This window comes from Bubalus bubalis, chromosome 4, assembly GCF_019923935.1.
Source record: "Bubalus bubalis isolate 160015118507 breed Murrah chromosome 4, NDDB_SH_1, whole genome shotgun sequence".
Lineage (NCBI taxonomy): Eukaryota > Metazoa > Chordata > Mammalia > Artiodactyla > Bovidae > Bubalus > Bubalus bubalis.
The window spans coordinates 14,748,779-14,819,271 of NC_059160.1; the positions used below are offsets into that span (position 1 = coordinate 14,748,779).

The 70,493-nt window shown below is 49.4% G+C and overlaps 2 protein-coding genes across 6 annotated transcripts; both read left to right on the plus strand.

Annotated features, from left to right (window-relative positions):
• The first annotated feature begins 35,166 nt into the window (after positions 1-35,166).
• Positions 35,167-45,288, plus strand: LOC102414871 (elongation of very long chain fatty acids protein 4-like). 5 transcript variants are annotated; one of them, XM_044940984.2, is made up of 10 exons: positions 35,167-36,886; positions 37,205-37,296; positions 38,231-38,418; positions 39,341-39,383; positions 40,096-40,167; positions 41,333-41,350; positions 41,477-41,533; positions 42,604-42,718; positions 43,181-43,660; positions 43,934-45,288. In XM_044940984.2, the coding sequence occupies exons 5-9, from the start codon at positions 40,099-40,101 to the stop codon at positions 43,375-43,377; spliced, it is 456 nt and encodes a 151-aa protein (XP_044796919.1). In that variant the 5' UTR covers positions 35,167-36,886; positions 37,205-37,296; positions 38,231-38,418; positions 39,341-39,383; positions 40,096-40,098; the 3' UTR covers positions 43,378-43,660; positions 43,934-45,288. The 5 variants fall into 5 exon arrangements, with proteins under 5 accessions (XP_044796919.1, XP_044796917.1, XP_044796918.1 ...); XM_044940982.1 differs by lacking the exons at positions 35,167-36,886; positions 37,205-37,296 and adding exons at positions 37,389-37,565; positions 37,998-38,064; XM_044940983.1 differs by lacking the exons at positions 35,167-36,886; positions 37,205-37,296 and adding exons at positions 37,389-37,565; positions 37,998-38,064 and having other exon boundaries at positions 43,181-43,492.
• Positions 45,289-65,592: 20,304 nt separating this feature from the next.
• Positions 65,593-68,499, plus strand: KCNA5 (potassium voltage-gated channel subfamily A member 5). The gene has a single exon (XM_006053544.4). The coding sequence runs from the start codon at positions 65,891-65,893 to the stop codon at positions 67,685-67,687; it is 1,797 nt and encodes a 598-aa protein (XP_006053606.4). The 5' UTR covers positions 65,593-65,890; the 3' UTR covers positions 67,688-68,499.
• Positions 68,500-70,493: the final 1,994 nt, after the last annotated feature.

Sequence of the window (70,493 nt, forward strand, 5' to 3'; positions counted from 1 at the left end):
ATCAATATGGAACAGAGCAAGGTGGTGTGTCCTCTCCTGCTAAGGGCTCGAGTCTGTCCTGGGTTGAGCCGAGTTATCAGGACTGTTATCAGCCCTTGTGACCTATGACCCTGCTGCCTCCTGCTGCCATGGTCACCTGAGGGCACATCTCCATCACCTTGCTATCGCAAGGGCTCCCTTTCCAGCTAGTCAGTGCCTTTCTCTGTAAATAGCCTGGAAGGAAAAGGAAATTCACAGACCTAAATTTTCTAAGATAACATTGTCCTGGATCTCTTACCCTCCCTCCAGCAAAAAGAAGAAGAAAAAGAAGAAAAAAAGTCCCCTCTCAATTGTCCCAGTGAAAGATGATTCTGAGAAATTCTATTTCACATCTCACAAATGCTGTTCTTTCTATAGAGTTAAAGAAAGATCTTCGAAGATATAGCAAGAATGGAATGCCCATAAAATTACCCCTATTGAGTTTTAAAAATCTATTTGAAGCATCTTATTGATTACTAAGTGCTTTTATTTATTTTTTAATTGACTTTTACAACAATTCGATAATGAACTAGGTGGTGGTGGTGTTCAGTTGCTCTGTCATGTCTGACTCTTTGCCACCCCATGGACTGCAGCAGCCAGGCTTCCCTGTCCTTTACTATCCCCCAGAGCTTGCTCAAACTCATGTCCATTGACTCAGTGATGCCATCCAGCCATCTCATCCTCTGTCGTCCCCTTCTCCTCCTGCCCCCAATCCCTCCCAGCATCAGGGTCTTTTCCAGTGAGTTGGCTCTTCTAATCAGGTGGCCAAAGTATCAGCTTCAGCATCAATCCTTCCAATGAACACCCAGGACTGATCTCCTCTAGAATGGACTGGTTGGATCTCCTTGCAGTCCAAGGGACTCTCAAGAGTCTTCTCCAACACCACAGTTCAAAAGCATCCATTCTTCAGCACTCTTTATACTCCAATTCTCACATCCATACATGACAACTGGAAAAACCATAGTGTTGACCTTTGTCAGCAACTTTTAGCACGGCAATTTCACATTTTACAAAATCTATTACAATTTTGGATGAGTAGACTGAAACTCCATGTGCCGAGGGATTTGGCCAAAAACTTACATTTGTAAATAGAAAAAAATGTGGACCCAAACCTTGCCCTTTGACACCTCCCTCCATTCCAGCTGGTGTGCTCTCCAGCTGACTATGTCACCTTGAACTATAAGGATGTGCACACTTACAAGGTCATAGCCTTGTAAGGTCATAGCTAAAGTAAGCTCAAGGTCATAGCCGAGATCCTGGTCTAGGGCTCCTTCCATCATGACACCACTCAGCATCCATGTTAAATTTCCTTAGGGCCTTTTTCTAAAGAGTCAACTGGTCTTTATACTGGGTCCCAGGTTAGGGATTCATTTCCTATATCTTGGAGGAGAAAGGTACCTATAGAAGTCTACCACCTTGTCTGTCTGTGGTTTGACCTTCTGCGACCTTCAGAAGAGTGCCTATGGATGGAAAACAGTTCTTCTGGTTTTCTGTAACTGACTCTTCCATTTAGTGACCCTGGTATACCAACCCAATCCACACGTACTACAGGTTATATCCGCACTCCCTGGTGGGATCTTATGAGACCTTGTCTGTTGAATTCCTTGTGAAACTCATGGGGCTGTGAGGATGCTCTGAAGGAAGCTCCATAACTGCCTCTTCTCCCGACATAAAAATCCGGATTCCTTCTCTGCATCCTCCTAGAAATCCCTTTACAACCTCTTGCTCATTTCCTGTTGCTTCTTCAGACTCTGGGTGAGTGATCTCCTCAGATATATTTTTAGATCAACACAGCCGCTGTGAGCTGTCTGGTCTAGAGCCTTACTCTAACGTGCTTTGGACTTGTGAAGGGCACTTGTTAAGAAGCATATCACAGGCACCGGCCCTCTTGACTCTGATCTGGGAGGTCTGGAGTTGAGACCAAGAGGCTGTATGCATTTCAGATCAGTTCCCTTGGGGATTCTAGTTCAGAGAGAACTTGGAAACCACCTTGGGATCTGAGCAGGAATTTTACAGGACTGCAGAGAGAGGCACGGGTTCTGCCAAAGCAGAACTCAAAAAACTCTTGCTGGATACATGAGCATATTGTTCACTAGGGAGTGGGTTGACACAGAGATTATTAAAAAGCACCTTTTCTATTTTTGCTGGGCACTGGGGAGGTTAGTTTTGCATGCTTCTGAAAGACAGTGGGCAGAAGGTTTTTCCTGAAGATCCACGGTCAGGAAAACCAAGATTTGGTCACTCAGTGTTCAAGTTCTGTGAAGAATGGTGTATCCCAGGGTCTTGGTTCCATGAAATAGTAGGCAATGCAACTCTGCCCAAAACGGAGTCCCAAGATGCCTACGAACCAGTGGCATCCCTAAAGAATTTGGTCACACACATTGGAAAGCTCACTAGCAATACTGTTCTGGCGTTTCAGAAACAGGAGTGGCCTCCTTCAGCTAGGGAGTCTTGGAAGACTCAGCAGAAATGGAGGCTCTGAGCTGAGGCTTCTGGAATGTGTTTAACTTGGAGGTGGGAACTGGAAGCATGCTCCAGGTGATGGTGTGTGATGGAGCGAAGCCTCTGTTTGAGAAACTAACTGCTCTAACGATGGTTCGTCGACTGGCGTGGGTAGCACTTCAGAGGGTAAGGAGAGGGGAAAATAGCCGATATAGAGAAGTTACATGTATATTATTTTATTTAACTCTCATAATGGCCCTAAGGGACAGTCTACTGGGAAGGTGATAATGTTCTCGCAGTAAGGGAAGAAGTTCAAATAGTAAATTAAATAGTTGAAGATCGCACAGCTAGCACAAGGCATGCCTGGGATTTGAACCCAGCTCTATGTGGTTGCTGAGCCTAAGGCCATGTTGCTGACTCACTTCCCTAACAAAACCGCCAGAGAGTCCTCAGTGTTGAGCTAAGGGTTTGGTGTTCAACCTCTGGACAATGATCTGACAGCCTTGCAAAGAAGGGTCTAGAGGGCAAGTTCCATCCCAAGAGTCTGTCGGGTCTCCTGCATCTTGTGTTTCTTCTGGAGCTACTACCCTGGAAAAAACTACAGCTGTACCGTTTGGGCTGTCAGCCCCGGTTGGCTGTTTGTTGTAGATGAACTGAGTATGGTGGGGAAGCAGGTGGAGAGCTGTACAGATGCCTTCTTCAGCAGCAATTGTCTAATTAATATTGTCACCACATGGCCCAGTTGTCTTGTCAAGAGCAGGCAAGTGTCAGCCGTGCATGCTTGGGTGTGTATGTGTATAAAACTTGCTGAAAATCAGCAGCTTTTCCATGTGAACAAAGCCTACATCTCCAGCTGACATCTTAATTCTAGGGCTCAGCAAACCCAGATCAGGGGTAATGGAACTTCCTGCTCATCCATAGCAGACTGCGAGACTCCTTGCCTCCTTGGCCCTGCCGACATCTCTGGTTAACATATTTCATCAGGGATATATATATATTTTTTTTTTACCACTTCTTTGCTTAGGAGTTAGTGGTGAGGAACTGTTCTGATAGTAATGGACTTGAGGGGACAGTTCCCAGACAGGGCAAACAGAACAGGGGTGACTTACAAGTGACTCTCTGGTCCCCCAGTGGAAGTGGAAGTGTTAGTCACGCAGCTGTGTCCGACTCTTTGCGACCCCATGGACCATAGCCCACCAGGATTCTCTGTCCATGGGATTCTCCAGGCAAGAATACTGGAGTGGGTTGCCATTCTCTTCTCCACAGGCTCCTCCTGACCCAGGGATCAAACCCAGGTCTGCTGCATCGCAGACAGATTCTTTACCATCTGAGCCACCAGGGAAGATCCCCTAGTAAAATGTATCATTTAAAAAAATATTTATTTATTTGGTTGCTTCGAGTCTTAGTTGCATCATGAGGGATCTTTCTTTGGGGTGCAGAGTGGGCTTCCTTGCCCCTTGGCATGTGGGATCTTAGTTCCCTGACAAAGGATTGAACCCATGTCCCCTGTATTGCAAGGTGAAGTTTAACCACTGGGACTACGAGGGAAGTCCCAATAAAATTATCTTCACTGTGTAAATAAGACACCAATTTGTAAAGGAATTTATTTTAATACTTTCCAAGTTTACAAAGTATTTCTCCAGATCATTTAATCCTTGCAAGAGTCCTAGGAGGTCCCTATAACCATCTCGATTTTGTGGATGAGGAAACTAGGGCTCAGAGACATTAAAATCTAGACCAAAAGTTAAATAAGTATTAGTGGGTGTAGGTTCAACCACTAGACCCCAGCTGGTACAAGCTTGTCCAACCATTTGCTTATTTGTTCATGCTTCCACTCATTCAACATTTGCTGAATGCCTACTGTGTTCCTAGCATGGAGTTAGGTTGTGGAAATCCAAAGATAATAATGTTAAACACTTTGAGCTTCTTGAATAAAAGACTAATAAAAGAGAGGCAAGTCAATTATTGGTTCATCCTTTGGAACTCTAACTGGTGTTAATTCCTCTCATATTTTGATGTAACTAAATCATAATAGGAATCCACGAGTCTTTCAGCCAGTTCTCCAGTTCCTAAGACATTTCACTCTCACTTATTCATCTGCACCTTTTGGGGTGTTGTATTACCAGCCCCGGGTCAATAACTGCCTCTGTTCAATATAAATTACTTTCTGAATGCATGCATTTCCTTTCTCTTTGGTTCCTAAAATGAAAATTTTAAGTGTATCTGTGCATTGAATCAGATCATTTTCCCACCTGAGTTATCACCACAGTGGATATCCCTCACTTCCTTTATTTCCTCTAGCTTTCTTGGAAAAGAAGATGTAAGTCTAAATGGCCATCATCTCAACTTTACTATACAGGCCTTGATTATAGGAATATGTCTCCATGTCCTGTCTTCCTTACTAGACAGTAAGCTCTACTTGGAAGGAAAGCTATGACGAACCTAGACAGCATTAAAAAGCAGAGACATTACTTTGCTGACAAATGTCTGTATAGTCAGAGCTAAGATTTTTTTGCAGCCTTGAGCCCCATGTGACCACTGGACACTTAACATGTGGTTTGTCTGAACTTAGATGTGTGGAAAGTGTCAAATATACATGAATTTCACAGATGTAATACCAAAACATAAAATATCATAATAAATTTATACTATCTCTTGTTGTTCAGTTGCTCTGTCATGTCTGACTCTTTGCGACCCCATGGACTGCAGCACTCTGGGCTTCCCTCTCCTTCACTGTCTGGCAGAATTTGCTGAAACTCATGTCCATCAAGTTGGTGATGCTATCCAACCATCTCATCCTCTGCCACCCTCTTCTCCTTTTGCCTTCAGTCTTTCCCAGCATCAGGGTCTTTTCCAATGAATTGGCTCTTCACATCAGGTGGCCAAAGTATTAGAGCTTCAGCTTCAGCATCAGTCCTTCCAATGAATATTCAGTGTTGATTTCCTTTAGGATTGACTAGTTTGATCTCCCTGCTGTCCAAGGAACTCTCAAGAGTCTTCTCCAGCACCGCAAGCATCAATTCTTCACTGCTCAGTCTTCTATATGGTACACCTCTCATATCCATACATGACATGACTACCTCTCAAAGTGATTGCAGTTTGGATAGACTGGGTTCACTAAAGGCTTAAGAAAGTCAGTTTTACCAGTTTATTTGTACTTTTTTTTTTTTTAAGTCTCTATTGAATTTGTTACAGTATTGCTTCTGTTTTATATTTTGTTTTTTTTGGCCTTGAGACATGTGGGATCTTCATTGAACCCACACCTCCTGCATTGGAAGGAGAAGTCTTAAACGCTGAGCCACAGGGAAGTCCCTGTCTGTACTTTTTAATGTGACAGTTAAAATATTTTATATTACCTATGTGGCTCCCATTTTATTTCTATTGAAAGGTGCCAACCTTGACCGTGGCCAGGAAGTACAAGCCCTCAAGCCATGGCTATTGAATTGAGTTGAATTGGACAGGGCCCTGCTTAGGAACCTCCTTCCCTCGTTTTGCTGGGGGACCTAACTCCTGGCTCTCCTTTCTGAGTCTTGGTCACCCCGATTCTGCATCTCTGTACAACCCCTGGTATCCAGCAAGGGTTGTTGCTCGGTCGCTCAGTCGTGTCTGACTCTCTATGTCCCTGTGGACTGTAACCTGCCAGGTTCCTCTGCTCATGGAATTCTCCAGGCAAGAATACTGGAGTGGGTTGCCAGCAGGGGATGTTGAACTAAAAGGATGAATCAATGTCCAGACCATGTTGACTTTTTTTTTTAACAAATGGATGAAATTTTTAAAATCGAGTAAGCCTCCAGCAAGTGGTGAGATGCCATTGGAGGCTTCTGCCGTGAGGTGACCTTCCAAGCAGGCTTTGGAAGCGAGGCACAGAGAAAAAGACAGGCTGACAGGCACGGCCCTCCCCCGCCCACTTCTATAAAGGCTGCTGTGAGACGCAGAGCAGTATTTTAAGTGCATGGAAGGTCGTGGATTGAAAACCGAGAGGCCTTGAAATGGAGAAGTGTTTGCTTTTGTGACAGTGGGCGTTATCTCCCTGGTGGACCAGCAGGAGGCCGGGAGGCCATGAGGCCCAGGAGGCAGGGCCAGGCGTGGGAGGCCCTTGGGAGCAGAACCCAGGCTGGTTCTGGGAGGAAACAGCTGCCAGCAAGGCCCTCTCGCCACCTGAGCTCTGTTTCTGATTTGAGCCCAGAGGTTCATGGTCAGATTTAGGAAATTTACAGATTTAGTCTCTTACTGGAGAAGGCAATGGCACCCCACTCCAGTACTCTTTCCTGGAAAATCCCATGGACGGAGGAGCCTGGTGGGCTGCAGTCCGTGGGGTCGCTAAGAGTCGGACACGACTGAGCGACTTCACTTTCACTTTCCACTTTTATGCATTGGAGCAGGAAATGGCAACCCACTCCAGTGTTCTTGCCTGGAGAATCCCAAGGACGGGGGAGCCTGGTGGGCTGCCGTCTATGGGGTCACACAGAGTCGGACACGACTGAAGCGACTTCGCAGCAGCAGCAGTCTCTTACTGTGACCTAGCTTATTCCGGAATTTTGATTAAGCCTCTTACCGCTCAGCGAAAGTGTTAGTCCCTCAGTGGGCCTCCCCGTGTGTGTGTGTGCGTGCACGCGCGCGCGCGTGTGCGTGTGTGTGTGTGTGTGTGCGCGCGCGCGTGCGTGCATGTGCACATGCCCAGTTGCGTCCGACTCTTTGTGATCCACTGCAGCCCGCTAGGCTCCTCTGTCCCTGGAATTCTCTAAGCAAGAATACTGGAGTGGGTTGCCATGCCCTCCTCCAGGGGATCCTCCCAACCCAGGGATCGAACTTGGGTCTCCTGCATTGCAGGCAGATTCTTTACTGACTGAACCATCAGGGAAGCCTTCACCTCTCAGTGTCATGTCTTAAAAGCCCTTTCCTCTGCCTTCTGAGGACACAGGAAGGTGAGTGATAATATAATGAAAGAGGGTGAGTTTGTCCAGGCAAATGTGAGGTCCCAGGTGGTTTTATTAACAGACAAGCTGGAAAACACTTAACCCACTTGGGATAACCCCCAGCTCTTCCTGCCCTAGTCAGTGACAGGATGTGTGTGTGTGTGACAGTCACTCAGTTGCGTCCGACTCTTTGAGAGCCCACGGACTGTAGCCCGCCAGCCTTCTCTTTCCTTGGGATTCTCCAGGTAAGAATACTGGAGTGGGTAGTGATACCCTTCTCTAGTGGATCTTCCCAACCCATGGACTGAACCTTGGTCTCCTGCATTGCAGGCAGATTCTTTACCATCTGAGCCACAAATAAGTTGGTGGTAAATGGTAATCCTTAGCATTTAAATGAGGGCTTCCTTGGTAGCTCAGCTGGTAAAGAATCCGCCTGCAATGCAGGAGACCCCAGTTCAATTCCTGGGTCAGGAAGATCCCCTGGAGAAGAGATAGGGCTACCTTCTCTAGTATTCTTGGGCTTCCTTGGTGGCTCAGACAGTAAAGAATCCACCTGCAATGCAGGAGACCTGAGTTCAGTCCCTTGGTTGGGAAAATCCCCTGGAGGAGGGCATGGCAACCCACTCCAGTGTTCTTGCCTGGAGAAGTTCCCATGGAGGGGCCTGGTGGGCTACAGTTCATGGGGTCGCAAAATGTTCAGTTATAACCCTGTCTGGAATAGTGAACTGGACATGGATTTGTTTTGCCCCATGTCACAAATGGCTAACCCAAGGTTCAGCACGGTCCAGGGGCATGGTCAAGGTCATGCAAAGAGTGGCTGAGTTCCAGGATGAGTGGTGTCTGACTGTTAGAAGGAGCTGTCTCTTAGCTCTGCAAATTTGAAATTCAGACAGGCACCAGACTTGAATTCTCAGACCAGAAGATCTGGCTCTTCCCAGGCTGCCCTTGAGGCTGGGGGAGGGGCAGGGCTGCCGTCTGCAGGCTGGAGCACCTCCCCCTCACATGAGCACCATCTGGGCCTTTCTCCTGTGATGAAAGCTTCCTCTTCTGCCTGGCTTGTGCCCTCAGTGAAGGCAATGGCACCCCCACTCCAGTACTCCTGCCTGAAAAATCCCATGGACGGAGGAGCCTGGTAGGCTGCATGTAGTCCATGAGGTCACTAAGAGTTGGACACAACTGAGCAACTTCACTTTGACTTTTCACTTTCATGCATTGGAGAAGGAAATGGCAACCCACTGCAGTATTCTTTCCTGGAGGATCCCAGGGACGGCGGAACCTGGTGGGCTGCCATCTATGGGGTGGCACAGAGTTGGACACGACTGAAGCGACTTAGCAGTAGCAGCAATGGTGACTTAAAAGAAAACACACACCAGCCTTTGGGGTGGGGGACTGGGTCCAATGCGTCTTACCTTGAAAATTGCCTGAAAACAGGGGACTCATCATGCCCTCTGCTTCCAGGCAAGATCGCATCTACAGCATCCCAGACAGTGTTGCTGCTCTTAATGTGTGTATGTTTAGTCACTCAGTCATGTCCGCCTCTTTGTGACCCCATGGGCTGTAGCCCGCCAGGCTCCTCTGTCCACGGGGATTCTCCAGGCAAGAGTACTGAAGTGGGTTGCCATTTTCTTCTCCAGGGGATCTTCCTGACCCAGGGATCTCGCATTGTAGGCAGATTGTTTACCCTCTGAGCCACTAGGGAAGCCCATTAATGGTTTATGCAACAATGACTTGACCAGAGCCTCTTGGAGAGACAGCTTTTTATATCAAGTCTGAAACCCAGAGGAGACACAGGGGAGAGAGGCTTCTTACCGAAGAAAGTTAAGAAAATGATGGACCGGGACTTCCTAGGTGGTGCAGTGGATAAGAATTTGCCTGTGAGTGCAGGGGAGACGGGTTCGCTCCCTCGTCCGGGAAGATTCCACATGCCATGGAGCAACTAAGCCCATCGGCCACAACTGCTGAGCCTATACTCCACAGCCAATGAGCCCCTGTGCCACCTTCAACTACTGAAGCCCTTGCCCCCTAGAGTCAGCAAGTCCCAACTACTGGGCCTGTGTACTTGAAACCCATGTTCCACAAGAGAATTCATGCAATAAGAAGATTGTGCATGGGAAGTTGAGAGTAGCCCCACTCTCTGCAGCTAGAGAAAGCCCGCAGCAACTAAGACCTGGCACAGCCAGAAATAAAGAAATAAAATCAATTTTAAAAGAAAGAAAGAAAGAAAATGATGGACAGTGCCTGCCTCCTGTGGCCGACCAGTCAGATAATGCTAAGTACTGAACAAGCACCATGGAACCATGGCTGAGACCAGAGACATGTCCTCTGGGCCGAGGGAGCATACAGGCAGGTCAAGGTCATGGTCAAAGGCTTGTCTAGAGGCCTTTTGTGGAAGTCCTTCATCTTGCAGGTGGAGAAACTGAGCCCCACAGGTCGTGGTTCACCCTGATCAGCACTGGGTCAGGGGCAAGATCAGAATGTTTAGCAATACACCTTCAGCCCTCTAGGAAGGTACACAGCCAACCCGTCAGAGGTTCTCAGCTCAGGCTGCTCTGGGAGCCTTATATACATAGCCCAACCAGAGATTCCGAGCCCGCTGGTCTGTGGTGAAGACAGGTTTTGTGTTTAACCTTCATGGGAGATTTTACTGTGTGGTCAGGGTCGAGGATCACTGACTTGGGAACCAGCAGGTGAAATCAGATGGAGCTCATGGACATGGAGCGACAGTCTGCCGTGTCCCCAGTGGGATTGTGTATATTATATTTCAATGCATCTTGGGGTTGCATAGACATATAAGGCAGAGTTTCCGCCTTCAAGGAGCGCATGGTTTATTTGGGAGGAAAATAGGCAAATGTGAAAACAGTCACGTGAGAACTGGATGGTGGTTAAATCACTCGAGTTCTTTTCCTGTTTATCCTTGAGAAAGCACAGAGTGTCACATAAGGTACTATTTACAGGTAACACACATGATGTATAGGAAATAAGATAAAGCAGGATCCCAAACACAGCACCAATGGTATTGCCTTGAGATCTTCACACTGCTGGTCTCAGGTGGCATTAGTGGTAAAGAACCTGCCTGCCAATGAAGGAGACCGAAGAGATACTGGTTCAATCCCTGGGTCAGGAAGACCCCCTGGAGGACGAAATGGCAACCCACTCCAGTATTCTTGCCTGGGAGAAACCCACGGACAGAGGAGCGAGGTGCGCTACAGTCAGTCCATGGAACTGCAAAGAGTCAGATGCGAATGAAGAGACTTAGCACTGCACAGCACACTTCGCAACGCTGTTTTCTCCTCTGAAAAGGCTTTTCTGCTCTGCCCTGGTTGGGACTGGCCCCTTAGCATCCAGGACTCAATTTCAGTGTCATAAAGGCTTTCTCGTGTTCCTCCCACCCCTGAGACCCCCTCTCTAGCATGTCACACTGTTTGATTCTCATTATGGGGCTTATTTCCCACTGGAGTCTTATTTCTCTGCTTACTTGTTAATTTTCCACTGGCATATAAGCTCCACGGCAACAGGGATCTGGTCTTTTTTCCTCCCCCACTGTGCTCCAGCATGCAGAAGAGAACCTGACACATAGTAGGTGCCTCCTAAACATCCAGTGAGTGAACTGTCGAGGAAAGCAGCTTGAGGCAAGGCCAGCATGGGTCGGACTTAGAAGGAAAGGAGAAACATGGGAGCATGTCAGCTTGGGAGTGGGGTCTGGGTGAAATTGTCCATGTAAACCCAGCAGGGGTGTGTGGGGATGAATTTGGGGAAGGGTTGGGAGCTAGGAGGCAAGTTGGATTGGCTGACACTAGGGGTCCCCTAAGGGGAGTGGTCGAAGAAGGCAATGGCACCCCACTCCAGTACTCTTGCCTGGAAAATCCCATGGATGGAGGACCCTGGTGGGCCGCAGTCCATGGGGTTGCTAAGAGTCAGACACGACTGAGCGACTTCACTTTCACTTCTCACTTTTATGCACTGGAAAAAGAAATGGCAACCCACTCCAGTGTTCTTGCCTGGAGAATCCCAGGGACGGGGGAGCCTGGTGGGCTGCCGTCTATGGGGTCGCACAGAGTCGGACACGACTGAAGCGACTTAGCAGCAGCAGCAGCAGCAAGGGGAGTGGTGAGACATAGGACTGGAGGAGGCGGGTCTGAGCTTGTTCCTGGAGATGGGGGATGCCAGGCTGATAAGTGTGGCTTCTGCCCTGTGAATGGTGGGACCCCTGGAAAGCAAGCGAGGAGGCGAGCCACGTGGTCCCTTGTCAGCTGTGTTCAGGTGTTTGAGGTCAAGAGAGGAGCCAGGGACCAAACCCTGCATCACAAGGTGATGACCTAAGGAAGGAAATGTTTGCCTCTTTTTCCCCAAGTGCCAAGTAGCCTGAAGCAGGGTTGGAGCCATCTTCCTGGGCCTCTGGATTTGCCCTGCGTGGTCTCAGTTGTCTTGTGGGAGAGGAGTGTCTGCAGGGGCGGGGTGGTGGCAAGGAGAGGGGAGGGGCTGGAAGCCATTCGGAGGGGCTGGCACTGCGCCCTGGCCGCCGTCACAGGGTGACTCAGAGCCCCTCCTGGCACCAGCCTCTCCCGCAGTGCAAGCTGTTCCTTTGGCTCCTGCAGCCAGGCTCTCTTCTCCCCCAGGACGGAGGCTGGGCAGAAGGACGCTGTGGTGTGTGTCTGTGTCTCCGCTGCAACCCCCCCAACTCCTTCCAGCCCAGGGGTGGGAGATGGGAACATGGGGGTGGGTTCTGGACTCTGGGTACCCTCCTTGTCATACCTGCCAGCTGCCCCAGCCCTGCTGAGCACCGTGGGATACCAGGTGTGGCGGATGGATGGCTGACCAGGTGATGTGGGGCTTGCCCAGAAGCTATTCCTGAAAAGTTACCATCAGAAACTGGGTCAGGTGGACGAGTGCTGAAGGACGAATGATGGCCTGGGAGGAGTGACGTGGCCTGAGATCCTGCAGCATAGAATGTTTGTCTAGCACTGCGTGAGTGCTCACTCATGTCCAACTCTTTGCAACCAGCCCCAAAGACTATAGCCCACCAGGCTCCTCTGTCCATGGGGATTCTCCCAGGCAAGAGTACTGGAGTGGGTTGTCATTTCCTTCTCCAGGGAATCTTCCTGACCCAGGGATTGATCCTGGGTCTCCTGCATTGCAGGTGGATTCTTTGCTGTCTGAGCCACCAGGGAAGCCCAATAGTTATTCTTAGCACCCTTTAAAAATTTTTACTGGAGTATAGTTTTTTGGTAATAATTTTATTTATTAATTTTTGGCTGCACTGGGTCTTTGTTGCTGCAGGAGCTACTCTCTGGCTGTGGTGTGCGGGCTTCTTGTTGTGGTGGCCTCTCTTGTTGCGGAGCACAGGCTCTAGAGCACAGACTCGATAGTTGTGGCACATGGGCTTAGTTGCTCCGTGGCACGTGGGATCCTCCCGGCTCAGAAATCGAACCCGTGTCTCCTGTATTGGCAGGTGGATTCTTAACCACTGAGCCACCAGGGAAGCCGCGGGGGTATTTACAGATGTATTTACAGTGTTGATTCACAATTTTGTGTTAATTTCAGGTGTACAGCAAAGTGGATCAATTGTGCATATACATACATGCATTCTCTTTTAGAGCAGGCTTCCCTGGTAGCTCAGCTGGTAAAAAAATTCACTTGCGATGCAGGGGACCCTGGTTTGATTGCTGGGTCAGGAAGATCCACTGGAGAAGGGATAGACTACCTACTCCAGTATTCTTGGGCTTCCTTGGTGGCTCAGATGGTAAAGAATCTGGGAGACCTGAGTTCGATCCCTGGGTTGGGAATCCCCTGGAAAAGGATCCGCTATTATCAGCATTCTTATTCCCTGGACAAGAGGGAGCATCAGCCCCCTTTCCAGAGAGCTCAGAGGGACAAGAACGGAAACCAGCAGGAGTAAGCCACTGTGGCCACACAGCTGCCATGACCGTCGGAAGGGACAGAACTGCAGTGAGCTTCCTCCTTGCAGAGCTGGTGATGTGGGGATGAGGTGGTCCTGATGAGTGACATTTGCAACCCAGGGTGAGCATTTCTAGATAATTTTTTGACCAATTCTGACATGCTGATCTGGTTCTTCTGGGCCCAGAGATCTGGTTCTTCCACACCCAGCCTACCTCACTGACTCACTGACTTTGGGGGCTGGAGGGCAGGGAGGGTGGGACCTCCTGGAACAATGGGAACCCAGCAGCTCAGTCCTGGTTTGAGACGCCTAGAGGCTGAGCCCGAGGAAGTGAGTGAAGAACTAGGGACAAAAGTGTACAGATGGGATGATGTAAACTTTTAGGGACCTGTCTACAAACCTCCCATCAGGTCCATCCCTTACTTGTGTCAACTACCAATTGGCACTTGCCATCTACTTCTACAAGGATTAAGTCATGTGCTACAGCTGCTGACCTTCAGTACCCCCTGAGAAGGAGTTTGGGTGGAAAGCAGAAACGAAGCACTCTGTGCTTGGGGGAAAAACTGGCAGGCAAGATCTTCAAATACTCATATTTTCAGGAGCCAATTTTATGGGCCCCATTCTTGTATCTCGCCATTTCTAGAAAAGCACTAAAATCTTTCACGGTGATGACTATTCCTTATGACTAGCAGAAAGCTTCACCAGACAAGTAGAGACCTTCTAGAAAAATATGCACTTGATTACATGTACCCCCTTCACCAAAATCACATATATACTGTCCTTGCCCCTTGCCTCTTTGGAACAGTTTCTCAGAGCTATCTGAGGTGCCGTCTCCTTGGCTGCAGTCCTCATTTTCCCCCAGATGAAACTTAGTTCACGACTCTCATGTTGTATATTTTTTTCAGTCGACGCTTGGAAGCTGAACTCTAATGATTTGCAGCTGCCACACAGGACGTCCCTGGGTTCAGTGAGAGGTATAGCCCTGCTGCCTCCCTCTGGATGGGAGGTGGGGAGGGACATCCTCCAATGTGCTTTGGCACAGCTGCCCCCTGGCCACGCCGTGGTCTCCATCACACTCAGCCTCAGCTCTCTCCACTCCCAGGAATTTGCATCTTCTGCCATTGACCTCACCGTCAACATTCCAATGGAATAGGAAGCTCATCGTCCCCTTCCCCTCCACCCGAATGCATTTCACGTTCTATTTCTGGTTCTCACCTTCATCCTCTGGGTCTCTGGGGGTCAGAAGCTTCGTCAGACCAATTCCGAGAGATGGTCACACCTGTCAGGCTGCAGAGAAGTGGCTTCGTGAGGAGGACGGCCAAGTGTCAGCGGGGACTGTAGTGACCACATCTGGACACGGACCTCTGCAGGGGGGAGGGGGAACGGGGGGGGGGACTCATGATCGAACGTCCTGAGTTTCACCAGCTGAGTTGATTTTTGCCTCTTTTATGGGAGTGGGCAGCCCATCACTTGACACAATTCTTTTATTTGTTCCAGAAAAGCAGCAGATCATCCCGCTCTTGGGTCAGGGAACCAGCATCAGCAGCCACCTTTTCATAACTCAATAATCAGTGATGTTCTCTGGGGGAGTGGGATTCCAAGTAGATTCATGTTTTTACATTGTGTGATTCCCCGTCCCCCCCCCCCCAAAAAAAACCTTTTGGCATCTGTGTGTATGACTCCAGGGCAGCAAGTAAAAGGCAACTTGATTCATTCAATTCATGAATATTCATTGGAAACTTACCATAAGCCTGGCACTGCTGGGGTGCTGGGAATTCAGAGATGACAAAGACAAGGTCATGGTGCTTGAGGAGCACACAGTCCGGTGCGGAAGACAGGCTGGTAAATAAAAAACCAGGCAGCGAAGTGACGGATGTTATCTAGAGGGAGTGACATCACAGGACCCTGTGGGGGTCCTGGGTACAAAAGTCTTTCTGCGTGCCCCGTTTCTTTTCTTTTTTAAAAAAAATTTGGCTGTGTTGGTCTTGGTTGCAGTATGCAGGGTCTTTAGTTGCAGCATTCAGGCTGTTAGTTGCAGCTTGTGGAATCTAGTTGCCTGACCAGGGATTGTACAGGGGCCCCTGCATTGGGACTGCAGAGTCTTAGCCACTGGACCACTGGGGAAGTAGCCCCACTACCCCATGTGGTGCCCAACTCAATTGTTCCCAACTCTTTGTGACCACATGGACTGTATGTAGCCTGCCAGGCTCCTCTGTCCATGGAATTTTCCAAGCAAGAATACTGGAGTGGGTTGCCATTTCCCTCTCCAGGGGATCTTCTGGACCCAGGGATTGAACCCAGGTCTCCCGCATTGCGGGCAGACTCTTTACTGACATAGCCACCTGGGAAGCCCCTTCCTATCAAAGCATATACATAACACCATCTTTGAGCTGTTTTGCAGGTACCAAACCCCCCACCAGGTGGGAGAAATTAACAGTATGCTGCCTACAAGTATATAGACCCTAGACCAGTTGGAACTAGGTTGAAGATGCTGACTCTTCACCACCAGCCAATCAGAAGAATGTCCACGAGCCGATCACAATCTCTTTGAACCATTACAATAAAACTCCTCACTATCCCTTCTAGGATGGGACACAATTTTGGGAGCAATAGCCCCCTGTGTCCTCCTTTGCTTGGCAAAACAATAGAGTTATTCTTTTCTACTTCATCCAAAACTCTCTCTCAAAAATTATTTTGGTGTTGGGGTACAGAGGCTGGATTTGGCTTCAGGATTCAACACGTAATTTTTGTCAAAGGATGGCAATCCGGGAAGCATCCCCAGAGGAGGAAATGTTTCAGGCTGGTCTTGAAAGAATAGTAAACCTCCCCAGTTTGAGAAGAGAGGGAAATTGTTCCAGGCAAAGGAAGCCACACAGATAAAAAGCAGGGAGGTGTGGGGAAGCGTGGCATGTTCATCACAGACACAGGGGAGCCAAGGTCACAACCCATGGCTGCAGTAGTATGCCCTGTACAACTCCAGGCAGGCCAGTTATCCAGACTGTGGTATGAATGGAGTCCAGCAATATGGCACCAGGCAGAGGGTACGGGGAAGGTGGGTTGTGGCCAGGAATCTCAGGATTTCATCTGCTGCTTTGGCCATCAGTGAGGAGTTGCCCAGCAAACACTGGGGAATCAGCTGTTAAGTCCTTGGGATTTTACCAGGTCTCTGCCATTCTTCTCTACTCCACAAGCAGGGACTACTCAGACCGTCGCTAATAGTAATCAGCCGTCGTGACCAGCAGAGGTCAGCACCCCTCAGACCCGAGACACATCAAGTCACATTCAGGGACAGGTGGACGTCTGTCAGTGGATGGAGCCCTGTTGCTGAGCATCACACACGCAGGGAATGGTAGTGATTATCTAACTCAACACCTTTGCCTTGTAAATGAGGAACCAGGGACCAGAGAAGGAAATGAGTCCTTGAATATCACACAGCAACACTTTTTTAGAGCCTGGACTAGGATAGGTCTCCTACTTTGAATCTCAGCCACCTTTCCACCCAGTAGCTAAAGAACTGTAATGGGAAGCCATTGGTTTATCCTTTCCCAGAATGGAAGATGGTGCCAGGTGGAGTTGGTAACCCCAGCAGCTAGGACTGGTGATCCTTGGAATCTCAGTGACCTAACGCAATAAAAGTGTCTTACCCCCACCCTTCATCACAACCTCATATGGGTTGGGTGGTTTTCTGGTTCTGTGACAGCCTCACTGGGGTGAGAGGCTCTGGCTTATGGCAGAAAGACTGGCGATAACACATCCACTCCCAACTGCCTTACCTGGGGAGACATACATTCAGTTGGTAGAAATGAAGGACAGATTAACTCTTGATGCAAGGATGCTGGGCAATGCACTTCAGGGGTGTGTCCAGGTGTATTAGACAGGATTAATGAGTTGCCAATCAACTGCCAGTGTCTACCAGTGATAATGGGACATCTGCCAGTGATAACAGGCCATATCTGGGTCGTAGCTATGATCCTTGATGCTGGTTGAGTGGCGACCTGGTCTTACTCCACAGCCAGCCCCTCCTTCTTCTCTGTGTTCTATCCTGTAAGGCGGGACTGTGATCCAGAGATGGCAGGGGCCTGGCCAGGGTCACTCCCAGCTGCAAAGGCCCAGGACTTGAGCCCAGGGGTCCTAGATTTCAGAGAGCTCTCCTCCTCTCTCTACGTAGACCCTGCAGTATCTTCAGGTAGCAGAAGCCTTCTGCTCCACTGAAGCCTGTGTTCATCACGACACACCTGAACTGGTTTGAGTGGTAGAGGAAGGTGGCAGGAGGTGAGGCCCCCGGGAGGGAAGGAGGAAGGAGACGGGAACGCTGTCTCCCCGTCTGCCAGCCACACTTTCCTCTTCCTCCGTCATGGAATTGTTTATTTTTCTTGACAGCGAGTACCATGGCTCAAAGTCTCTGCGGGAGGGAGCCACAGGATGGGGCCTGGGCCAGGGCCAGGATGTGGGTGGTTGTGTGGGTACTGCTCACGGGCTCTGCGGCTCTGAGCTCAGCCTGGCTGTCCTTGGGGTGCAGAGCAGAAAGGAACATTCCTTGTGCCCTCCAGCACCACAGACAGCATTTCCTGGGGAAGATTATTTCGCAAAAGGCATCAGGTTCAAGAGAGACATGGGCATTCAGTTTCTCCCAGTGCCCAGTCTCCTGAGATAACCTCAAAGCCCCTTCACCAGGGCTAAGGGGTCTTTCTGGGTGCTCCACCCACATCCATCTGAAACCCCTTCCTCCTCCCTCCCAGACTACCCACAGCATGTCAGACTCATCACCACCTCCCTTTAGCATTCCTGCGTGCATCTCAAGGGCGAGACCAGGGCGTGAAAGATTTGATCTGAATCCATCCTGAAAACACACAGCTGTTATCACCTCAGCCAGTAAACTGTTTAGAGCCACAGTGTCCTGGTCTCTTTAGAGACCCCTTTTCAGTTCCGGGCATCCCCACCCCTTACCATTAAGCACCCACCCCTGCCTTTCTTTTCTTTTTTTCTTTAAGATTGTGGACTATTTTTAAAGTCTTTACTGAATTTGTTACAATACTGCTTCTGTTTTATGTTTTGGTTTTTTGGCTGTGAGGCATGTGGGATCTTTAGCTACCCAACCAGAGATTGAACCCGTACCCCCTGTCCTCAAAGTCTTAACCATTGGGCCACCGGGAAGTCCTTTTAAGCCCTTTTAAGTAGCAGTCTTAATTCAGGCTTAATTCAAGCATCAATACAACAGAAATTTTTTTTTTTTCCCCTGAGTAAGGGACTTTTACCATTTCTTGAGCTGCTGGGTGACAGGTACCCTGCTAACTGCTTTCACTTTATTATCTCACTTTATCCTCAAAGCAAGCTGTGGTCAGTGACTGAATGAAAGGCATTTGATTGGACATGGCACAGGTCAAGGGGAGACTTTAGGATGGCTACATTCCTCCAGGAACTCAGCCTAGAGGCCATGATGCTTGTTGCCATGGTAACGAGCATCCTCAGTGGCAACATCCCAGCAATGTGCCTGTGACTGAATGAGCTCATAGGTCGTGCCAGGCAGTGCAGGGTGTACGTGCTGGGCCTCATCTTGTGTATTTCTCACACCACTCCTGGGAGGTGGGTGATATCATTAGATTCATTTTATAGGCAGGTAAATTTGAGTCTCTGAGAGGTTGCTGCTCAAAGCAGTGGGCTAGTAAGTAATAGACCTAGTACTGATATTTAACTTGTGACTGGCTGACTGTAGAGTCCAGATATTCACTGCCTGTCAATATGATGTAAATAGAAGTCAGAATTATGAGGAGAAAGTAAAAGTGTTAGTCACTCAGTCGTGTCCGACTCTTTGAAACCTGCCAGGCTCCTCTGTCCATGGGATTCTCCAGGCAAGAATACTGGAGTGAGTTGCCATTTTCTTCTCAAGGGGGTCTTCCCAACCCAGGGATCAAACCCAGGTCTCCTACATTGTGGGTGGATTCTTTACCCCTTAGCCACGAAGGAAGTCGGAGGAGGAAGTAGAGGTTAATTGAGTCTTGCAGGAGGAGCTTTGGGAAGGTGACATGGGTGAGTTTGAATTTGAGCTGGTCCTTAAAACCCTGGCTAGGCTCTCAAAGGCAGTTCCATGGGGGAGAAGTCCACTGGGAGAGAATGAGCTAGAGCTCACCTGTACGGGTGAGGGGCCCAGTTCGTGGTTTTCCCGTTTGTGTTTCCAGCTCTCTGAAGAAGCGTTTTTACAAAGACATCAGTATCATTGTGTATGAAACTGATTGCATTATTTTAAGGAGCAGGGTTGTCCGCACCCATTTAACAGATGGGGAGCCTTACAGCTCTGCTTTAGGCAGGCCTGGGGCTAAGGGAACTTTCAGGAAACTCTGCCTGGGGTGAGAGGCACCCCAGGGGGAAGGAAGAAGCAGAAGCTCCTAGGAGGGGCTGCTGGGCACTCTCCTGACCACCCACCCACCCTGCTTTCTGCCCCGAGCTCTGGGCTTCCCAGCACCGACGAAAGTGAGTCTGTGTGTTGTGATCTCAGGCACGGCTTGAGCCATAGTTTCGGGAGATTTCCAAGCCTTTGCTCTGGAAGCAGAGGCTCCAGGACCACATGTGGGCAGACAGGGCTGCCCACCCCACTCAGCTGACTCGTTCGCTGCCTGCTCTGCTACCTCTGCAGATAAAGGCCTCAGGTTTCTTCTCTGAAATCAACAAGAACTGAGCCAGAAAACGGCCAGTGACTCACTGTCATTAAGCAAATGAAGTGTTACTGAAGCAGTGAGGTTCTGGGGAAGAACAAGCGCCATCCACTGCAGTCCACCAGCAGAGATGGAGAGAGGTGAGACCAAGCTCTTCCTGACAGCTGGCAGCCTGTGATGCTTGGGATGGGGCAGCCAGGGCATGTGGGCTCTTCTTCTATAGACACTTAGGATGAGGATGTTGGATTCCAGGAGGAGGGAAATGAATCCTGAAGGGCACCTTCACAAGGAGCCCTGGGGACAGTGTTCTCTGCCCCTGGGGAGTGGACGTTCAGGAAATGACAGCTAACCTAGTAATAGGCACTCAGCACCTCGAGAAAGGGCGTGTTTTCCCCCACCTAACCCTGGGTGACTAGGAAGAGGAATCAAGTCCCTACGTCTAGGATTATCTCACTGAAGGTCATCACAGGCAGAGAAGGGAGTAGGGACTCATGAAGAACAAGGCAGGTTCATCCTGACTCTACGTGAGCAAGAGGTCTGCTCACTCACCTGCACTGTTGAGTCAGGATGTAGTCAGACCTCGACTCTGGAGCAGTGGGTGTTAGGGATGGGGCAGTGGTTCCGGTTGGCGAGGGTGTGTGCTCCTGTGGATGTTCTTGGGCACGTGATGGGTGTGCCAGACTGGGGGTCAGCACATTTGATTCCCAGGTTTTGGAGATTAGCATTGTTTTATGTTTCTCCATCTCATTAGAGGGAAAGGTGCTGGCTTTATATAAATACCCCACTTCGTCATTCACTTATTTACTTATCTATTGTCACTGCCCTCAAAAGGAATCTGAGATAGTTCACTACTAAGGATTAGATGATACAGATAAAGGTGTAGATATAGGTATAGTACACAATAAACTGTGGAAAATTCTGAACGAGATGGGAATATCAGACCACCTGACCTGCCTCTTGAGAAATTTGTATGCAGGTCAGGAAGCAACAGTTAGAACTGGACATGGAACAACAGACTGGTTCCAAATAGGAAAAGGAGTATGTCAAGGCTGTATATTGTCACCCTGCTTATTTAACTTCTATGCAGAGTACATCATGAGAAACGCTGGGCTGGAAGAAACACAAGCTGGAATCAAGATTGCTGGGAGAAATATCAATAACCTCAGATATGGAGATGATACCACCCTTATGGCAGAAAGTGAAGAGGATCTAAAAAGCCTCTTGATGAAGGTGAAAGAGGAGAGTGAAAAAGTTGGCTTAAAACTCAACATTCAGAAAACGAAGATCATGGCATCTGGTCCCATCACTTCATGGGAAATAGATGGGGAAACAGTGGCTGACTTTATTTTTCTGGGCTCCAAAATCACTGCAGATGGTGACTGCAGCCATGAAATTAAAAGACGCTTACTCCTTGGAAGAAAAGTTGTGACCAACCTAGATAGCATATTGAAAAGCAGAGACATTACTTTGCCCACAAAGGTCTGTCTAGTCAAGGCTATGGTTTTTCCAGTGGTCATGTATGGATGTGAGAGTTGGACTGTGAAGAAAGCTGAGCGCCGAAGAATTGATGCTTTTGAACTGTGGTGTTGGAGAACTCTTGAGAGTCCCTTGGACTGCAAGGAGATCCAACCAGTCCATTCTGAAGGAGATCAGCGCTGGGATTTCTTTGGAAGGAATGATGCTAAAGCTGAAACTCCAGTACTTTGGTCACCTCATGTGAAGAGTTGACTCATTGGAAAAGACTCTGATGCTGGGAGGGATTGGGGTCAGGAGGAGAAGGGGACGACAGAGGATGAGATGGCTGGATGGCATCACTGACTCGATGGACGTGAGTTTGAGTGAACTCCGGGAGTTGATGATGGACAGGGAGGCCTGGCGTGCTGTGATTTATGGGGTCGCAAAGAGTCAGACACGACTGAGCGATTGAACTGAACTGAACTGAAGCTTACTAAGGCAGGAATATATTTGTGTATCAGGATTAAAAATTATGTTAATTCTGCAGGGTAATCTAATCATTATGATTAATCCTCATGTGTCTCTGAGCTTCCTGCGAGCCAATGTAAAAAGGGAAAGGGGCCAAAAATCACGGGACACGATTTTTATGTGTGTGACCTGGAATGACAAAATGGATAGTTTCCCAGCCGCAATGTTACAGCAAGTACAGAAGTGGTCTTCACAACAAATCTTACTGGAAACTGAGGACATAGTATTAACCTGCAGTTTAGTGAAGACAGTTCTGCGAATGTCCTGAGGGTGAACAGTGTTTCCAGGGCGTAGACTGATAAGGGACAGAATTTGGAATGCTCAATGGAGTTTGCTACCGTGTGTCACTGTATTCTCTTCCCTAAATATAATTTCTCTGGCTGGGCTTTTTGCCAGGAGTTGTTTACAGATAATTTGAGGTGTTATTTCCTTATGAGCCCCTGGAGGCTAGTCTGTTTCCTAGGCAGAGAACTTATATAAAAGTGCCCATCCCTGTTCCCAGCATTGACTTGGAGCTCTGTGTTCATCTTTTTATTTGTTCATCTGTTCTGTTGGTTCTTCCTTCTATCCATCCACCTATTTATCCATCCATCCATCACCCACCCATGCAACCATCCACCTACCCATCCTTCCACCCATCCCTGCCTTAATTTGTAGAAACAGATTGGGAAGCTGTGGTGGTTGACATGTGACATATTTAGATGAACTTGGGTGTCTGTGAGATGCAGGCTGCCATCCTTCATCCTCTATAAACGCCTTGGTCGTCACCAGGAGCCATGAAGTCCTGCGAGACAGAGAGAGGAGACAAACAGATCTGTTTGTTTAGCAGGGAAGCTGTTGGTGATATATGAACAGGCCAAGCTTTGGGAGAGAATTGGGAGAGAGGCACCATCCACAGAGTGCCTACCTAATTAAATGAAAGCCACACTGCACAAAAGGCCTTATGTGTTCTTTTTATATATGGAAAACAACCCATTGGTGGTCCCATTCTTAGCTGTATATTTGTAATTGAGGCCCAGCTTGTTCGTACAGCCAATGCTATGGGTACAAATCAACTTTTTTTTTTCTTTTCAGCACAGCATTTTCAGTTGCCAAGAAACACATCAGTTCCTTAACGTTTTATCTAATGCATCCTACCGATCCTTTTTCAATATGATCCATGTCTTTGTTCTTGATGAAACCAGTCACGTGACTAGATTATGTATAAAATTCTGCTCTGGACAGCATCTGCTTCCATCTCCTGGGCAGGTGCATGCACATCCATGAATGCACACTCAGACGCATGCACACATGTATACCTTTGAGGTCGCAAGGCTTCAGAAAGATTGAAAACCGCTTATAGTAGGTATGAACATCCTCTAACCTTCTGAAATCTTGTGACAGCTGACATAGTTGGCATGACTTAAGGAGCTAAATTTGAATCCTGGCTAATGAACTTCCCTGGTTTTCTGAAAGTTGACCTGAACATTCTTTTTCCAGTTGCCTGTGCTACTGAAAATATTTCTATAATGCCGTAACCCCTTTTTTCTCCTTAGTGAGAATTACAAATAATTGAGCCTACCTTTGAATGACTAAGGCTCATTATCTTTGAAGACAGACTCATTAAAACATAAAGGGACAGGATTTGGGGAAAAGATGAATCTGGGGTCGGATTTCAGCGTTGAATGGCCGTGAGACTTTAGACAACCTGACAGGTTTTATTAGCATCGGTTTTATTTACTGGTTTGCAGAAACAGAGGTGATCGTAGGCACCTTGTAGGGCTATTAAGAGAGTCAGAAAGCACAAATTGGTAGATTGCCTGGATTTAATGTCCTGCACTGGGTAGCAGTTGTTGTTTTGGCTTTTTCATTCCAGAGAGCGCAGGAGGAACACAGAATGATGAAAGGTACAGGAAGTTGAGAGTAAGTCCAGTGTGGGCTGTCCTCAGGACAGCCTTCTGAAACGCTGAATTCTCATGCCAAAACCGATGATCTCATCATGTATAAAACTGGAACATCGTGGAAAAGATTCACGTCTGATGTGTCTGGTTTCTCTCTGAAGAGCTGCTGATGTTAAGCGGTCCTTGTAGGCCTGTGGAGCCCGTATGGATGAGTGTCTGCCCATCACCTGGGTCAGCAGGAGCTGGGAGAAATGCAAGAACAGAGGAATTAGGGACCTTAGCCTCCGCCACACAGGGGAGCGAGAGGGTGGGCAGTATCAGACATCCTGCACCAGACCCTGTAGCTGCTGCCCGAGCTCTGAGCCTCGCTGGTCTCATTCTTCACTCAGTGTGACGGGGGTTGCTTACGTCTGGCAAAATGCCTTGCTGTTGTGCAGAGAGAAACTTGAAGAAACAAGCCAAATTTTTTTTAAAAAAATGCTCCTTGGGCATCTTGGGTCTCCAGTAGCTTCTAAGGCAAAGAATATTTTGATGGTTTTTCAGCAAATCATAAACACATGGACTGCACTTGATGGCTTCAAAGACTGTTGTTGATGCTAAGTTGCTTCAGTCATGTCCAATTTTTTGCAACACCATGGACTGTAGCCCACCAGACTCCTCTGTCCATGGGCTTTTCCAGGCAAGTATACTGGAGTGGGTTGCCATTTCCTCCTACAGGGGATCTTCCTGACCAAGGAATTGAACCTGTATCTCTTATGTCTCCTGCATTGACAGGTGGGTTCTTTACCACCAACACCACCTGGGAAGCCCCGGTCTCGAAGACACCTAGATGCAAATTTCAGGAGGAAGGTGTTGACAGAATGTGTCCTTGGGAAGCTACCCTCTTAGCCCAGGTGGTTCAAAATCCACCAGGGGAAACCCCAGATAATTGTGGAGGGAAGGAGAGTGGCCCCAAAGAGTGACAGCCTACCACATTCCTAAGACCAGAACTGTCTACAATCAGTTACGTCTTTGCCAAACCACAATGTACAACCAAAACCTCAGAGTCCGCTTGGTGGAAAAGAGCTGAGAACACTGCCATTCCTTACTTCCCTTCTTCCTGCTCAGAACATCGTGAGAGCATCCGTATCTTCAGCTAATAAGCTGTATAAGGGACAAAAGTTAGAAGATGGAGAGCTAAGACTCCACCCACCACTCCCAGCTGATTTCCCAGCTCCCAAGCTTGTTCTGTTTTCCAAGGCTGGGTTTTTGATTCTTGCGTGTTTGCTTAGTTGCTCAATCATGTCCTACTCTTGGTGACTGTAGGCCCCCAGGCTCCTCTATCCAGGCAAGAATACTGGAGTGGGTTGCCATTTCCTCCTCCAGGGGATCTTCCCAACCCAGGGATCGAACCCGTGTCTCCTGCAGCTCCTGCATTGGCAGGCGGGTCCTTTTACCACTGGGCCACCTGGGGAGCCCTTTCAGTGATTAACTAACCACAAATGAGTAACAATCAGTAAGTGACAGGGCTGCATGGTGATGTCTCCCGTGTTTCTAGAAACGCTGAATGGCTCTCCCCATAATATATGCTCCATAATTAAAGGCCTGCTGTATGCCAAGGGAGGGCTGCACTGGGCACACTGGACATCACTAAGCACTGGCTCCCAGCTCCCCCAGGGGCACTGAGAGTGGGCTGGGGGACATAGTGCGAACCATGAAAAGGCCACTGGCCACACCGGGCAGGAAGTGCCGGTGTCAGGCGATGGCCAGCTGGAAGGTCAGGGAACCACTGGACCAGCAAACAAGCTAGTTGGGGATTTGTTTAGTCCTCGTGGAGTTCATGCATCAGTTGCAATAGGGGAAATTACAACTGGAGAAAATCTGCATTCTAGACAATGATGGTTTTTAAACCTCAGGAAGAGATTTTTAAGAGGGTCAGGAGGGCTATGGTGAGGAGGGATCTCTCCCTGAAATTCTGATCCAAGGGTCCAGGGTCACACACACGTGCACAGGTGGAGCTGGACGTCTGATACCTCAGCTTCCCCCAGAGCCTTCCATCCTGCCCACTCTCCCCATTCCTGAGTCTCTGACCCCAGAGGGTCTTCCTGGGTACGACCAGTCTAAATTACCTTCTGAGCCTCTCCCTGATCACCTGGCAGATATCCCGAGCCTTGACGTGGCCTCTGAGTTTCCTGGGACAATGGTGATCTGTTCAGCCTCCTCTCTGGGGTTTAGCCAACCGATCTCACAGGGGTGCCCTGAGGCTTCAGCTCCCTTCCTTTACAGCTCTTGGCCTCTCATAACCTTCTAGACCCTGTGTGAGGGAGTTTGGGAGGGACGTGTACACACTGCTCTGTTTAAAATGGATCACCAACAAGGACTACTGTGCAGCACAGGGGACTCTGCTCAGTGTTATGTGTCAGCCTGGGTGGGAGGGACGTTGGGGGGAGAATGGATCTGTGTGGCTGTATGGCTGGGTAGCTCTGCTGTGCACCTGAAACTATCACATTATTAATTGCCTATACTCCACTATAAAATAAAAAGTTAAGAAGAATTTTATTTGAAAAAACAGTAATTTCCTCTCCTAAAATTCCCCCAAGTATTTGAAGCACCGTTGTTTAAAGGAATGCGTTCCAGTTTGGGGAATAGATGAGCACCAATCAAAGCCTGACTTAGCGACTTGCTTGCTGTGAGGCTTTGGGTAGGTAAATTAACCTCTCTGAGCCTCAGTTTCTTCTGTACAATAGATCTCCTCTGAGCATTTTAGGGTGACACGGGCAAGGCATCTAGCAGGCGGCTGTGACTTTTAGTAACGTCATCTCTTCTCACAGGTAGACCCTGCAGTATCATGAAGCTGATTCAGTTCACAGGCTGCTCCCGTGTGAATGTGTTTTATAAGCCAGGACTGTCTCGTTGCTGCTGTTCAGATGCTCAGTGGTGTCTGACTCTTTGGGACCCCATGGACTGCAGCACCCCAGGCTTCCCTGTCCTTCACCATCTCCTGGAGTTTGCCTAAACTCATGTCCATTAAGTCGGTGATGCTACCTAAGCATCTCATCCTCTGTTGCCCCCTTCTCCTTTTGCCTTCAATCTTTCCCAGCACCGGGGTCTTTTCCAATAAGTTGGCTCTTTGCATCAGGTGGCCAAAGAATGGAGCTTCAGCTTTAGCATCAGTCCTTCCAATGAATATTCAGGGTTGATTTCCTTTAGAATGGACTGGTGTGATCTCCTTGCTGTCCAAGGGTCTGTGTCACTGAGCCCTCCCAATTGTGTTTTTGAGATGCAAATAGCATTTCACTGTTTTCTAGATTGGATCACTGAGACCAGAGGTCAGGAGTGGGTAACCCAGTTCTCTGAGGCCTGCCCGGGCACCCTCTCCATCAACTCTCACATCTGCTTCCTGATTACCTGCTTGTCTTGTTACAACTGGCCGGGCATGTTATCATGTGTCCTTAGCACCAGCCAGGGAGCGGCTGTGCTGTGCTTAGTCGCTCAGTCGTGTCCGACCCCATGGACTGTAGCCCACCAGGCTCCTCTGTCCATGGCGATTCTCCAGGCGAGAATACTGCAGTGGGTTGCCATGATCTCCTCCAGGGGATCTTCCCAACCCAGAGATCAAACTCAGACCTCTTGCCTTGCTGGCGGATTCTTTACTGTCTGGGCCACCAGGGAATAGGGACAGATACAAAGGAAGTCCAGGGCCCTGTTCTTAGGAGCCCACAGTCTGCTGGTGAGAGGGTGAACTATTGAGAGAGGGGAGACGGGAGAGGGGAGACGGCATGTCCATGGCTTTCCTGTGCCCACTGGCATAGAGCCTCCTTCCGTGGTGGCTGGCCTAGGGCTCCCCCGGGTACCTCCGCAGCCCTCTGAGGGCAGGCGAGACTGGCAGGAGAGGAGGCAGGCCCAGAACAGAGCCACCCTGTGCATCTCAGCTGGGGCGCTTCTGGAAGGCTCCTTTTCATGGCAATAAGATGTATTTCTCTAGTCCTGAGCCTTCGTACTAAGTCGCTTCAGTCGTGTCTGACTCTTTGCAAACCACGTGAACTGTAGCCCACCAGGCTGTCTGCACATGGAATTTTCTGGCCAAAGATACTGGGATGGTTGCCACTTCCTCCTCCAGGGGATCTTCCTGACCCAAGGATTGAACCCACAGCTTGTATGTCTCCTGCATTGGCAGGCGAATTCTTTTCCTCTAGCGCCACCTGGTAAGCCCATTTGTCTAGGTACAAAGCTTTCAACAAAGCTCTGAAGGAGGAAGAAAGATGAGAGGATGCCATCCTGGTGCTCAGGGAGCCCAGAGTCCAGGAAGAACCCTCGCCAGGCTCTAGGGGGATAGCCTCCGCATGGGGGCAGCAGGACCCAAGGCGTCTTTCTCAGATAGTCTCTTTCTCTCCTGCTTGGGCTTCCGGCCTGGGCATGGTCTGCTGGCTTTCTCTGCAACTCTCGCTCCCCTGTCGGTCACTGTCATAGTCGGCCCAAGGATGCGTCCAGGCTGGTGAGCTGAAAGAGGGCCCCTTGCAGGGCTCCTGGACTTGGGAGCCAGGCCGCAGCTGTGCCCTCCAAGCTGGATGCTCTGGGCTTTCCCCTCTTCTTCTCTCCCTCCCTAGCAGCGCTGTGGGTGCTCAGGGCTACCCTGAACCAGAGGATCCTGTGCCCTGGAACCTCTCTGCCCGACAGGAGTCAGCCACCTGCTCCCGGGGCCGCCTCGTGTCTCCTCCTCCTGCGTTGGTCTTCCCGGCCGGTCTGTTCTTTCGGCTCCCCCAGCTCACTCTCTCTGCTCTCCTGTCTGATTTCACCCCTCTGAGAACCCAGCATCCAGCCTGCAGAACGGAGCTGGGAGGCTGTGACTAATGCACTTGAAGGTGAGTCATCTGCTAAATATAAAATGCCACTCTCTCCCTGCAAGCAAGAGACGCCAGAGGCCCGAGTCCTCCCCACCCGATCCATCCTTCCTCGGGGGGCCGCGGATCTCTCTGAAGCTTATCGTGAATGGCTAACACAGAGAGCCTGGCAAGCAGTGGGGACTGCCCATCTCTTCATCCTTGGCTTCTTCTGCCCAGCTCTGAAGCCGCTGCATTTCCTGCTCGCGGAGCTGTTGTGGGGGGAAGGAGTGAACTAGGAAGGGGGGCAGGCCTGGCCCTCATGAAGTTATGAAGGAGCACGATTTGCCTTCAGGACTTGCCCTCTCCTCTTTCTGTCTGGTCCTGATTTAGGAGACCCCATCCTCTTGCAGAGATGAAGAGGAGTCTTGTCAGCACCCAGGAGTCTGCATCTCCCAGGAGCCAGATAATGCTGTGCCACGTATGACTGGCGAGCTGATGGAGGGTCTGGTTCGGGCCCGTGGTTGGGGGACAGGTGCCCTCTTAGTGCCTTCTGCCTGGCCTGACTGCCGTGGGTCTTTGTCACCTTGGAATATGGGTCCTTGCAGCATATATGTGAAATATCGCAAGGACGTTTAGTATTTGACCTTTACTTTGTGATCATCACAATCAATTTTCTCAACCCCGGATGAGAAACACGGATGTTTAGTATTTGACACTTACTTTGTGACCATCACAATCAATTTTCTCAACCCTGTGAGATGGATCTACCACGATTCTCAGTTTATAGACAAGAAAACCAAAGTTCAGAAAGTTGAAAACAACTGTCCAAAAGCGCAATGATTGAAAGCAGTATTTTATACTTTGTGGCTAAACCAGTAACTTTTAAACCTTTTCTGATGCCAGCCCATAGTAAGAAAAATATTTTATGTTGTGATGCAGCAAATAGACACTCACGTGTGTATCATTAGACATATACACACATAGGAAACGAATATTTGGGGAAATAAAATTTACTGCCTTCTAATTTATTCTATTCCTTCCTGGTCAGTTTCTTTCTGTTCTGTTCTAATTTTATTTAAAAAATTATACAGCCCACCAAATTACTTTCACGGTTCTCCATAGGAACTTTCTCTGCAGTTTGAAAAACACTGGACTAAGCCTCCTTGTTGTTCAGTCGCTCAGTCAGTCACGTCTGACTCTTTGCAACCTCATGGACTGCAACACGCCAGGCTTCTCTGTCCCTCACTATCTCCTGGAGTTTGCTCAAACTCATGTCCATTGAGTCAGTGAGGCCTTTCAACCATCTCATCCTCTGTCATCCCCTTCTCCTCCTGCCTTCAGTCTTTCCCAGCATGAGGGTCTTTTCCAATGAGTCAGCTCTTTGCATTAGGTGGCCAAAGTATTGGAGCTTCAGCTTCGGCATTAATCCTTCCAATGAATATTCAGGGTGGATTTCCTTTAGGATTGACTGGTTTGATCTCCTAGCAGCCCAAAGGGACTCTCAAGAGTCTTCCCCAGCACCAGAGTTTGAAGGCATCAATTATTTGGTGCTCAGCCTTCTTTATGGTCTAGCTCTCACATCTGTACATGACTACTGGAAAAACCATAGCTTTGACTCTATGGACCTTTGTCAGCAAAGTGAAGTCTCTGCTTTTTAATATGCTGTCTAGGTTTGTCATAGCTTTGTCTCTTGCACTGGCAGGCAGGTTCTTCAACACTGTTGCCACCTGGGGTGTCCTAAGCATCCTCAAACCAGAATAAATGTTGCACTGGGCAGTGTCTGCAAAGCTGATTTCTAACCGTAGGGCAGGAGCTACCTTTGTGACTTTTAGACAAGCCTATCACATCCTGGGCTTCCTCTTCCTAAAGCCTGTGGTGTAACCAAGTTTTCCTGAGGGACTTGGAAGCCCAGATCACGTTTTTGTTTAATCACCGCAAGCCCTTTGCTTCTGTCTCTCCGGGAAGTGGAGCAGAGTCTCCCCAGCTGAGTGTGTCACGTGTGCTACCTGTGCACACATGTGTCGCAGGGAGAAAGCTGACTCGTGGCCGGGCAGGTCCCTGCTCTCTCTGGCTGGTGGGCTCTGTCATGGCAGTGGGGCGTGGAAGGAAAAACGCAGTTTCCCCATTGAGGTTCAGGATCTGATATGAAACAGCACATTTTCTCATGTGCAGTGTGATGGGAGTCCCCTCCCGATCCTTTTATTTGTCTTCCTAGGTGTTTCAAAAGGTTGAGGAAAGACTCTTTCAGTGGAGACTAGGAGCTGTGCGCCGTGGTAGAGAGACAGAGACACAGGGAGAAAGGTGATCCTTTGATCTATCAGTACCTGTGTCTGCTCAGTAGGACCAGGTCCTGGTCTCCCCTCTACGAGGCTGTGCGCCCTTGGGGACAGCCCCTCCCTCTGTGGGCGTGTCCTGGCCCCAAGGGACTTGGGTGAGGCCTCTTTCAGCCTGGGCTTTCTGGAATTAAGAGTTTATGTGGTTGAGGCAGCGTATCAGCAGTTTTCTGACTTGGAATAATTGCTTTTTTAACTGTGGGGAACAGGGTGCAGAAGGGTGCCCCCAAGCCTGTCTCTTCAGAAGGTGACATGGCCTGGATCACAACGCAGAGGGTCTCAAAGTTCTTATTTCGGTCCCCTCTGCAAAGGCAATTGGGGACCAGGGATGGCTCCTGTTTCACCTCTCTTGCCCAGAGACAGGCCACAGGGCTTTGTTTTATGCCTTCCTCCACCTGGTATTTCTGAAATGATCTCTGGATGAGAGAGATCTTGGCAGAAGCCTTTCTTTAATATTTTGTTCAGCGGGGGAGCCCAAGGTGCCTTTGGAACAGGGCAGACTTGCTGGGGTGCATCCATGGGACGCACCTGCCCTCTAGTGGCGAGAGCGGGAACGGCCTGGGCAGCCAGGGCTCCTCCAGCATGTCTGTGGCCAGACCTCAGTGACTGTAGGAGATTGAGCGTGGACACTGGAGGGCCCACCGCAGCCCAGACTAGGCCGACACGTGGAGGTCATTCCCTGGACACGCTCCAGGCCCCAGACATGTGGTTTGCCTCACCCGTACATTGTTCAGTCACTCAAGAAATACCTATGGGACTTGCCGGGCCGTCCAGCAGTTAAGACACTGCGCTTCGACTGCAGAGGGCAAGTGTTCGATCCCTGGTTGCGGAGCTACGATCCCACAAGATGGGGCAAAAAATAAAAATAAAAAATTAATGAAATCCGGTTACAGCCCAACAAGCTTGCTGTCTCTCGCTAAAGTGGAGGAGATGCTCCTGGCTGTTACATTCACTAACTTGTTTTAATTTATAGATGCCACATATAACCTAAAGTTGGTAAAGAATCTGCCTGCAGTGCAGGAGATCCAGGTTTGATTCCTGGGTCAGGAAGATCCCCTGGAGAAGGAAATGGCAACCCACTCCAGTATTCTTGCCTGGAGAATCCCATGAAGAGAGGAGCCTGGTGGGCTACAGTTCATGGGGTCGCAAGAGCTGGACACGACTTAGTGACTAAACCACCATCAACATAAGTGATACCATACAGTATTCATCTTTCTCTCTCTGACTTATTTCCCTAAGCCAGAACTACCTTTACATCTATCCATGTTGTTGCACATGGCAAGATTTTGTCTTTTTACAGCCAAGGAGTACTCCATTTTATATATAGATAGCACATCTTCTTTATCCATTCATCTGTTGATGGACACTTGGGTGGTTTCATATTTTTGGCTACAGTATTGTAAATAGTACTCTATGAACATTGGGGTGCATGTATCTTTCAAATTAGCTTGTATGTATTCTTTGGATATATACCCAGAAGGGGAATTGCTGGATCATATGGTATTTCCATCATATTTTTAGTTTTTTAAGGAAGTACTTTGCCCATTTTTATCCACTGTGTGGATAAACTGCGTTTTATTTATTATTCATCAGTTGATGTTCTCAGAGAGAATTTTAGTACTAACTGGAGATGAGCTTGGAACTGATGGACTATGAGTACCTTTTCCCATTTCCGGATCTGGTTGCTAACATGACAGAACCAGTGATCGAGGAAGATGACATGCAAGGTGAGATGAGCAGTGAGCCAGAAGTGGGGTAAGCCTGATGGAATCTGGAGCTTCATCTACTAACCAGCAGAGGAAATTCAAGGTCATCCGGGGAATCTTTGTGCAAGTGCTACTGAAAGTGGGGTCTGGCTGCTTGCTGCTCAAAAGCCAATAAAGAGGCAAGGTTGGGGAAAGGAAAATTTGCTTTATTTCCAGAGACCTCTAGCTGATGAGGAGGGCAGACTTGTGTCAAAGGCTGACTCTTCCCCACCGATAATCAGTGGGCAAAAGCTTTTACAGGGGAGTTTCAGGGGTGTACAAGCAGACAGAGGGGATTACATGCGGAAACAGCACAGTCAGCTCTGACAGTCATCTTCAAATTGGTCCTTTGGTGGTCTGACCAGCGTCATCCTGGTTGTTTTAAGTACAGTTCATTTTCAGCTCCAGAATCAATTTGTTTCCATTGCTTTGAGGCCAGTTCTTGGAATTGTGGCAGCTTAGGAAACAGCTCGGAGAAGGCAATGGCAACCCACTCCAGTACTCTCGCCTGGCAAATCCCATGGACTGAGGAGCCTGGTAGGCTGCGGTCCATGGGGTCTCTAGGAGTCAGACATGACTGAGCGCCTTCACTTTCACTTTTTACTTTCATGCGTTGGAGAAGGAAATGGCAACCCACTCCAGTATTCTTGCCTGGAGGATCCCAGGGACGGGGGAGCCCGGTGGGCTGCCGTCTATGGGGTCGCACAGAGTCGGACATGACTGAAGTGACTTAGCAGCAGCAGCAGGAAACAGCTACAATCGGATCGTCATGTAATTAACTTCTTCCACGTTATTGGGGGGGGGGGAGTGTCTCAGTATCTATAAGAGGGTATGGCTCAGAATATTATCTATAGCTGCTGAAGAGGAACGAAAGATCCTTTGACTTTGCTTAGTGACTAAACTATTATTATTTGGTCATGTTTGACTGTTTTCCTTTGCTTCTGCATTTTGTCACTTCTCTGATTTAACTTATTCTTAGGCTCAAGTTTTTCTACAGACAAAAGGCAGGTGGAGGACATGGGGCAGAGGGACCATAGGGTCCTGCTCTGTGTCACAAGGAGTCAACCTGATCTCTGTCTGCAGCTCTGACCATGACACCACGAAGCCACAGGCTGAAAAGAGCGGTTGTGCCAGGGATGGGTTTCAGCCCAGCAGTGGCTGCAACCTCATCTCCTCACTCCCCTGGAAGGCCTGTTGGGAGGCAGCCGGCCACATGCCTTCCTGGGATGTGCGTGACTGCCACTGCCCCCTTACACGATGATCTGCCAGATCCTGTTATGAGTGAAATGAATGCTGTTGTTGTCCTCGCTGGCAACAGCCCGCGTCATACCATACAAAGGCCAACTGCTGCGTGTGGGGGGCTGGTGGGGGGTGCCCAGCCAAGGCACCTGGGAGCCACCCTGACAATGAGCTCTTTCAACTCAGCCTGAGGGGGAGCTGCTGGGGGTGCAGACCGCCCCCCACCCACATGCCCGGTGCTGTAGCATCTAAGCCGAGCATCCGGGGTGAAGCAGGAAATGAGGCCAGAGTGCAGCAGAGTCGGAGCTGTGTTCTTTTGGAGGAACAGACAGGGCGGGGGTGACTCTTCGGGCTCCCTTAGAGCCGGGCAGGGCTCGCCGACAGCTAGACAGATAGCACCGTCCACACTGGGGCATCCTCCCCTGTGACTCCCTCCTTCTCACTCCTTCCTGCCCCTCCATCCCCCTGACCGATGGCGGCCTTCCAGCCTTGCTTTCTTTTCCCCTCTGGTCCTGTCGCCCTTGCCCTATGGCTTCTCCGGAGAGGCAGGGAGAACAGGAGACAGGAAAGGAGACACAGACCTGTGTGATTGGGGTCTGAGGGCTGCTCAGGCAAAGACAGAAATGTGCAAAGTTCCTCATAGATTATCATCTTCAACACACATGTGTGGGCACACGCATGCACTCACACACACACACATGCACACACATGCATCTTCCCTGCATCTTGTCTCCAGGAATATTCTAGTCAGGAGTGAGGGCCTCAGGTTTGGGACCAGTTGCCAAGAATCCTGGTCAAGGAATGTGCCTCCACTCACCTGACCTACAGTCGGGGGTCTTTGGGGAAAGTAGCAGAACCAAGTTCTCACTACCTTCCCCCAACTCACCAGAGAGCCAGGTGTTAGAGGCTGTGCCCCCTTGACTCCGGGCAGCCCGCTGCATCCACAGCAGAACAGAACAAATGCTCGAAAACGCCTGCATTCGGTTACGTATTCTTAACACCCTCTGGCACGTTGCTCTCTGAAAAGCTGTGTTGAATAAGCTAAGACTCCCTCTTCCTGTCAGGCCAGGCCACCCTTTGATTCTTTTCTTCCCAATAAAGCAAACCACGGTCTTCCCAGGGGACTCAGCAGTAAAGGATCCGCCCGCAATGCAGGTGACTCAGGTTCAATCCGTGGGTCGGGAAGATCCTCTGGAGAAGGAAATGGCAACCCCCTCCAGTCTTCTTGCCTGGGAGATCCCATGGACAGAGGAGCCTGGGCTACAGTCCATGCAGTCAAAGAGTTGGACATGACTTAGCGATAGTGTCATGCATGATTGAGTGCAAGGGCTCTGGAGCCAGGCTGCCTGGGTTTGAACCCTGACCCTGCTCCCTGAGCGCTGTGTGATCCTGGACAAGTCACTTAACCTCTCTGTGCTTCAGCAGTTTCCTCCTTAAAGTGGCTTTTGATAGTAGCTAGCTCCCGGGTTGTGAGGATGCTCCCGGGTAGTGTGTACATGGTGTGTAGAACTGTGAGTGACCCATGGCAATGACCTCATGGAGTAACTATAATGTGACAGTGTGTGTACCATGCCCTGCATGCCACCCGTACAAGTTCCAGCTGTCCACCCTCAGGCAGGCATCCTGCTCACCTCAAAGCCCCAGAAGCGGCTTAACTTGCCCTGCTGGGGGGCAGCCAGGGCTCTGTGAGTCTGGGGGTAACTGGGTGAGGAGGGGATGAGGTTGTTAGGTGTTTTGTTGTTTTTCTTCGGGCAGAAGGAATCCACGGTGACGTCAGTTAAGACCTTATTTTGCAGTCGTGAGTTGGATGGCAGTTTTCCCCTAAGCTCTTTGACCTATAGACTCAAAGGGGCACTTAAGTGGGGGGGTGCATCACAGGAGACCAGCGGGCTCCTCCCTCAGGGCAGAGCTGTGCCCAGCTCAGAGAAAGGGCACCGGGCTGAGGTGGTCCTGCCTAAAGTCACAGTCCACTTCTCTGGATCCCACTGGCTTCCCAGGGGCTAGGTGGACATTGCAGCATCTCGGATCCCCTACAGGGGGCTTCCCACAGGTCTCCAGCGACAAGTGCAAAGTTATCCACCTGGCATTGTGAAGACACCAGTGAGAGCTGCCCACAGAGGGCGACAGCAGCCTTCAGCATCGTGTTTACATCCTCCCGACATCAGCCTGATGGCTGTTTCCCACGGGGAACTGACATTTCCACTATACCGCCAACCTTACGAACTAACCTCCAGGGTACCCACCGTGCCTGTCATGGGAGAGGGAGGACGGATAAGAGAGATGGATAGATTGGCCCCAGAGGAGGGATTGGCCTTGAACAAGGAGGACCAATGTGGAGAAGGAACTGGCCCATCCCATCCAAGGATGGGAAGTGGGTGTGGGTTGCTAGGGAGAGTGAGGGGACTAGATTAGAGTGACGGCAAAGCAGTGCATTGGGCTGTGGGCGGGAGGGTCCAGCTGGACTCGGGGCAGCCTTGAAGTTTCAGCAGAACCGCTTGACTTGATTCTATAGGAAATGGCATGGACTTACATGGGAAGACATATGACTTGTCCTTGGGCTGGAGCCCAGCTAGGAAACTTTCCCAGGTGGAGAGAGGGCATGGGCAACCCAGGTCTGCAGGGAGACATGTAACCAGGCTGCATCCTGCCAGCCCGATGGCTAAACCAAATCCTCACGGTGGGGATTATCCATTACTTTTTCTAGTTCTTTCAGATTCCTAATCCTCTTGGCCCTGAGCATGGATAATCCAAGGCTTACGTGCACATGATTTTTCACAAGCTTTCCCAAGACCTTGGTCTTGTCAGGAGGTGAAACTGAGGCCCTGGTTGGGGCGCTCCGGAGTCACTGAGGACGGGGAGGGAGCGTGTCCAGGCAGCTTCTAAACCTTCAGCTCTTTAGCATCTTACAGAGAGAGGAGGGAAAGGCTGCATTGAAGAGAGGATGTTTGGACAAACAGCCATCTTAATGGCTTCTCAATAGAGGTGGGTGGGATTCCCACCCCAACCCCCATATGCCTCCAGCCCATTGGTAAGCAGAAGGCTGGAGGAAGCCAGAGGATCCAGCAGGATCAGGAAAAAATAATCCTTCACCCTGTGGGTGGGGAAGGAGGAAGTGAACCTGAGATGGGGGGCGTGGTTGTCCTGGGGGGAGGCCTGAGGGTGTGATGTCCCCAGGCCTGCCTGCCTCTTAGGAAGAGTGTGGGGTGCAGGGCGTGGGGACCGTAAGAGGGGACTGGTCTCCTTGCGGGGTGAGGGCGGGGGCTGCTGACCCGTCTGACTTCCTCCCTGTCCTCCCCGGAGCCGCCGCCCTTTACATTCTGAGCAACCCCCTCCCCTGGGCTGCCTGCTGTTCTGTCTCCCTGGATCTGAGACTGTGTCCCATCCCCGGCCAGGTGAGGACAGGAGCCTCAGCACCTGGAAGTGAGTGAGTGTGAACGCGAGTGTGTGTGGGGGTGGGGTGGGGAGGGCTCGGTTGGGACCACCGCAGATCAGAGCTGGGGTGGGGAGGAGTAGAGAGCTTGTAGCCAGGGTGGGTGGGGGGCACTGCCCTGCACCCTGGAGCTCAAGGACCGGTCTGGGACCCATCACGGACCTCAACTCCCCCGGCGAGCGGTCAGAGCACGTCGGGCACCGACCGGAGGAGCCCGGGAGGAGCCACAGGGTGAGTGAAGCCCTGGACCGAACTGGGGGTGGCTGGGCTTGGTGAGACGGGGAAAGAAGCCTGGGGTGCTCAGTAGACCGCAGGTGAAATGAGAAGACTAAGGAAACCCAGCGAGTCCCGCCTCTCTGCCGCTCCCCTTGGGCTGCACGACAGCCACGCCTCCTCCCCTGGGCCCTGTAATGTCAGGGGGCGCCGGGCAGGGGGCGCTGCCGAGAGGGGCAGCAGAGGTGTGAGGATCCGAGCAGCGCTGTGGCCCATGGACGTGCCCCAAAGGGGACCGTGGGTGGTGGTGGTCATCCAAATGCCCGAGAGCAGAGCAGTGGGGGCCCCCAGCCCATGTCCTGGGTTCCTAGACCCTCAGGCTGTGGGAAGGGGAGGGAGTAGGCAGAGGAGGTGGTCTACGTGAGACGCAAACCCCACTTCTAAACTTAGGTGCTCAGGATGGCCGGGGCCCTGGAGAAACTCTGGAATAAATACTTGTGGGCCTTAGAGAACGGAGGTAGGAGGTGGCGTCACCGGATGGCGTTTTTCTTATGTTTATTCCACCCGGACTAATGCCAAGCAGTTGGAGGAAGAAGAGCTGGTGACCAGCAGGGTGAGGGAGGGGCGGGTGGAGGGTGGGCCTGGAGGCCAGCTTGGCCGCCCGCCTCCCCTTGCTTTTCCAGACCCGAGGACGGATTCCTGGTTCCTGGTGCGCTCGCCGCTGCCCGTCACCCTCCTGCTGGCCGTCTACCTCCTCCTGGTGGTGGCAGGGCCTCGCCTTATGTCCAGTCATGAGCCTCTGAGTCTGGCAGGGCCCCTTGCCGCCTACAACCTGGGCCTGGTGGTTCTCTCGGGGTACATGTTCTATGAGGTAAGGCTGGTGGGGGACCCTGCAGTCCTAGGGTCTCTTCCTTGGGGGTGCCAGGGGATAAATAAAACCATGATTTTCCCATGCAGACAACTGAGAAGCCTTGACGGGGCCAGAGGGGCTGGAATTCTGGGTTATTTTTGGCTGCCATGTCTTCACTTGTTGTTCATTTGCTCAGTCGTGTCCAACTCTTGGCGACCCCATGGACTGCAGCACGCTAGGCTCCTCTGTCTTCCATTATCTCCCAGAGCTTGCTCACATTCATGTCCACTGATGCTATCTAACCATCTCATCCTCTGCCTCTCTCTTCTCCTTTTGCCTTCAGTCTTTCCCAGCATCATGGAGATGCAAACCTCCATCACTAAAGCCCATTTTCCTTAAATAAAAAAGTGGAAGTGAGCAGCAAGCCCAAATGGAATTCATTCTCTACTTGCACCTAAAAGCCACAACCTCCTATTTTTGCCTGGGTTCTGCTAACCTCAGTTCCATTTTCTGAGCCCCAAACCCAGTGATCCTTCCAGATGTGTTGTTTGTCTCCCAATAGCAAGAGCGTCCAAGGCAGGGCTGTCTCTTACTTCTCTTTGTAAAGACAGGCCCCTCAGAATGTCTGGTACGATATGGAAGAGGCTGACACCTTGTGAGACAAGTCTGAGAGCTTGTCATTTAATTATGGTGACAGATTACTCTGCTGCTCCCATGATCCTCTGAAAGCCTGCCATGCCCATGTTGGCTTCCTGCTCAGAAGCCCTTCATAGCTCCCTTGGCCAACAGGACCAGAATGAAGAGTCTCTCATTCAGGGAATTTTATTTGGTTTATCGAGGTGGCTCGGGGCTCAGAGCAGGGTCCAATGTGAAGTGTTTAGTACCATTCTGGATTCATTTTCGCATGAGTGGACAACGATAAAATTTCAGTTTCTTAAAACAGCCTTCAAGACCCTTCATGAGGGATTTTCCTGGCAGTCCTGTAGGTAAGACTCCACACTTCCACGGCAGGGGACACAGGTTCAATCCCTGATTGGGGAACTAAGATCCTGCACGCTATGTGGCAGGTGGCCAAAAAGTTAAAAAAAAAAAAAATCATGAACAGATTCTGCTGGATCTCTGCTCCTGTGGCTGCCCCTTCTGCTGGTAGAAGCCTCCACCACCACACCACTGATCCCTCGCAGCCCTGGGAGTCGGAAGTCCAGATATTCCTTCCAGGGTGCAACTTCCTCACTTTCTCCTCTGCTGGCCCCACGGCCTCCTCATTGCCAGCTTGCTACCAGCTTCTGGAACACCTCCTGTTTCCTACTCATCCTGGAAAGCAAGGATGGTTTCCTGTATCCTCGGGGGAGCACTTAGCTTCCTGGGGGCGGGGCTGATGTGCTCACGGCTTCATGTCCCCTCCTGACTTAGGGTCTCATGCGGAGTAGGTGCCCGCATGTGGGTTTGTGGTCTGTGTTTACTCACATTAAAAACAAAACAAAACTGGAGGCCAGCAAGATGCGTGCAAGGCCAGCCTCTGAGCCAGCCAGAGCGCTGGGTTGACCTCGCTGGCAATCGTTCACCAAGCGTCAGTGAGGGATGGGGAGGGATGCTGGTGTCCAGAATGTCCTCTCGGGCCTTCAACCAGCCAGGCTCTAGCAGGGTCGGGCAGGGCAGGCATCATGACTTAATCGTTCCCTATTCTCTTCCTTCTAGTTCATGGCCACTTTGCTCCTGGCTAACTACAGCTACCTCTGCGACTATAGCCGGGGCAAGCTTGGGATGAGGGTAAGACAGGCAGTGGGAGGGTCGGCCTGGAGATGCTACCAGAGTCCATGCTTGGTCTGCTCGCAGGCCTTAGGCTGATAAGTGGGGAGAAGACGTGCTGAGGCAAGGAATATGACTTTGATTGACAAGATGGCAGACTAATGTCTCAAAATAACCATCATAAAGGGGTTTGGATGCCAGGTTATTTTATAGAACGGAGATGGGAGGGGGTGAGGAAACAAAGTAAAAAGGTCATTAATCTTGCATTTAAAGATTTCCCAAAATGGCCAGCCTGGGAGTGGGAGTGAGGGGATGTGTTAATGTCTTCTTTCTTGCAGCCATTCACAGGTGGGCAGGGTCCAGACATCTTCATGAAGAAAGGCACTTTGATTTAACATTGAGGCAGAGGGGTAGGGTTCCCCGAGACGGGCCATTATGTATGGACAGTATCCTTTTAGTGGACAAAAAGCAATGGGGAGAAGTTAACGAAACAAGTCCAACATGTAGCCAGATTTTGTTCTTCTCTGTAACAGAAAGAGAGTTCATAGGATGAACTTCATAAAAACCAGGTGCCATCACCTGTCTTCTGATGGGACTCAGTGAAGATCAGCTCAGTACAGGCTCAGAAGACCTCAGTGTGACTCTCAGCTCTGCCAGTTCCTTACTGTGTGACCATGGGTAGCTTCCCAGCCTTTTATGGGCCTCAGTTTTCTATCTATAAAATGAGGATAATGACACCTATTTTATAAAAGGAAACAATGGATAAAGATTGAACAAGCTGATGTATGAAAGTGTTCACTCCTGGGCCTGGCACACATGGAATGTGTGGTAGCCAAGTGGTCAATATTTCATTATTTTTAGCTGCTCTCTCAACTGGAAGCAGAACAAAAGGCTTCCTTGCAGTTAAAAAAAAAAAAAAAAAAAAAAGAACTTAGGCTTGGCTAGTCACCAGTGATTTGGGTGTTGAATCAAGGGAGATTAAATGATGGACTCAAGTCTTGCTGCTCAAAATATGGTCCATGGACCAGAGACGGCAGGAACATCGCTGGGAACTTGTTGGAAATGCAGAAATTCATGGCTTACCCCAGGAACATGAGTTCAGAATCTGCTTTTCAACAAACAAGATCCCTGAGTGATCTCTGTGCTGGTTAAAAGTCACGGATCCTCCTTTTTTCTGTGCCAACAGGTATCTTCTTGCAGGCAGGTGGGCATTGTGGGGGCAGAGGGTGCAGAGGGACCGTCAGGGTTGGAGCCAAAGTCAGTGGTGCCAGGTCAGAGGTACCCCCAGCCTGAGAGCACTCTGACTGCACTTCCCTTCCTTGCCCAGCAGATGGCGAGCGTGTGCTGGTGGTGCTTCTTCTCAAAGGTCCTTGAATTACTTGACACAGTGAGTGCCTGTCCCTTGTAGAGAATTACCTCTGTCAGCCAGGTCTGGGGTGGTTTTGAAGGCACTGTGAATAAACGCTTTCCTCCAGCATCCCTGTTGGCTACACCTGAGGCTGATGTCAGAGTCAAATCTCAATCCCATGACCTGGAGAAAGAAGGATGCATTTGCCTCCATTAGCAACCAGGTTCCAGGTTAAGTGGAAATGGGAAGAGAAACAAACTTTAGAAACTGTTATGTAGCAAGGGACATCAGACAGCAAAAGCCTTAAGTGTTATAAGTAAAAGAAGTCCTGCTTGTGAATCCAGAAGTCTTGTGGGGGTGGGGCACGGCCACAGTTTTGGGGGTGGTGATAAAGTCTCTCTCAACGTGGAGTCTGAGTGGAGAACCTTAGGGAATTTGCCTGATGGTTCTCTGGGTCCTGGGCTGGGTGTTTGGCACCTGAGCTCTCTACCCAGTGCCCTGGGCTGGGGTGGGGGGTGGGGTTCGTCCGGTAATACTGAAAGATCCCAGCCTCTGAAGCCAAGTTATGTTCAAAATCCTAGCTTGGCCTCCGATTAGATGTATAACCTTGAACAACTTGGGCTTCCTTGTGGCTCAGTAGTAAAGAATCCACCAGCCAATGGAGGAGATGTGGGTCTGATCCCAGAGGAGGGACGATCCCCTGGAGAAGGCAATGGCAACCCACCCCAGTATTGTTACCTGGAGAATCCCATGGACAGAGGAACCTGGTGGGCTACAGTCCACGGGGTCACAGAGAGTCAGACACCACTTAGTGACTGAATAACAACCACAAACAGCTTACTTAAATTCTGTGCCTCAGCTTTGCTGTCTATAAAATGGAGATGAGTATAAACCGCATGCCATTATGAGTGTTTATATGAGCTTTTATACGTACAGAGGACCTGGCACACGGAAGGGGCTGTCCAGGCATTTGACTGCGGTTATCGCCCTTGAGTTTTAGCCTCCCTGTCGGTACAGCAGGCAGAGTCACCCTGCCCCTGGTATCTGAGGCCCCAGGAGGAGTCTGGAGGAGCAATGACCCCAGAGTTGAGCCTTCTCTTCCTCCACAGGTCTTCTTTATATTACGAAAGAAGCCTGAGCAGATCACCTTCCTGCACGTCTACCACCATGGCACCATGCTCTTCAACTGGTGGGCAGGGGTCAAATACGTGCCGGGGGGTCAAGGTGAGTGAGGGGCTTGGGCAGGACTTGTGGGGCAGACCTCTTTCTGCTGGACTGAGTGCCAGCCAGCTCCGGAGGCATGCAGCCCAGCTCCCGGGTTCCTCTTCTCTGTGGCCATGACTCCTGGGCCCTGCTCCCACTTTCTCTCTGTTGCTCCCTGGAGCATCCTAGTCACCCCTCCCTGGAGTTGGGGAGGAGGCACCTGGAGATGCTCAAGCCCATCAGTCCAGAGAGGGCAGGAGGCGTTGTAAGCATCTTCGTCTGGCATCCTTGTAACCCACAGCCCACCTTTGTGACCTCGAGCAGCCCGTGTGGGACCCCCTTGTGATAGGGCCATACCAGGGCTCTTCTCTGTAGGGTGTGCAGAGATGGCTCCTTGGAAGACTGAAACTGAAAGAGAGAGTCCAGAGCACAGGCAAGCCTGGAGCCACTCACTTCCCTCCATCTTCCCACCCTACCCTGCAGCCTTCTTCATTGGGATGCTGAACTCTCTGGTCCATGTCTTCACGTACCTGTACTATGGACTGGCCAGTCTGGAGCCCCGCCTGCGGCCCTCCTTGTGGTGGAAGCAGCACCTTACAATCCTGCAGCTGGTGAGAAAGACCTGCTGGCTCCAGGGGCCTCAGTGGAGCCCCAGCTTCTATTCTCAACTGCACCAGTGACTTGTAATCTGACCACGAAAAAGTCCTTCTCGTCGCTTCCTTAGCCTCTCAACTTGCAACATCTCAGCAACCATCTCGCCAGATCCTAGCACCGACCCTGACTTCCTGACCTGATGTGAGGCCCGAAACAAGCGATTCCGGCCTCAGTCTCATCTTCCAGTGAAGTGAGGGGGCTGGGCTAGGTACTCCTGGACGGCTAATGTCCTGCGAGTCTGTGGTCGCTGTTGCATCCCTGGGGGACTGGGGGACCCTGTTGTTTGGAGAGCATCATTGCCAACTGCAGGTGACTGCCTGAGCTGTCCCTTTTGGGGCTCAGGATAGACTGAAGTCATCACCAGTGTTGATGTGACAGGGTGGGATGGGGACAAACGGGACCAGACCAGGAGAGGGGTCAGGAAGGTTCTTAGCATCATGAGAAGGAATGCCTGGGGTGGTGCTTCCTAGTTCTTCCTCGTCCTGAGCCCTGAGAGCCCGAAGGTCAAGGGGAGCATCTGCCTGTTCCTTCGCGTCTCACCCTCTCCCGTCTTCTCTTTCCTCTCGTACCTCCTCTCCCTAGGGTCAGTTTGTGGCCATTGCCACCCACTCCTCCTACAATCTCTTTGCTGAGTGCCCCTTCCCCGACAGCTTCAACGTGGCTGTCCTCCTGTACTCCCTCAGCCTCTTGGCCCTTTTCCTCAACTTCTACCAGCAGACATACCTGAGGAGCAAGCAGAAGAAATTGGCTTAAGGGGCAGGACCACGGATGGAAACTAACAGAGCTGTGCCCACAGAGAGCTCATATCCCACCTGGGCTGAGCAGATTCCTCTGGGCCCGAGGCTCATTCTATGAGCAAGGACAAGACTCGCCTCTATTCCAGAGTCCAGGAAGACAGAAGTGGATTCAGCTTCTTGAACTCACTTCTTATGTGAATTTGTCACTGTTTGTACACCTCCTTTCAGATACACAATAGAAAGGGTGTATGTGTGTGTGTGGGGGGGTGCTCAGTTGTGTCCAATTCTTTTGCAACCCCATGGACTCTAGCCCACTAGGTTTGTCTGTCCGTGGGATTCTCCAGGCAAGAATATCGGAGTGGTATGCCATTGCCTTCTCCAGGAGATCTTCCCAACCCATGTTTGTTGTGTCTCCTGCTTTGGCGGGTGGGTTCTTTACCACTGAACCACCTCTGCTAGACATGAGCCCCACAGGAAGAACTGTCTTAACTCTCCATGTTCCCCAGACCTGGCACAGCACCTCAATAAGTAGGCATTTGGATCCGTATCTTGCCCCACTGGTGGTCATGACCTCTGATGAAAAGCAGAGCTGGGAGCATGGAGGAGGTCAAGGCTGGCTTGATCTCTCACCTTGTGGGTTGAGACAGTGACTGAGAATATCCACCCAGGAACTGGGCCTGTGTGATTTCTAGTATGGATGTGCAAACATTTCCCTTGCATATCTCTCTGTTCACTAGTGTCTGCATATGTATTTACCAAGTTGTATATTTCTATGTGTGTGAGTGGGGTCGCAGACGGGGCTACACATATATGTCTGAATGTGTGTGCTAAGTCACTTCAGTCGTGTCTGACTCTTTGCAACCCTGTGGACTGTAGCCCACCAGGCTACTCTGTCCATGGGATTCTCCAGGCAAGAATACTGGAGTGGGTTGCCATTGCTCACCACTAGGGGATCTTCCCAACCCAGGTATTGAACTCTCGTCTCTGATGTCTCCCTCTTTGGTAGGCAGGTTCTTTACCACTAGTGCCCCCTGGGAAGCCCCGTATGTCTGAACACTTGTTTTCAAATACATGTATATGCTTCCATTTATGATTTTCTTTGTTGGTATTTTTAATTGGCTCTTCTGTAAATCTTGGAAAGTGCCACTCTGGCAAATAAAAGCTGCTGGGATCCATTCTGTCCCAGTGGGAGACACAGAAGTCCATGAGAAGCCTCTGAATGCATGTTTCACTGACAGCCTCCAAACAGGGGTGTGAAAAAAATGAGGGATGGGCTAAAACAAATGCCATCCACTTCACAGAAAGGGAAATGGAGGACTAGCAAAAAGAAGTGTACAATTGGGATCACGTGGGATGTTGGGAGCAAACGTCGGCTGGGCTGTTTAAGGCTGCAACTGAATGCGTGTCTGGAATGCGGTTTTCCTGGGAACCGGCAGAGAACACTTGGCGCAGTGGGAAAGAATCCACCTGCCAGTGCAAGAGACACAGAAGACGTGGGTTCTTTCCCTGGGTTGGGAAGATCCCCTGGAGGAGGAAGTGGCAGCCCACTCCAGTATTCTTGCCTGGGAAATCCCATGGACAGAGGAGCCTGGCAGGCTACAGTCCGTGGGGTTGAAGGACAGGACTGAGTGACTGACCATGCGTGAGCACACACTCTGCTATGCCTACAAGATGCTGTTTCTCCTTTATAATCTCTCCCCTTAACCCTTTCCTTCACCGAGGAGGTTTTTATTTTGTGATGCCTCAACAGTTAAGAACGTTAAAGACCCGCTGAAGCTTCTGCAGGGCTATTTGGGGACTATTTATCCATCAGGTAGTCTAGTTAATTAACTCAAGCTAGTCAGGGCTGTATCCTGTGGACAAAATGCTCAGAGAAAATTCCCTCCTAGGTACTCAGGATATGAATGCCTCCCACACACTTTTGCACAGCAGGTTGAGTGTCTTTGCAGGTGGAGGGGGTGCTTATTTTAAGGCAATCTTAAAAGAATAAAAACAAAAAAATCCCACACTGGAGCAAGGTCTGTTCATTTGCTTAGCAGCCAGGATAAAGGAAGGATGAGTCATCCCAGAGTTCAGAGCTAATACTTGCCCTTCGTGACCGCCTCTCCTGATTAAGCAGCACAAGAGGAAGTGCTGTATGTCCTGGGTCACGTCTGAATGAAATAAGATTTTGGCGGGGAGAGCCCGGTATGAGAGAGCACGGTGGAGAGGGTTTGGGGAAAAATTCTCAGGGAGCTGAAGGTGTCCATCCTTTTTTTTTTTCAATCCCATGCTTTGTTGTGATGACCCTACCTGGTTCAGGGCTGCTGAGCAGGATATTGTATATTAGGGTACAAAGGCTATGTGAGATTACAAAACAAAGTTATTTGGATTTGTGAAAACACTGCCAGATTCCTAATTAATACGGTGGGAGTTCTAAAGATAATGGGAAGCAAGAGTGCTGGTTAGATTTTTAAATATATAGCGTGAATTCACGCTGCATGGCTTCAGTTGTGTCCAACTCTTTGCGACCCCATAGACTGTAGCCCACCAGGCTCCTCTGTCCATGGGATTCTCCAGGCAAGAATACTGGAGTGGGTTGCCATTTCCTTCTCCAATCACATAGGATGTTGCACTTCTATTAAAATGTTCTCCAAGCTAACAGCCTCCAACCAGGCCATACTTAAAGCCTTCTCTTTGCCTGCTGTGGAGCTTTCCTATCTGTCTGCCTTTGAATCACTGCCAAAATACAGTGATTCCTGCTCTAGCCAGCTCTGAATAAACAGCCTTTACTTGTTCCCATTGGGTCTGGCTTTGGTTATTTCCACATCGAGAAGTCTTCTGGGCCTGCACCTTAAGGCCAGAGGGTGTTATGGTCTACCTACACTAGGGAGGATCCAAGACAGTGCCCCAAATGTTCCTATGACTTTCTTCTAGCCCAGGAGGTAGGCTTGGCAGATAAAAGGAGGGTTCCTAGATACACTTGAACTTTAAAAAAAAAAGAAAGAAAATTTTTAGTGTAAATATGTTCCAAGCAGTATGCACAATTGCACTCATCTCACATACTAGTAAAGTAATGCTCAAAATTCTCCAAGCCAGGCTTCAGCAATATGTGAACCGTGAACTTCCTGATGTTCAAGCTGGTTTTAGAAAAGGCAGAGGAACGAGAGATCAAATTGCCAACATCCGCTGGATCATCGAAAAAGCAAGAGAGTTCCAGAAAAACATCTTTTTCTGCTTTATTGACTATGCCAAAACCTTTGACTGTGTGGATTACAATAAACTGTGGAAAATTCTGAAAGAGATGGGAATACCAGACCACCTGATCTGCCTCTTAAGAAATTTGTATGCAGGTCAGGAAGCAACAGTTAGAACTGGACATGGAACAACAGACTGGTTCCAAATAGGAAAAGGAGTACATCAAGGCTGTATATTGTCACCCTGTTTATTTAACTTATATGCAGAGTACATCATGAGAAACGCTGGACTGGAAGAAACACAAGCTGGAATCAAGATTGCTGGGAGAAATATCAATAACCTCAGATATGCAGATGACACCACCCTTATGGCAGAAAGTGAAGAGGAACTAAAAAGCCTCTTGATGAAAGTGAAAGTGGAGAGTGAAAAAGTTGGCTTAAGGCTCAACATTCAGAAAACGAAGATCATGGCATCCAGTCCCATCACTTCATGGGAAATAGATGGGGAAACAGTGGAAACAGTGGCTGACTTTATTTTTCTGGGCTCCAAAATCACTGCAGATGGTGACTGCAGCCATGAAATGAAAAGACGATTACTCCCTGGAAGGAAAGTTACGAGCAACCTAGATAGCATATTCAAAAGCAGAGACATTACTTTGCCAACAAAGGTCCGTCTAGTCAAGGCTATGGTTTTTCCTGTGGTCATGTATGGATGTGAGAGTTGGACTGTGAAGAAGGCTGAGCACCAAAGAATTGATGCTTTTGAACTGTGGTGTTGGAGAAGACTCTTGAGAGTCCCTTGGACTGCAAGGAGATCCAACCAGTCCATTCTGAAGGAGATCAGCCCTGGGATTTCTTTGGAAGGAATGATGCTAAAGCTGAAACTCCAGTACTTTGGCCACCTCATGCGAAGAGTTGACTCATTGGAAAAGACTCTGATGCTGGGAAGGATTGGTGGCAGGAGGAGAAGGGGACGACAGAGGATGAGATGGCTGGATGGCATCACTGACTCAATGGACATGAGTCTGAGTGAACTCCGGGAGTTGATGATGGACAGGGAGGCCTGGCGTGCTGCGATTCATGGGGTCGCAAAGAGTTGGACACGACTGAGTGACTCATCTGATCTGATCTGATCTATGATAAAAAATGTATTTTTGTTTATCTGAAATTCAAATAAGATATAACTAGGTATCCTATTGGAGAAGGAAATGGCAACCCACTCCAGTGTTCTTGCCTGGAGAATCCCATGGACGGAGAAGCCTGGTGGGCTGCCATCCATGGGGTCGCACAGAGTCGGACACGACTGAAGCGACTTGGCAGCAGGTATCCTATATTTTTATTTGCTAAATCTGGTCATTCTATAGGAGCAATGAAACATTCTCAGGCTCCACTCTCACAGGTGGAAATAAAAAGGTAAGGAAAAGAAAGAGAGGTGGCCTGGTGGGGCTACAAGAAGTTTCAGAGCTAACAGGAGGGGGAACACATTGGAGGTGATGCAGGAAGCCCTTCCAGGATTGAATGAGGATTCAGCATCATCTCAAGGGATTTCCAGGCTGGAGAAGGGATGCCTGAGAGAAGTGACTCTTCCGGTTCACTGCAGCACTGATTAGAATAGCCAAGATGTGGAAACAACCCAAATGCCCACCAGCAGAAGAATGGATAAAGAAGACGTGGTGTGTATATATAATGGAGTATTGCTAAGTCACTTCAGTCGTGTCCGACTCTGTGTGAACCCGTAGACGGCAGCCTCCTCCGTCCTTGGGATTCTCCAGGCAAGAACGCTGGAGTGGGTTGCCATTTCCTTCTCCAATGCATGAAAGTGAAAAGTGAAAGTGAAGTCACTCAGTCGTGTCTGACTCTTTGCGACCCCATGGACTGCAGCCTACCAGACCCCTCCGTCCATGGGAGTTTCCAGGCAAGAGTACTGGAGTGGGGTGCCATTGCCTTCTCCGAATGGAGTATTACCCAGCCACTAAAAAGAATGAAATCGTGCCATTTGCAGCAACATAGATGGACTTAGAGATTGTCATACTGAGTGAAGTCAGACAGAGAAAGAGAAATATCAAATGACATCCCTTATATGCAGAACCTAAAAAGAAATGATACAAATGAACTTATTTATAAAACAGAAAGAGACTCACAGACTTAGAGACTAAACTCATGGTTACCGGAGGGGAAGGATGGGGGAAAGGGAGAATTAGGGAGTTTGGGATGGACATGTACACACTGCTATATTTAAAATGGATCATCAGCAAGGACCTACTGTATAGCACAAGGAACTCTTCTCAATGTTATGTGGCAGCCTGGATGGGACGGGAGACTGGGGGAGAATGGATATATGCATATGCATGGATGAGTTCCTTTGTTGTCTACCTGGAACTATCACAACATTGCTAATTGGCTATGAAAGCGAAAGTGTCATCTCCAACTCTTTTCAAGCCCACAGACTGTAGCCTGCCAGGCTCCTCTGTCCATGGGATTCTCCAGGCAATAATACTGAAGTGGATTGCCATTTCCTCCAGGGGATCCTTTCTGACCCAGGGATTGAACCCAATTGATACAATCCAGTCTCTTGCACTACAGGCAGATTCTTTACTGTCTGAACCACCCCAGTTCAGTTCAGTTCAGTTGCTTAGTCGTGTCCAACTCTTTGCAACCCCATGAACTGCAGCACGCCAGGGCTCCCCTGTCCATCACTCCCAGAGCTTGCTCAAGCTCATATCCATCAAGTCATGATGCCATCCAACCATCTCATCCTCTGTCATCCCTTTCTCCTCCCATCTGCAATATTTACCAGCATCAGGGTCTTTCCCAATTAATCAGTTCTTCACATCAGGTGGCCAAAATATTGGAACTTAAGCTTCAACATCAGTCCTTCCAATGAATATTCAGGACTTATTTCCTTTAGGATAGACTGGTTGGATCTCCTTGCAGTCCAAGGGACTCTCAAGAGTCTTCTCCAGCTCCACAGTTCAAAAGCATCAATTCTTCGGCGCTCAGCTTTCTTTATAGTCCAACTCTCTCATCCATACATGACTACTGGAAAAACCATAGCCTTGACTAGACAAAGTAATGTCTTTGTTGGCAAAGTTATGTCTCTTCTTTTTAATATGCTGTCTAGGTTGGCCATAGCTTTTCTTCCAAGGAGGAAGCATCTTTTAATTTCATGGCTGCAATCACCATCTGCAGTGATTTTGGAGCCCCCAAAAATAAAGACTGCCACTGTTTCAACTGTTTCCCCATCTATTTGCCTTGAAGTGATGGGACCAGATGCCTTGACCTTAGTTTTCTGAATGTTGAGCTTTAAGCCAATCTTTTCACTCTCCTCTTTCACTTTCACCAAGAGGCTCTTTAGTTCTTCTTCACTTTCTGCCATAAAGGTGGTGTTATCTGCATATCTGAGGTTATTGAAATTTCTCCCAGCAATCTTGATTCAGCTTGTGCTTCATCCAGCCCAGCATTTCTTATGATGTACTCTTCATATAAGTTAAATAAGCAGGGTGACAATACACAGCCTTGACGTACTCCTGTCCCTATGTGGAACCAGTCTGTTGTTCCATGTCCAGTTCTAACTGAACCACCCTGGAAACCTGTAAATTGGCTATGCATGCATGCTAAGTTGCTTCAGTTGTGTCCGACTCTGTGTTCCCTTGGTCTGTAGCTTGCTAGGCTCCTCTGCCCATGGGATTCTCCAGGTAAGCATACTGGAGTGGGTTGCCCTGCCCTCCTCCAGAAACTGGCTATACTCCAACATAAAGTTTAAAAAATTTTTAAAGAGAGAAACAGAGTGATTATTCTGCTGCAGGAGTATGCGATCAAGACACATCTAGGCCTGGAAGTGGAGGCCTGCTTCTCACCAGGGCTGCAGCGGCATTTCTGTAAGCACTGGTCCCCACACACCCACCCCAAGCTTCACACCAACCCATGAAGAGAAAAGGGGATGGGAGGAAGAGACTGAATACAATTGTTATCACGCTGAAATGATGTTTCAGGCCTTCTAGGGGAGTGTGTTGACATTGCTGAGTTTAACTGGTTTACCTGGAAAAGACAACATTATTTTTCTGCAGTTAGCATGGAGCCTCACTATTAAAAAGCAAATCCAGTGATCAGAACATTTTTAGGATTTAACACTTTGCACATACAAGTCCAGTGTCTGTGAGGCATTTGAAAATTCATACTCACCATATATATGGGCTTCAAGTCTTTTTAAGCACTGACTGGAGATCCATGACTTCTTTTTTTTTTTTTAATTTTATGGATGAATGGATAAAGAAGATCTGGTCCATATAGACAATGGAATATTACTCAGCCATCAAAAGAATGAGATAAGGCCATTTGCAGCAACATGGATACAACTAGAGATTATCTTACTAAGTGAAGTAAATCAGAAAGAGAAAGAGAAATACTGTATGATATGACTTACATGTGGAATCTAAGCTATGACACAAATGAACATATCTATGAAAGAGAGACAGACTCACAGACATAGAGGACAGACTAAGGCAGATGGGGGACAGGGAAATGGATGAAGTGGGAATTCGGGATTAGCAGATGCAAGCTATTATGTATAGAATGGATGAGCAACAGGGTCCTACTCTAGAGCACAGGGAATTATATTCAGTATCTTGTGATAAACCACAATGGAAAAATACTTTTTTAAAAAAGTGTGCATATATACATATAACTGCACCCTGCTGTACATAGAAATTAACACTGCACTATATTAATAAGTCAACTATACTTCAGTAAAAATAAATAAACCCAGATTTCTCTGATTCCAAAGCCTGTGGTTTTCCCACACTGCCTGACCGCCCAGCCACCACATTTCTCTATTTCACGAGAAATTCCTGCATCCCTTAGTTGGCTCTAATTATAGTCTTTCTAAAAAGGAATGTGCTGGGCCTTCTTCCTGGCATGAACTGCACCTCGCTGGGAATGCCAGGCGTCTTTAACATTTCATTTATTAATAAACACTTACATAATCCTGCTTCTGTGTGCCAGACTCTGGGTTTGGGCAGTGTACACACATTAACTCAATTTCTATAACAATAAATGGTCATGAAAATAAGTGCTAGTGAAGCAACATTATTATTGCTATCTTCTTACAGGTGATGAAACAAAGGCACAGAGAAGTTAACTGACTGGCCCAAGGTCACACAGCCGGGAAGTTTTGCAAAACCAGGATTCACATCAATTGCCATGCAGTGTGACCCCCCTTTCCTTTTAGAGATTCAGACTTCTCATCCTAACCTCCAACCTGACTACCTCCTATAAGTGCTGAGATAGGGGAGGTCAAGCACTCGGAACGCCCCCAAAGAAAGGTCCAGGAAAAGCCCAAATCTTTAAAAAATATGTATCTTAAGATAAATGTCATATGATACCTTTTATATGTAGAATCTAATAAAAAATGATACAAAAAAAGCTTATTTACAAAACAAATTGACTCAGATCTCAAAATCAAACTCGTGATTACCCAAGGGGAAACGTGGAAGGAAGTGATAAATTAGGAGATTGGGACTGACACATATACACACTACTATGTATAAAAAAAGGTAACGGATAAGGACCTACTGTATAGCACAGGAAACCCTACTCAATATTCTGTAATAACATATATGGGAAAAGAAGCTAAAAAAGAATGGATATATACGTGTGGACAACTGATTCACTTTGTTGTACACCTGAAAATAACACAACATCACAAGTTAACTATACTCCAGTAAAAATTACAAATGTAACACTTCCCTGGAGATTAGCCCATTTGTCACAACTACTGAGCCCTCGTGCTCTGAGACCGTGCCTGCAACAAGAGAAGCCACCGCAGCGAGAAGGCAAGGGCCACAGCTAGAGAAAGCCTGCGTGCAGCCGCGAAGACCCAGCATAGCCAAACAGAAATAATAAACAAATAAATAATGTTAAAAGTACATATACACGTATCGTAAGTGAAAACGGGCTTGGCACAGCTATAACTCCTGGCAACTCTCGGTTCTGGTTAAAAACAAACAAACAAAAAAAAACCAGGCCATTTAAAATTTTTAGTGTTTGGGAAATGCTTATGGCCTCTAAGAAGGCTCCTTCTTTCTTTTTTTCTTTTTTTTTCCTAAACATTTATCTATTTGGCTGCACCAAGTCCTATTTGCAGCACGCAGAAATTTCGATCTTTGTTTAGGCATGTGGGAACTAGTTGCCTGACCAGGGATCGAACCCAGGCCCCCTGCATTGGAAGCGTGGACTCTTAACTACCAGACAACCAGGGAAGTCCCCAAGCCTCCTTCTTTTGAGACTGAAAACCAAATCTCTAGTCTTGGTGGTATTAACCCTCATCGCAATAGCTTCCTCTCCCCCACACACCCTGTGATCTCAGACAAGGACCCTTGCAGGGGATGGAGGAGCCGCCTGGCAGTGTCCGCTTTGAGCACACAGTCAGCTGACCTCAGCTGGGAAGACACAGCAACCAGCGGAAAATCTCTGCCTCTTGGAGTCACTTGGTTTTGGCAAGATGCTGGATGTCCCACCTTTCAGAGATTCTTGTGTGCTAACAGGCAGTGTCCTCGGAACTCCTCAGTCATTTACATCTTTGTCACTGGCTTTTCCCCATCAGGTCTATCAGGGACCTGGCATGACCAAGGGCAGAATGGGAGACGGGTTGAAAAAATTAGAAAGAGAAACCCAGTAAAAACTCCCTCTGCTCTACACTGGATCAGAGGAGATGCCCTAATAATGCACAACAATAACCAGTAGCTGCAGGGCCTCACCACTCACTTCTCAACCAACCTTGGGCAATTTGCTTAACTGCATGAGCTCTCAGCTTCCATGTCTGTGCTCAGACACTCAGTCGTGTCCAACTCCTTGCTTCCCCACCAGACTTCTCTGTCCATGGGATTCTCCTGGCAAGAATACTGGAACGGATTGCCATGTACTTCTCCAGAGGACCTTCCTGAGCTAGGTATCAAACCTGCATCTGCTTCTCCTGCATTGGCAGGTGGATTCTTTACCACTAGTGCCATCTATATATTAGGATCAATAATAGCAGCTACCTCTTAGGGTTGTTATTGAGGATTAAACGCCGTAGTGTACGTAAAAGGCATAGTTCAAGCCACATAACAAGAACTCAAGAAATGTGAACTATGGATATGTAATAGACACCAGCTTAATGCAATTTGCTATTTTTAAAATTCACTTTATTGAAGTATAACTTTTTTTATTACTTAGCATGTCTTGGTAAAATACAATAGGGCATCTTGTAAAGTGATTTCAAGGTGAGTGCCCGAGTAGTGAAGTACAGATGATTCACAATGTCATGTTATTTCTGCTGTACAGCAAACTAATTCAGTTACACACACACACACACACACACACACACACACACATTCTTTTTCATATTCTCTTCCATTATGGTTTATCACAGGATATTGAATATATTTCCCTGAGCTATACATGGGTGCAAAGTCAGTTCAGTCATGTCTGACTCTTTGTAACGCTATGTACTGTAGCCCACCAGGCTCCTCTGTCCATGGGATTTCCCAGGCAAGAATACTGGAGTAGGTTGCCATTTCATTCTCCAGCAGAGCTTCCAGACCCAGGGATCGAACCCACATCTCTTAGCTCTCTTGCAGTGGCAGGTGGGCTCTTTACCACTAGTTCCACCCGGAAAGCCTGTGCTCTACAGCAGGGCTTTGTTGTTTATCCATTCTATGTATCATAGAACAGTTGCTATTTTATGTGAGCCCCACTACACCTATGAACCCCAAGTTGTATTTCCCATTTTACAGATTTAAAAAAGGTGTAGGATAACTCACTTTCCCAGGCCATGTAGCTAATGGTCAGATACGCAGAGTGCGACTCAAGTCTTGGTTTTCTGCTTTCCAGTGTCACACTTATTATATTGCCTGGAGACACTGTTAGCAGTAACCTGCCTCCATCAAAACACATGCATACACACTGCATCTTGTTCCTGAGCTCCAGGAGAGCAGTCTTTGCAACCTGGTCATTGGTTTTCAGTATTACCCAGTGTAGTAGAATAACCCTAGGGAGCTGAGGTGAGCCATGCAGTTCAAGAGGTGAAACACCATGGGGAGTTTGCCAGCCATTTCTCTCTTGGCAGAGATAAAGGCTTGAAGCTGAGTTGAAGAGTCCGATGGGTGGTGGCTGAGTGCCATTAGAAAGTGTGAAAGTCCTTATTATGACCCTCAATATCATATTCCTACCCAGCGGCATCAGCTTGCTAAAAATAAGATAGCTATTTCCCAAGATTAATTTAAAAACAAAAGGAAGAGGCTGGGAGGGTGGGGGTTTCGTCATTGGTCTGGGGAAGGGGAACTAGAAGACGACAGACATTAAAATAGAAGCTGATGAACACTGTGTAATTTCCAACAGTTGATAATGGCGCATCTCAAGGTTGGTGGTTCTACAGAGATAATTGCCATTTCCCAGATTACTGTCTTTACCAGAGAAAGAAATGATTGCTGTGTGTGCGACATCATGCTGCCTCTAGCTTCTTGAAACGTGGCAGTGATTAATGAGAGACTAGGCTTGAGATTTGCAAATCTTTCGCCTAGAGTTGGGGACTTTCAGGAATAGAGAGACAGCTCCGAAGAAGAAAACATGATAAACTGTACTCCACAGACAGGGAGACTGAGATGCTTATGGAATGACTCAGTCTTCAGAGCAAGTCTGGATCTGAAAAATGATGACTTAACCCTATTGACCTCTTGAGGTGTTTTTTTTTTTTCCCCCCGTGCTGCAGAGAGTCAAGCCCAAATACTCATTGTAAGGACTGGTGCTGAAGCTGATGCTCCAATATTTGGCCATCTGATGCAAAGAGCCAACTCATTGGAAAAGATCCTGATGCTGGGAAAGATTGAGGGCAGGAGGAGAAATGGGCAACAGAGGATGAGATGGTTAGATAGCATCACCAAATCAACGGACATGAATTTGAGCAAACTCCAGGAGATAGTGGAGGACAGAGGAGCCTGGAATGCTGCATTCCATGGGGGTCACAAAGAGTCAAACACTAACAATACTAATAGTTATTGAGTGCTTATGATTCTTCAGGCATTTAATATGAAGGTAGGGCTTTCCTGGTAGCTCAGTGGTAGAGAATCTGCCTGCCAATGCAGGAGACGCAGATTTGATCCCTGGGTGGAGAAAATCCTCTGGAGAAGGCAATGGTAACCCACTCCATTATTCTTGCCTGGAAAATCCCATAGACAGAGGAGCCTGGCAAGCTATAGTCCATTGGGTCGCAAAGAGTCAGATACAACTGAGCGACTAAGCAACAACAAGATTCTATTAGTGTCTTTATTGGACAGATGGAGAAACTGAGCCTTAGAGAGGTTGAGTGTCATGCTGAATAGGAGGTGTTGCCAGTCCTCGGACCAGACCTAGCTCAGTCGGGATCCGAGCTCATATCCTGGAGAATGTAGCGCCCAGCCCCTGAATTCCTCATGCCCCACAGTATCCAGTAAAAGGACCAGACTCCTAGGGAGGCTCATTCTCCAGGACAGTGGTTCTCAAGCTTTGGTTACATCAGAATCACCTGGAGAGCTTGTTAAAATACAGATTCTTGGGCTTGATCTACCAGTATTCTGATCCAGTAGGTCTGGGAGGGGCTTGGACATTATATTTCTAATTAGCCTCCAGATCTTCTGGTCTCTGCTCGTCCATGGACCACACTTTGAGTAGCAAGCCCCTGGAAGCCACCCCACCTCAGCCCCTACCTCCAGGTCTGCTGCTGCTGCTGCTAAGTCGCTTCAGTCGTGTCTGACTCTGTGCGACCCCATGGACTGCAGCCTACCAGGCTTTTCCATCCATGGGATTCTCCAGGCAAGAACACTGGAGTGGGTTGCCATTTCCTTCTCCAATGCATGAAAGTGGAAAGTGAAAGTGAAGTCACTCAGTCGTGTCTGACTCTTAGCGACCCCATGGACTGCAGCCTACCAGGCTCCTCCATCCATGGGATTTTCCGGGCAACAGTACTGGAGTGGGGTGCCATTGCCTTCTCCCACCTCCAGGTCTAGTCACATTGAAACTGTGGCTGAGCCCTAATCCTGTTCACTGACCAAAGCATCTTTTAATCAAATTAGAATAAAGAGGATTTATTTTGAGAGACATTGAGAAAAATGGGGACTGTCTGGCCTGCATGAATCGTGTAGTGACCACATGTTTTCTTCCCAGACTTAGAAGGGATAGCTCTTATATAAGAGTAAAATTGTTTTACATTTGTTCAGCACTTTAAAAATAAAATGCTCTTTTCATATACCTGGATACATAACCTAAACTCATAAATATATCTTCACACCATGTGGGCCATAATCTAGCTCAAAAAGCCATGAAATATAAAATACTCAAAAGAATGCCTTCCTTGATCTGGAGGCCTAGGCAGAGAAATCAGAGTTGCAGTCATTACTGAGAAAGGGAAAAATCCAATTCAAATGGCTCTAACCCTAAAAATCTATGAAGCTCCCAGTTCATGATTTCAAAGTTAGAAGGCTTTCATGTTATGTCAGTGAATACCACAATGAGATGGGTTGAGGAAGGAAAGATGGACATTAGAAAAAGAGAAACTGAGATAAAGAGTCCCAGTGCATCCCTGGCTTCCCTTGAGGTTCAGCTGGTAAAGAATCCGCCTCCAATGCGGGAGACCTGGGTTCGATCCCTGGGTTGGGAAGATCCCCTGGAGAAGGGAAAGGCTACCCACTCCAGTATTCTGGCCTGGAGAATTCCATAGACTGTATAGTCCATGGATCGCAAAGAGTTGGACACTACTGAGCAACTTTTACTAATGCATCCCTAACCCTCTAGCCAGAGGGAGCAGACACCCTCACTCACCAGGGCTAGTCCTCCTTTGAACCTCGAAACCCTGTCCATCTGGGTCACTTTCCTTTCTCTCTTTGGCCTCTGAAAAGCCCAGGACCCATTAATGAATTTATTCCTGGATTATATTAGAGCAGGAGGGAGGGAGGAAGAGAAAAAGCCACTCTCCAGATGAGAACCTTGATTTGTGACTGTCTCTCCTTTTAATCCCTCTGAACAGGAAACCACTGTAACAGACTCTGTGGTTTCTCTCAGGATCAAGGTCAATTTCAGTGTAATCTCTCCTTTCCTCTAACCCTCAGCCTGGCCTCCTGCTTTCATCTCTTAAAGCAGCAAAGACATCCTCCCCCACTCCGAACACCCCACAAACACAAACTTACTTGTTTTGCACACGTGTTTTGCCTGACTCTGCCTTGGCCGCTCTATCAAACAGGAAAGAAAGGCCATTTCCAGAATTTCCTCCCCAAGGTGTCGGATTGAGTGGCAAGTGAGAAAGGAGTGGGTGGGGTGGGGGGAGGGGGAGAACAGCTGCTCCTCTCATTAAGATGTTTTTCACCCCAGATCTGCGAGCTGGACGCATCTGGGAGAGAGGATTAGGTGAGAGAGGGCTTTACTGATTAATACTCTATTATTCATTATTGCATGCTTACATATCCTGAGGTCTATTATTTAATAGCAAGGGCCACAGGATCATATATTAATACTTTGTAACATTCAGTAGTAAGACTCAGTCTATCCAAGACTTACTAATGGCCTTTTCCTCCTAACTTTTTAAGAAGTTACTTTGGTTTATTTCAACCATGTTTCCTTCTGTTTGACTCTCCCTGGTCCAGTCTAAGAAGTCCCGAGCCCTCTCCCCAGACTCTGGACGCCTTGGTGTTTCCTTAGAAAGATGCTGACTAATGAGTCTTGGGCAGGGGTTTCCCTGGTGGCTCAGTGGTAAAGAATCTGCCTGCCAACGCAGGAAACATGAGTTCGATCCCTGGTCCGGGAAGATTCCACATGCCGCAGAGCAACTAAGTCGGTGTGCCACATCCGTTGAGCCTCTGCTCTAGAGCCTGGGGGCCTTAACTAATGAAGCCCTTGTCCCCTAGAGCCTATACTCCCAACAAGAGAAGCCACAGCTAGGAGAAGTCCGCCTCCATGAAGGGTAGCCCCTGCTGGCCACAACTAGAGAAAAGCCCGTGCAGCAATGAAGACCCAGCACAGCCAAAAATAATAAATTAAATTAAAAAAGAAATCGGAGATCTCTCCACAGTGCCCAGGGATGTGCTGGAGAAGCCCTGCCAGAGTGCCTAGGGTTGCTTTAGAGATGGGGTCCCCATAGCAGAGCTCTCTTCCCCTTGGCAGGAAGGGGCAGAGTCTGAGCTGAGCTCTGGCCGATGGGGAGCACTCTGGCTGGCTTGTAGGGTGTATCTGTCCAGTCCTTTCACTGGAAACTCTCATCACATTTCTGATAGGGTTTTCATGCCTATAAACTCATCCAAGGTTGTTGTTGTTTTGGTTGCTAAGTCTCTTCAGTCATGTCCAGCTCTTTGCGACCCCATGGACTGTAGCCCACCAGGCTTCTCTGTCCATGGGATTCTCCAGCCACGAATACTGGAGTGGGTTGCCATGCCCTTCTCCAGGGGCTCTTCTTAACCCAGGGATCAAACCTGTGTCTCCTGTAGCTCCTGCATTGCAGGCAGATTCTTTACCACTGAGCCACTGGGGAAGCCCTCCTCCAAGGTAGAGGGGCAAAAATCTATATTTGATAGGAAAGACTCCTGACTTAATTAGGACAGAATTTTATTTTTGCCCCCTCCTGCCCCTTTAAATTTTGTCTAATGGGGGAATCTTTTTCCCTTGACCTGGATAGAAATCCAGGAGATTTCCATGTTGTTTTGGTCCATTTTCTTATATAATAAACAGAGCTGCACTACCTTTAGGTCTCAAACATGCTCCTAATTTAGGAATGAAAGCACCCAGTCCAAAATGTTAAATTGCTTCTAGCCACAAACTTGTTTTAACCCACAAAGTGGAGGCCGTTTGTGTAGTAAAAGATAATGCAGAAATCAAGAACCTGAATGAAGGGCCAAAGCAGATTTAATTCAGGACTTCCCATATTTGACCATCCACTGTCTGCTTAGATTCCATCTCCACAACCACTTGGAGTGTCTGGCTTATCTCAGAAATCCTCTTTCAATTCCTAGCCCACAGTTTCCCCTTCCTCACTACTCCAGAGTTGAATTCCTTTCTGTCGGTTTGATTACATTCAACACTTACCAGTTGATATTCACAATACGGCCAAGGGACCACATTTGCTGTTGGAAGGCAAATCAGAGATGAGTTTGGTCCTTGATTCCAAGCTATCTCTATCTCTATTATCCGAAAGTGAAAGTGTTAGTCACTCAGTCGTGTCCTACTCTTTGCAACTCCATGGACCATATAGCCTGCCAGGCTCCTCTGTCCATGGAATTCTCCAGACAAGAATACTGGAGTGGGTTGCCATTCCTCTCTCTAGGGGATCGTCCCCACCCAGGGATCGAACCCAGGTCTCCTGCATTGCAGGCAGACTCTTTACCGTCTGAGCCACCAGGGAAGCCTATCTATCTATTAATATCTTCCTACCTATGATCTCTATCTATAGAAAGATAAATAGTGTGGTACATATATTTATATATGGGATAGATAGATACATACATATAAAAATAAATACAGACACACACATAGAGATATGTATTCTAATCAGAGTAGAGGGGGAGAAGAAGCTAAAAGAAGTAATGGAGAAATAAAATGGAAGCCCCTTGGCACATATGCTTTACAGACACACACACAAAGTGCCTGGGTGTTCAGGAAAGGAGTATTCGTGTGTAATACGGCTGGGGGATCGTGACCTCGCCAGCTCTTCATGATCTGCCTTCCTCTTCTCCAGCCCAGTCTCACAGACATCCCCCCAGCCCTGTGTCAGCTACGTTCACTTTCTTTCAGTTCTTCGTCTTCTATTTTAAAAAAGAAAATAATTTTATTTATTTTGACTGTCCTGGGTCTTCACTAGTTGAGGTGCATGGGCTCCTCATTGCGGTGGCTTCTCTTGTTGTGGAGCACGGGCTCTAGAATGCTCAGGCTTCAGCAGTTGTAGCTCCCAGGCTCCAGAGCACAGGGCCAATAGTTTTGTGCTGCATGGGCTTGGTTGCTCCATGGCATGTGGGATCTTCCCAGATCAGGGATCGAAACTAAGTCTCCTGTATTGGCAGGCAGATTCTGTACCACTGAGCCACCAGAGAAGCCCTCTTTCAGTTCTTCTAACCAACCCTGACCCTTCCACCCCAGGACCTTGGAACATACGTTTCCCTCCACCTGGAACAGTATCCCTTACTCATCATCACCTCAGAAAGCTTCCCTGGGTCCTAGGGCAGGCGTCAGACTCCCCACTATTCTCACAGCCCCCTACAGCCTGGCCGTACTCCTCACATTTGTGTTAAACAACCAACGTAAAATTAGATGCTCAGAGACTCTGGCCTTGCTCAGAGGAAAGATGTCTGTCCTGGTCATCAATATACTCCCAGACCCTGGAACAACATCTTGTACATAGTAGGTACTCATTGAATATTTTTGAAGGGATTAATAAACATGGCATTTAAGATTCCTTCTCCTTTCTATCTTCTCCCTTTTCTCTCTCTTCCAGCCCAGTTCTGCACAGTTTAAGAGTCCTGCTGTGGTCTGCTGGGAGCTGTCCTGTGCATTGAGAGACGATCCCTCCTTTGTTTACTTCTGGAGGTCTCATTCTGGGAGATAATAACGTAGGTGTTGCAAGTCATTCATTCAAAGCTACCCCTTGGGGTTTGTCTGAGAGGAGATGCTGCTCAAACTGTGACTTGAGGACAGGAGCAGCAGTACCACAGGGGCGCTTGTTTGAGTCTAAGCCTGCCTGTGGGGCGGGGGCTCAATCTTGCATTATTTACTTATTTAGTTTGTTTTTCTTTGAGGCATGCAGAATCTTAGTTCCCTGACCAAGGACTGAAACTGCGTCCCCTGCAGTGATGTGTGCATATGTGTTAGTCACTAAGTCATATTTGACTCTGCGACCCAGTAGACAGACTGCACCATGTCAGGCTTCCCTGTCCTTCACCATCTCCCAGAGTTTGCTCAAACTCCTGTCTATTGAGTCAGTGAAGCTGTCTAACCATCTCATCCTCTGTTGTCCCCTTCTCCTCCTGCCCTCAATCTTTCCCGGGATCAGGTCTTTTCCAATGAGTCAGCTCCTCACATCAGATGGCCAAAGTCCTGGAGCTTCAGCTTCAGCATCAGCTGAAGGTTGATTGGGAGGCAATGAAAGAAAGACAAGAGAACTTGCAGAACTTGGAAGGGGACATCTTCAGACCAAGATGCTCTTCTGACACCCGGGAAAGGAAAGGGGAGGAGGAAAGGTTGGATGGGGGAGTCTCAGATGGGATTTGTTTTTTTATTTATTACTTATTATTGATTTTATTTATTTGTTTAGCTGCACCAAGTCTTAGTTGTGACACGCAGGATCTTTAGTTGTAGCTTGTGGGCTCTAGCCCGAGACCCCCTGCATTGGGAGTGCAGAGTGTTAGCCACTGGACCACCGGGGAAGTCTCTCAGGTGGCAATGTTTTTCTTACAAAGTCTTGGCAGACTCAGCAGGGGAGCTCTAGAACAAAGAGCAAAGACTCTCAGGTTTGCAGAGTTCTGCACTGAGCAGAAACCGAACCAGCCAGGTCCCTGTAACCCTGCAGTGCTCTGTCATTGCCAGGGGGCTCCTCGGGAGGTTGGAAACCAGGCAGAGTCAGGAGGTGACAGCAGCTGGGGGCTGTCAGCCAACTGCGTCCTTTGAAGCTAAAAAGCAAGTTCTTTCTCTAAGGACAATCCTGCTGTATTCCCCATGGCAGACACTGTGACATCTGAAGGTAATTTTACAAGAAACCTATGAAGGCTAGGAAATGTCTGGAAAGCAGATTTAAGAAAGTGCCACATTAAAGGCCTGACTTACGTGCCCTTCTAGGACCATTTATGTGGTGCTCTTATTCTTCAGGACACAGTCTCCCTGAGGCCCCTGGAAGACAAGGTCCAGGGAACCCTTCCCCTTAGGGAGCTTGGGGACAGCCCGTGTGAACCAACATGGCATCTCTCTATTTATAAGATGTGTGGGTCAGTGAACAAGAGAGGACCCAAAGGTCTCTGAGCCAGTCTCCTACCAGTTCTGCAGTTAGTTCCAGGCTTCCCAGGGCAGACCTGATCTCAACTGGCAACATCAGAGTCAGAGAAGAAAAAACAAACAAACCCAAACAGACGGAGCAGAAACAGCACAGATCTGGGGAGGGGCGTGCAAGGTCCTGATGATAACCAATGATGCCTTTACACGCTCATTTTCACTTTCATGCCCCTTTCTCACTTGTGCACATCTTCAAGGACAGCCCACCACACATGCAGAGTTGCACACAATGAAAACGTTTGTCTATGTCAAATGGATATTCACCCTCGAGTTCACTTAACAAAACCACGTGGACACACACTCCTCTGACCCTGACACAAGCTTGTGAGTTTACACTCTGCTATTCCAACCCACACTCATGCACCCAGCATCAAGCTTTCAAAAAATCCTTTGTGTGCAATTCTTACACGAACAAGAGACTATAACATTACATACAAAAGCCCCAACAACCTACAGAAACAGAAATAGACAATCAAACAGACATTCAAAAACACAGAGATTTTAGGGTAAATTAAAAATATCTGGAGGCTGTGCCTGGAATGGCTTGAAAACATGCCTTGAAGGCTATTTCTCTCTTGGCTACAGATACTAACACCCAGGGCTGGGGCGGAGCAGAATGCCTGATTCCCTAACCCAGAAGCACTTAGGGGGTCATCTTAGCCATCTTCCAGCCTCCTGCAGAAGGGACTAAAGCCATTAAGTCAGATGGTGAGGGGGAGAGAGCACCCATATCCTTGTATTCTGGAAAGGGGTCGCACATTTCTATAGAGGAGTGGAGTGGGGGAATAGGGGCCTAAACTCTGCTTGCTGCTGCTAAGTCACTTCAGTCTTGTCCAACTCTGTGCGACCCACATACATCGGGCAGATGTGCAGCCCACTACGCTCATCTGTCCCTGGGATTCTCCAGGCAAGAATACTAGAGTGGGTTGCCATTTCCTTCTCCAATGCATGAAAGTGAAAAGTGAAAGTGAAGTCTCTCAGTCGTGCCCAACTCTTAGAGACCCCATGGACTGCAGCCTACCAGGCTCCTCTGTCCATGGGATTTTCCAGGCAAGACTGGGTTTAAATCCCAGCTTCGCCACTTTCTACTGTGTGACCTCAGGCAAGTTAATCAACTTCTCTGTCTCATTTTCCTCACCTATAAAAGTGGGGATAATAATATTACTAAGAAAATGGGTTGCTGAGAGACTAGACCAGCCAATATTTGTGAAGTGCTGATAATGGGCCTGCTACAGCAGAAGAGCAAAGTGAGTATTGGTTTTTATTCTACTCCTGAGAATTCTCCACCCGGGGGCTCCAAGGCTCCCTCCCCTGGAGCACCCCACCCCATCTCCCTACACAAGCCTCCTTGCAACCTCCAGCTCCTAGCTTCCACCAGCAGGAACCGCTCTCTCCTGGGTCTTTCTCCCTCCTCCCCTTCCCTGTTCCTGGTTCCTACAAATGAGATTGGTGGAGAGAGCGGTGGTTGTGTGTGTAGGAATAGGAAGCCCGGCAGCCAATCTCCAGTCTCAGCTGCCTGCCTGGGGAGCTGCCAGGCTCCGCGTGCTTGGCTGACCACCCCTGTCTGTCCTGGGAATCAGGGCTTTCCCAAGGGCGAGGGCAGGGAGGTGCTGTATGGTGAATTCTCCGTCAGTTACCTTCTGGTGCAAATATAAGTAGGGAGATGGGAAGAGACAGGCTTCTCCACTCATCTGAAGATACATATATATCTAGAATACTGGAGTGGGTAGCCGTTCCCTTCTCCAGGGGATCTTCCTGACCCAGGGATCGAACAGGGGTCTCCCACATTGCAGGCAGATTCTTTACCTTCTGAGTCACTGGGGAAGCCTACATATATATATATATATATATATATATATATATATATTTTTTTTTTTTCTCTCAAGGCCCATAGCTCCGCCTCTCATCCTCCTGTTTGTAATTTTTCCCAAAGAAGAGAGAACCGTTATTTCTTCAAAGGACCGCCTTCTCTCGAACCCCGGCTCATCCTGAAGTCGCATCTCTCCAACACAGGAGAATTCATTTCCCGAGAGCCCACCCGGCAATCACCGGGTTCCCAGGTGAACTGAAATCCAGAACTATTCTCATCTGGCCGCCCTGGGAGTTGGTTGCAGCGCTCTCGGTACAACCTGTTCCTCCATCCTCTCCCCTCCCCTCCCAGGCTGCGCCCAGCTCAGTTCCTCCCGCCCTCGCCCGGGGGCCCCAGCTGCGCTCGCCCTCGGGGAGACACTCGCGGCCTCAGTGCCCCGAGGGGAGGCGGGAGGAGAAGGGGAGGGCTGGGGGAGGGCTGGGGGCGGGTGGGTAGAGGCGGGGAGCCACACGGGGTGGAGGCCGGGCCTGCGGCTGGAGGTTGCCTCGGCTGGAAGGCGGCTTTTGGCTGCTTGGTAACGGGCTGCCAGAGCCGAGCAAGGCAGAGCGCAGGGCAGCGGCTTCTTGACGTCAGGACCTAGCGAGGGGACCGCGCCAGCCACAGCAGGGCCGGCCCACAGCGGGGCCGGCTGCCGGCGGGAGAGGAGTCCAGCGCCGGGCGCCCTGCGGGGTGAGGGGGGCGCGGGAACCGGTCCGCAGGGGCGCAGCATGCCCCCCGCCCCCGGGCCATGGAGATCGCCCTGGTGCCCCTGGAGAACGGCGGTGCCATGACCGTCAGGGGAGAAGAAGAGGCCCGGACCACGGCGGGTCAGCTCCGCTGTCCCGCGACGACCGCGCTCAGCGATGGACCCAAGCAGCCGGCGCCCAGGAGGCGCAGCGGCGGGGAGAGGGGCGCTGACACGGGAGGCCGGCCGGCGCCACCACCGCGCCAGGAGCTGCCCCAGGCTAGCCCGCGGCCTCCAGAGGAAGAGGAGGGAGAAGGCGACCCCGCCCTGGGCGTGGCGGGGGACCAGGTGCTGGGCCCGGGGTCCCTCCATCACCAGCGCGTCCTCATCAACATCTCGGGGCTGCGCTTCGAGACGCAGCTGGGCACCCTGGCGCAGTTCCCCAACACGCTCCTGGGGGACCCGGCCAAGCGCCTGCGCTACTTCGACCCGCTGAGGAACGAGTACTTCTTCGACCGCAATCGGCCCAGCTTCGACGGCATCCTCTACTACTACCAGTCGGGGGGCCGGCTTCGCAGGCCAGTCAACGTCTCCCTGGACGTGTTCGCAGACGAGATCCGCTTCTACCAGCTGGGGGAGGAGGCCATGGAGCGCTTCCGTGAGGACGAGGGCTTCATCAAGGAGGAGGAGAAGCCCCTGCCCCGCAACGAGTTCCAGCGCCAGGTGTGGCTGATTTTCGAGTACCCGGAGAGCTCGGGCTCTGCACGGGCCATTGCCATCGTCTCGGTCCTAGTCATCCTCATCTCCATCATCACCTTCTGCTTGGAGACGCTGCCCGAGTTCCGGGATGAACGCGAGCTGCTGCGCCATCCCCCGGTCCCCCACCAGCCCCCGGGACCCCACAGGGGGCCCAATGGCAGCGGGGCCGCAGCGCCCCCTTCTGGCCCCACGGTGGCGCCTCTCCTGCCCAGGACCCTCGCTGACCCCTTCTTCATCGTGGAGACCACGTGTGTCATCTGGTTCACCTTCGAGCTGCTGGTGCGCTTCTTCGCCTGCCCCAGCAAGGCCGAGTTCTCTCGGAACATCATGAACATCATCGACGTGGTGGCCATCTTCCCCTACTTCATCACCCTGGGCACCGAGCTGGTGGAGCAGCAGCAGCCGGGGGGCGGGGGTGGCCAGAACGGGCAGCAGGCCATGTCCCTGGCTATCCTCAGAGTGATCCGCCTGGTCCGCGTGTTCCGCATCTTCAAGCTGTCCCGCCACTCCAAGGGGCTACAGATCCTGGGCAAGACACTGCAGGCCTCCATGCGGGAGCTGGGCCTGCTCATCTTCTTCCTTTTCATCGGGGTCATCCTCTTCTCCAGCGCCGTCTACTTCGCAGAGGCTGACAACCAGGAGACCCATTTCTCCAGCATCCCAGATGCCTTCTGGTGGGCGGTGGTCACCATGACTACAGTGGGCTATGGGGACATGAGGCCCGTCACCGTGGGGGGCAAGATCGTGGGCTCCCTGTGTGCCATCGCCGGGGTCCTTACCATCGCCCTGCCCGTGCCGGTCATTGTCTCCAACTTCAACTACTTCTACCACCGGGAGACGGACCACGAGGAGCAGGCAGCCGTTAAGGAAGAACAGGGCAGTCAGAGCCAGGGGACTGGACCGGTGGGCGGGGGCCAGCGAAAGGCCAGCTGGAGCAAGGGGTCCCTCTGCAAGGTGGCAGGGTCCTTGGAAAATGCGGATGGCTCTCAAAGGGGCAGTTGCTCCCTGGAGAAGTGTAACTTCAAGGCCAAGAGCAATGTGGATTTGCGGAGATCGCTGTATGCCCTCTGCCTGGACACCAGCCGGGAGACGGATTTGTAAGGGGGTCCCAGGCGGACATCTGGCCACGGGCTGGGGACAGCAGAGGCCTTCTGACCCTGGGGATCTACTTGACACCACAGAGTATTTCAAGCCCACCCTTGTACCTGGGTCTGTCCCTCTTCTCTCACCGCTCCCCTCCTGCCTCCCCCTCCACCTTGATCCCCTCATTTTTCCTCTTCTTTCCATGACCCCAAGGGTCGCCTATTTTTAAAAACTACCACATTCCATGACGCAGGAGCTGTTGAAATGGTGAGCGCTGTGAGATGGACGTCTTTGTAGCCAGTTTCCTACACCCAGCAGAGGGACAACCCAAACAAAAATGACTTTAAATAGCCCAGATCTCCAGGGATTTTGTAAAACCCCTCCTCACATCCCTGTGTTCTAGATTTGCTTTACAGATGATTATATTTGTGTATAAGGGGAAATATTATTTTTATGGCTGGAGAGTGGATTTTTGTACCGCAGTTCAGATGAAGATATTTTGGATATATTTTCAAGACATATGTTGTATTTATGGAAGAGATGGGTTTTGTGATGTTCTCCTGCGATACTTACATTACAGCTGGAGACCCTGGTCCGGCCGTTCTAGTTCCTGTGTCAGTAAGCCTCTCTCTTTTCTGAGATGTAGTGTTGGTGCTTCGTGTCTACGGCAGGCAATGCTCTGGAAGAAAGGCAAGTCTAACTTTTTTCTGTGCGCCTTAAACAATTCTTGTAACTTTCTTCAAAAAGCATTCTAATGATGTAGGAGAAAGACTTCTGATAATTCATCCTTTTGAGTTTTTATCCCAGGAAATAAAATGTTACTCGATTAAGGCAAGTGTTAGTTTTTCTACAGCTGATGTATCTTTGGAAATTAAAAAATAGTCTGTCCCTCACTGTTTATGGTTCTGGAGTCAGAGCAGACTTGAATGGGGTGGAGGAGGGCTTGCAAAGTTCATGGTTTGATCACTGACATCTCTTTGCTGGGCCCCCTCTGTGCCTTGAAAACAAAGGGGTGGATTCTGTTTGTCTCAGGTGGTTAGAACACACACACTCCCAGATGGCATTAGACCCAGCTGTCAGCGTGGTGTGTGGATGGAGTTAAAAGGCAAACGATGACCAGACCCTTCCCTCCTCCCTCCTGCCCGCAGCCCCGCTGCTGTCTCCTGGGGCTGGGTTTCCCAGCCTTTGTCTGCAGGTTTTAAGCCCTACTTAACATGATTCTCAACTCTGAGAAACAAGCCTGGTTCTCTGGGACAGGAGACCTCTCCGAAAAAGTGTAGCCCTGATGGGAAAATCACAGAGGGAGGAGGCAGCACCTTATTATTATATTCCCACCCTACCAAACCATGGTGAAGCAGAGAAGGATGAATTGCCTTTGTAGCAGATGGAGGCAGAGAGAGGCTGGAAGGATTTGTTTGTCCACATTAAGGGCTGATTTCTACAGATTGTAACCTTGCCCTGAGTAATCTCTAAATTCACAACAAATCCCTTTGTCCCTTGTCATCGGATGATGCTGACAAAACATCACAGCAGGTGTAACGCTGGCTGCAACGTCTCTCTGGGCTTAGTTATCCACCAGGGGTTCCTGATTCCTGCTGGTTTTTTTTTTTTTTTTTTCTGCTGAGCAATCCAAAGACTGGTGGTTTGGCATCCTCACCAGGGTGGGCTGGTGGTCCACAACCACATAGCCCCCATGACCACAGCGAGCCTGATGGCTAGTTGCAGGGCACATTCAAGTTTGGGAGACGGAGGGGAGGAGGAGGATCTAGGAGACTGATGTCTAAGGTTTGTGGATTTAAACGAGATGCCCACGCAGGAGTAAAAGCCTGTCTGTGACCGCCTGGAGTCATTTCCAGCCAGGAACTGTGAACATCACATCGGAGAAGGAAGCAGAAGGACTGTGCCCGGGGCTCTGTTGTTTCACATTACATGCAGAAATCAAGGAGGGCGAGCGGGGACTTGCTGTTTATTTGTAATTTACAATCCTCCTAAAAGCGGGTCCTCTTGCCCAAGATCTCCTCCACACCATCTCACCTCCAAGCCCTCTGTGGCTTCCCAACTGATGTGGTTTAATGCACCCCTCCTGGCTTGGATGGGGTCACCCCTTCGGTTCCACTCTCCCTTGAAGATAAAAGAGAAGGCACCGCCCTTGCCCTGAAGGCCGTTTCCTTTAGGCTTGAGCCACAAAGAGAGAACTGTGGCCACCCAGGCCTCAGATGAGTCCAGGTACCTGTCAGGTGTTGGTCCAAAGAGACTGAACGGCTCTTTAGATTGTCCGGTAAAAGGTACAAGCTTATACAAAACCTCGGGGATGGAGGGGGCGGGAATGAGAGCGTTGTGTCTCTATTTTGTGTGGGATGAGGGGCGCTGTCCACAGGTTTACGAAGGGGATGCAGGTGGTTCCAGAGGGACCTCAGTTCCCTGTTGCATCCCCGAGGCTAGTGGTACCCATCCTGGGGCACTGGGAGGGCTCCCAAGGGCAGTGGAGGTATTTCAATCTGTCTTCTCAGTGCACCCGTTGCTATGGTTCTGGAAATGGGTACCCCAGTTTCACTCCCACCATCATGGTAGTTTCTCTGTTCACGTGATTGGCAGGAAAGGAGTGTGAATGTCAAGTCCTACCCAGGTCACCTGAGGCAAGGAGGCCCTTCCTGTCCTCTCTGCCCCCCTCCCCTTGATTTTCCTTCCGGAGGAGATTAGATCTAATAGTCCCGGCCAAACCTTTATTCAGATGTTGCTTCTTGGCTCCCACAGCAGGAAACCATCCCTGGGTTTAGAATCTACCAGCCTTGGCAGCCTCCAGGCTTCCCAGATGGCGCTACTG

What these genes read in the sequence shown, in the direction of transcription:
- LOC102414871 (XM_044940984.2), top strand. Translation starts at nt 40,099, where the DNA reads ATGGCCACTTTGCTCCTGGCTAACTACAGCTACCTCTGCGACTATAGC. An exon ending in TCCTTGAATTACTTGACACA is followed by an intron (nt 41,534 to 42,603) that starts GTGAGTGCCTGT and finishes CTTCCTCCACAG; the next exon opens with GTCTTCTTTATATTACGAAA. An exon ending in ATACGTGCCGGGGGGTCAAG is followed by an intron (nt 42,719 to 43,180) that starts GTGAGTGAGGGG and finishes CCTACCCTGCAG; the next exon opens with CCTTCTTCATTGGGATGCTG.
- KCNA5 (XM_006053544.4), top strand. Translation starts at nt 65,891, where the DNA reads ATGGAGATCGCCCTGGTGCCCCTGGAGAACGGCGGTGCCATGACCGTC.